This window comes from Phascolarctos cinereus, unplaced genomic scaffold (genome assembly GCF_003287225.1).
Source record: "Phascolarctos cinereus isolate Bilbo 61053 unplaced genomic scaffold, phaCin_HiC Scaffold_3;HRSCAF=262, whole genome shotgun sequence".
NCBI classification, from domain to species: domain Eukaryota; kingdom Metazoa; phylum Chordata; class Mammalia; order Diprotodontia; family Phascolarctidae; genus Phascolarctos; species Phascolarctos cinereus.
The window spans coordinates 251,673,326-251,745,414 of NW_027555736.1; the positions used below are offsets into that span (position 1 = coordinate 251,673,326).

The 72,089-nt window shown below is 38.8% G+C and overlaps 1 protein-coding gene and 2 long non-coding RNA genes across 3 annotated transcripts; 2 read left to right on the plus strand and 1 right to left on the minus strand.

Annotated features, from left to right (window-relative positions):
- Positions 1–15,333: 15,333 nt before the first annotated feature.
- On the minus strand, positions 15,334–23,131 carry LOC110220705 (uncharacterized). The gene is made up of 3 exons (XR_002327943.2): positions 19,893–23,131; positions 19,111–19,255; positions 15,334–16,264 (listed from the first exon to the last, which is right to left on the minus strand). It is a non-coding gene; the product is annotated as an uncharacterized LOC110220705 (long non-coding RNA).
- A 7,494-nt stretch (positions 23,132–30,625) lies between these two features.
- Positions 30,626–33,319, plus strand: LOC110220707 (uncharacterized). Its single transcript, XM_021004847.2, has 2 exons — positions 30,626–31,148; positions 31,255–33,319. Exons 1-2 carry the CDS (start codon positions 30,815–30,817, stop codon positions 33,159–33,161), a joined length of 2,241 nt encoding a protein of 746 aa, XP_020860506.1. The 5' UTR covers positions 30,626–30,814; the 3' UTR covers positions 33,162–33,319.
- Positions 33,320–35,669: 2,350 nt separating this feature from the next.
- On the plus strand, positions 35,670–59,716 carry LOC144456371 (uncharacterized). Its single transcript, XR_013485477.1, has 3 exons — positions 35,670–35,948; positions 37,861–37,963; positions 56,845–59,716. It is a non-coding gene; the product is annotated as an uncharacterized LOC144456371 (long non-coding RNA).
- Positions 59,717–72,089: the final 12,373 nt, after the last annotated feature.

A 72,089-nucleotide genomic window follows, 5' to 3' on the forward strand; every position in this document is an offset into this window, starting at 1 on the left:
CAAAAGGGTTACAGAGTTTACCTAGCCAATCAAGTATATGTTGGGCAGTTTTATCTGGCATCAAATCTTTATCAGCCGCCCTTGCAATATCTTTAGCAATTTCGTATAAGTCATCAATATCTGCCGGGAGTGCCTGCGTCCCCGGCTGTGGTCTGATGCCGGCAGAGTGTGAAGAGAGAAAGAATCACGGGCCAGGTGAGGCAGTGAAGAACAAACTCTGTTTATTGATCTGAGGGCTCAGGCTTATATAGTACTGAATCAAGCAATAGTAACATTGTTATTCATGAAAAGTACAAATCTAATTAGGTGATTTCCTTACTTCCTTGTCCCTTGTCTGTTACATTCTTTCCTGGGTTCTGTCCTGTACCCCATCCGTTTCCTCCCTTCCTGCATCCTGTTGTCAAGAAACGGAACAGGGGGTTGGTGAGCCAACATCCTGAGTGTCACAGCTGTCAGGCTTAGTACAAACTGCAGGTAAGACCTAGGCTGGCCTAAGCCCTCCAACTCCCCAAAGCCGGCCCTCTACAAATATCCACTGCAATAGTAGAATTCCCAAACAGCCCTTCTAGATGTCTACATATTCTTTGCCAATCACATTGGGATTTATCGTATTTCACATTGGTAAGGCAAATGAATTCATACCTATAATCACATTTCAAATGTGTTCTATATTCTAAAATATCCAATTCATCACCTATTTCGATAATGGTTTCTTTCATTCCCTCAAGTATATGGTAAAATCATCATCTATCCTTTTTGTGCTTGAAAACCCTTTGATACATTGCGAGCTAATTGATTCATAAAATCAGCTTGAACCATTTCATTTCTTGAGATAGATATAAATTGAGATAAAGATACAGAAGTAGTTATGATGGCTAAAAGTGAAACAATTCCTAATGCTACACATGAAATACATCTCTTCTTCCTAACAATTGCTAATTGATTTCTTTGGTCTATTATTCCAAAAATATGATCAGAACATGACTCATACCAATCTTTGAAAATTAAACTTTACTGTAATTGACCTATTCTTTTGAGGAGTAAAATTAAATTCCTTCCCCAATCCTGCAGATGCATTCTCTTGTAAAATAACCTCAGGTATTGTCTCTCCCCATGTAGCCAGTCTTGGCCATGGTGATTTTGTCACAAAAGTCCATCTTGTTGTATTTCCTGTCTCTGCTGCTGTGTATTCTGTACCACTGCTGACAATAACACAAGAGTCACAGCTTGGTTACAAGTTCTGTAGTACCTTCTTATTCTTTCGGCTCCTTCAGTTCCTGGCTGGCCTGTGTTTTCTTTTCTGCTTGCCTTGTTCCTTCTGAATGGATAATACGGACATCCTTTGTTCTGACCCAAAGTTCTCCATCACCTGTGAAAATAAGAACAAACCCTTGCCCCCAGGTTAGCACTTGCCCTGGGCCCTGCCAGACACCATCAACGTCTCTCCACATGACTTTCATATTGTGTTTAGGAAAAAGGAATGTTTGATTTAGTGGTGTCACTAGTACTGTTGTCATTTCCTGCCAGATATTTCATTGCAGGAGAGGTTACAACTGTCGAATTTTAAATAATTTATAGTATAGAGTGCAGTGTTTAATTGATGCCAAGGGGATCCCTTAGCTCCCCCTTTTTGTTTTTGGAGCACCATTTTAATGTACGATTGGCACATTCAACTATGGCCTGACCACGAGGATTATAAGGAAGGCCAGTAGTATGACTAATAGAGAACTCAGTACAAAACTTTTTAAAACCCTGCGAAATATATGCAGGACCATTATCAGTCTTTAAGCATTGAGGTGGGCCAGCGAAAGAAAAACAATGAAGCAAATGATTAATAACATAGCGACAGCCTCACCCGCTTGAGCAGTAGCAAAAATAAAGCCTGAATAAGTATCAATAGAAACATGAACATACTTTTGTCTTCCAAAGGAGAATAATGAGTAACATCCATTTGCCATAAGGTGTTAGGTGTAAGTCCCTTGGGGTTATGGACATCAACATGGAAAGGGGGTGAAAAGGCACACAAGTAGCACAGGCTTAACAATTTCACGTGCTTGTGATTTTGTTATGCCATATAAAGTTCTTAAAGACCTAGCAGATAAATGTAATTATTATGACTATTCCTTGCTATTTCCACATTCATTGTTAAAGATTTATCAACAAAATCATTACCTTCAAAAATTGGTCCTGGAGCAAGAGTGTGGCAAAACATGCAAAACATAAAATTTTTCTGTCCTATTCTGTATATAAGTTGTATATCATTAAGCAACTGACATATTTTTACCAGTATTTTTTATTGCAGTCTCTAGGTGTTTTAGGATTCCTTTTACATATTTACTATCTGTGATGATATTCATTGGCTCCTTATATTTTGAAAGCACAATAGACAGCATATAATTCATTCTGTTGTGTGGATAAAAGGTGTTTAATCACCTGTAATTCCTTTCTTTTAGGGCACCAGATAGAAGCCTTATTCATCTTTGTGGCATCAGTAAAGACATTAATCCTATACGGTTCACCTGATGTAGTGTGGGTTGTATCCAAGGCCAATTCTCAAAGATTGTGTATTTAAGGGGTTTTCCATACACAAGTTCAAATTTATTATTGCCAGTTGGCATTGTTGTATTGCCATTTCAATTATTTGTTGAGAAAATGGAAGGTATATGACTTCCAGATGTGTGCCACATAATGTTAAACATCTGTTATCAATTTTATGTATTAAGTCCCCTATCAGGACCATATAATTACTTAAAGTGTTTTTTGACTGAGATGGTAAATATACCCATTCTAAAAGCCTTTGTTTCTGATGTATTACTGCTGTTGGAGAATTTGGGGTGTTAAATATAGAAGCTTCCACTTTCATGCCTATCAATCCTGTTTGTGTGTGCTCCAACTACTTGTTCCTGAATATACAACAATGTTTGCTTTGCCTCAGGGTCAGTATCCGGGGTGAATCTAATTGAGGATCACCTTTAAGGCAATCATACAAGGTATCAATTTATAATTTGGAATGCCAACTGTGACCAAGCCACTGTATATCTCCTATAATTTTCTGAAAATCATTAAGTGTTTTCAATTTTTGTAGGTCTATTTTGGGATGTAAAACTATTTTTCTTGAAGTATTGATGGCCTAAATATTGAAATGGTGGATGTTTTTGAATCTTTTCTGGGGCTATTTGAAGCCTGACTTTGCAACAATTCTTGTGTTTTTAAAATTTCTTCTAACACTTCAGGATTGGATGAGCACATAAAATGTCATCCATGTAATGTATCATTTTTAGCTTTTTGTAATGGAATAGTAAAAAAGCAATCTTTTAAATCAATAACTATCAAAGGCTGGAAGTCATAAAGCATCGTTAATTTTCCTGACTTCTTTGCAATAATAAAAACAGATGAATTTTAAGGAACCCAAACAAGTTCATTAGATTTCATTTTGTATTTTGTCAGTTTTATGGATAGAAAAAGCACAAACAGTGGGCAGGAGAAAAAACAGCTCTCAGTAAATGTAAAATATCGCGCCCACAAATTAAGGGGAAATGAATTGAGTTTTAGCTATCTGTTATCCTAGTAGTTTAAATTCATCTTAAAATAATTGATTAGTGGTGATTTATTAGACAAGCTAAAAGTAATTAATATCTGTAAAAAGTCATGTGAAACTTATTAAAAATTATCAAGGAATCTTGATTAATTTGTAACATTTTGGTGGTATACTTGTAGACTGTAGAACAATACACCTAAAGTAAGCAAAGGGTGATACCTTGTACCTTGTCAGGGGTAATTATAAATCTATGAGACTGAAAGCTTGGACTGAAAAGCTTGTTAAAACTTGGGCATTAATAAGGAGAGTTTGGTAGTAGTAGGACAACTGCAAAGTTTATCATCCATACAATAAATTATTTTTGTCTGGGAATATTTCTGACTAACAAGTTTAATACTGTGATGAACAAAATTTCAGCACGTGGTGAGAAACATTCCTCCTTAAAGGATCATAATAGGGAAAATGGGAACTACTGATTTAATAAGACAACCATACACAAATTCAAGCTCAAAACAAAGTTAATTATAATTCTAAGAGTCTTTTACCTCAAGCAGTAAGTTTCACTGATATGGCTTAAAGCCAAATACAGTTAATTATTTTCATAGAAGTGCAATAATCAATAAAGATTTACTAGGACTCACACATATAAGAAATTTTACTTAACATCCTTTCTTTCCACATTTAAACTTGTCTTGGTGAAAAAGCCAATTATTAGAAACCATTTATATAAAGTTGCAATTTCTCAGTAAGCTAAATGAATTGTTTAGGAACTCAATAACATAAACAAATTCTTCTCTCAGAGAAATTGACTCCAGACTTCAATAAGTGGCCTTCTCTGAGAAATTTCCCTGAGAGCTCTCCAATCACCAAGGGATTTCTCAGAGGAATACTTTTTTTTTAGAAGTTTTCTCCCACGCAAATGGGAAAGAAAAGGCCTTTTTGAAAAAAGCTTTTAAAGAAACACATAAATAGGTACCTTTCTTTAAAATTTCTCTATGTACTTTAGTGAAGCCTAAAAAAAATGGAATTTAGAGGGTGGAGCCAAGATGGCAGCATGAAAGCAGTGACTTGCTTGAGCTCTCCCCCAAACCCCTCCAAATACCTGTAAAAAAAAATGGCTCTAAATAAATTCTAAAGCAGCAGAACCTACAAAAAGACGAAGTGAAACAAATTTCCAGCCCAAGACAATCTGGATGATTGATCAGAAAGGCATATACTTTGGGGCAAGAGAGGAGCGCAGTGCAGAGTGGGCACGTAGGCTGCAGGAACCTGGAGCAGGCCTCAGAGGACTGAATTGCAGGCAGCTGTGGTTGTTTCCAGACTCCTCAATCCACAAATGCCAAAGACAACTTAGAAGGTCAATGGGAAAAGTCTGTTTTTATGGTAGTAAGAGAAGCTTGGGGTCTCAGCTCCATTCCCTGAGGAAATTGGCCCCGGGTAGGCGGCTCCCTCCTGAGCTTCCAGCCCACAGACTGAGGGGGAATCGAGTGGCTGATCAGAGGGGGATTGCAGGGATCTCTTTGCCAGTGCAGAGGCAGGAATCTCTTGCTTTGCCCAAGCTTGGATCTGGGTCACAGTTCTGGGTGGCGGTGTTGGGGTGAGGAGGAGCGCTGGTGTGGTGGAGCTTGTAGCGGTTGCAAAGGGAAACCCTCCTCACAGTTCCAAGACAGAAAAGACTGCTTGTGATGGGTCACTCATAGACCAGAGCACAGGCCAGGAGAATAGCAAACACCTCGCCCCTTATCATACCACCTTGGAAGAACTGAAAATTTACAGGGCCCTACAAGTATCTCTGAAAACAGCTGTACAAACCCTGAAGCTTGGGACAGTACATTCTCCACATTGGAAGCAGACTCTTACCTTAACAAAGAGTTAAAACTCAAGTAGTTGGCTGGGATCATGAGCAAACCTCGCAAAAAGAGTCAGACTATATTATCTTACTTTGGTGACAAAGAAGATCAAAACATACAACCAGAAGAAGACAACAAAGTCAAAGCTCCTACATCCAAAGCCTCCAAGAAAAATATGAATCAGTTCCAGGCCTTGGAAGAGCTCAAAAGGGATTTTGAGAAGCAAGTAAGAGAAGTAGAGGAAAAACTGGGAAGAGAAATGAGAGTGATGCAAGAAAATCATGAAAAACAAGTCAACAGCTTGCTAAAGGAGACCCAAAAAATACTGAAGAAAATAACACCTTAAAAAATAGCCTAACCCAAATGGCAAAAGAGGTCCAAAAAGCCAATGAGGAGAAGAATGCCCTAAAAAGCAAAATTGGCCAAATGGAAAAGGAAGTCCAAAAGCTTACTGAAGAAAATACTTCCTTAAAAATTAGAATAGAGCAATTGGAAGATAGTGACTTTATGAGAAATCAAGACACTGAAAACAAATCCAAAAGAATGAAAAATTAGAAAACAATGTGAAATATCTCATTGGAAAAACAACTGACCTGGAAAATAGATCCAGGAGAGAGAATTTAAAAATTATTGGACTATCTGAAAGCCATGATCAAAAAAAGAGCCTAGACATCATCTTTCAAGAAATTATCAAGGAAAACTGCCCTGATATTTTAGAACCAGAGGGCAAAATAGAAATTGAAAGAATCCACTGATCTCCTCCTGAAAGAGATCCCCAAAGGAAAACTCCTAGGAATATTGTAGCCAAATTCCAGAGTTCCCAGGTCAAGGAGAAAATATTATAAGCAGCCAGAAAGAAACAATTCAAGTATGTGGAAACACAATCAGGATAACACAAGATTTAGCAGCTTCTACATTAAAGGACCAGGGCATGGAATATAATATTCTGGAGGGCAAAGGAGATAGGATTACAACCAAGAATCACCTACCCAGCAAAACTGAGTATAATCCTTCAGGGGAAAAAAATGGTCATTCAGTGAAATAGAGGACTTTCAAGCATTCTTGATGAAAAGACCAGAGCTGAATAGAAAATTTGACTTTCAAATACAAGACTCAAGTGGAACATGAAGAGGCAGTTGGGGTTGAGTGGCTTGCCCAGAGTCACACAGCTAGTAGGTGTCAGGTGATCGGTCTGTGGTTGGATTTGAGATCGGGTCCTCTTGACTTCAGGTCTGGTACTCTGTCCACTGTGCCACCTAGCTGCCCTCTTTATTTTTTCAATGCTTTTAATAATCTTTCTTTTCTGATTTGGGTAATTTGTTTTTCCTTTTCCTTCTTTTTGATTTAATTTATGAATTTATCATAAATTATATCAGTCTTCTTTTTAAAAAAGCATTTTATTTTTCAAATTGATAATTCTTGTGCATATTTTATTTCTTCTTTTACTTTCATAATTTACTATTTTGAAAGTTCTTCCAGAATATCAATTGATTAGTTTTCTAATTTATTTAGCCACAAATTCATTTTTCCATTTCTCTCGTTAACATGATTAACCAAGAGCATACAGTTGAGCATTATTTTGAGTACTTCTCCAAAATTTTGATATGTTATGTTAATATTTTTATTCTTTTCAACATAATCTATTATTGTTACTCTGATATATTCTTTAAAACAGTCATTACGTGCTTTTATTTTATGGTTTCCATATAGATATGGATTAAATGTCTTCCTACTTAATTAGCTCTTTTTATTGAATTATAATAAATATAGTGCCTATAATTTATGCTTTTCTGAATTAATCCTTAATTTCTATGTACTCCAGAACATATGTTTTGTGAATATTCCAGATGCATTTGAAAGAAATATATTCCTCATTTTTCCAAAAAAAAAATTAAATTAAATTAAATTTTAAAATGGAATTTAATAAGTTCTTTTTTTTTAAAGCAGGGCTTGTTCAGAAAAGGACAGGGAGGAAGACTTTGCTAAAGTGTGTTTATCTTGGAGCATGAGAAATCTTTACCTGCTTTCAAAGTGTACTTTAAATGGCTGAACCGAATTGGCAAATTAGCTAAAAGAAATTGATGTTGTCACCAATTAAACCTACTCTTTGAAAAAATTGTGAATACATTATTACAACAAGTAAACAAGAGAATTGATCTTAGGCTAACAGCAGGATCCCAGCCACAGGACTGTCACAAGTTGTAAACCTAATACAGGAAACAGGTAAAATCCTAACTTCTAAATTTCCTAAAGCGACTTAGTAGAAACTCAGGCCTGTTTTAAGTGTTGTGTTAAGTATTGTTATATGTTCTATGTGTGTCCATTTTGTGAATGATAGAACTAAGTTTAGGAATAGTGGGTTCCTTGCTTGGGATACAATTAGGAAAACCTTTAAGAGATCCAAACAAGAATATTGATCAAAAGGCTTTAACTGTGATATATGAAGTTGAAATTTATTTATCCTTCTGTAAACAACCAATCTGAAGACAGCAAACAAGCCTTATTATTGGCCCCTACATTGGAACTCTCAGATTGAAGGAGAATCCCAAAGTATTCCCAGAAAGAGAAAAGCTTGTTTTAAAATTGGGAAGCAACTGAAAGTAAGTGAAATTTAATGATAACACTATAGTTTAAATACATTGTTTATTAGAAACACAATAAAATTTGTGTTGAAATCAATAGAAGTGAAAATAAGTTCAAAATTGTATTTTGGTAGAACCATAATAAGTTAGGGTAAGAATTGTTAAAGTCAGAATTAAACAAGAATATAGTATTATAGGCAAGTATAGCCATAAATTAAGTGCATGTACACCTAGTAAATGGTGCTCAGACTATAAAAGATCAAATTAAAAAGGAGTATATTTTGAGAGAACAAAACAGAATCTGCAAATTATTTAAGGATATTTCTTGCCTCATTGTCAAACATAAATTAAAACATAAGCACATTTATATTGGGCCCCAAAATTTAAAATCTTAACAGTTAATGACCCTTGTGAAAGTTGATATTTTAAGCATTAGTCATTATACTGCTATATTTCATTTAGGTGAATTCAAAGTTAAATTAGTATGATAAGTATTTCTGTTCATTTAAGATCACTAGAAAAATTAAATAACCTAATAACCTACAGGATTGGAAAATACCAAAAACTTTGTAAAAGGAAGAAACAATTAGGAAGGAAGTTCATTCAGTCAATAGCACCAAAATGAAAACTGCTTTCAATGCTATTAAACTATAAAATGAGAAAGAAAAGCAGCTTAAATGTGGAGAAAACAGTTCAATATTTCATTTTGGGTATATAATAAAGGAAATAGTAATAATAACTTACTGTAATGAGAGGAGTAGGAGAGACCCTTTAAGATAATCTGTGACATTTCTGTGCCATGGTTGGGCTTGGGCCAATTCCCTTGGTCACTGCCAAGTGAACTCCTTCATGAAATAGCTGGATGAATGCTTTTCTAGCATAAAGGAAGTTAATTTTGAGAAGGAGATAGATGACTTCTCCAAGGTCATCAGTGAGGAAGTAGGACAGACCTTAAACTTTGCAGTTGTGTTCAGCAAATTGTATAAATGTACATAAATATAAATTAAATATAAATAAGATAGTCACTTATAAAAACTATAGGTCTTAAAAAAATTGGAATGAACTGTGCATTTGTAAGCCATAAAGAACCAAAAAAGGGTGACAGTATTGCAGTGTTGGTTTTGTGTAATAAAAACTTGTGCTGAAGTGTAAAGCAAAATTTAGTGGGGTAAATATTAAGTCTGTATGATTGGGAAATAAAGTCTAGAGGAATTAAGCAAGTAGGAGAAAGTAAGACAAGTATTGGATAAGGTAACAAGAAAGGTCTAGTTTTTATCAAATGAAGGAAAAGATGACAGTTTGAGTAAGCAAGGATGAAAAAAGAATGGGTAGAGAGCTTAAGGAAAGCTGTAGGTCTTCATTGACACAGGGCTTGAAGGAAAACAGGTTGAAGTTTTGGGGGAAAAAAATGGGGAGATTTTTTGGGAAATGCCTTAAATTACACTGGTAGGGTTAAGTTAGAAAAATTACAGGAACTGACTTGGCTCTTCGGGGTGATTCAAAAAAATAAAGCAGTTATGGGGGCTGGGGATGTCACCATTAATTTTGGAATATGAGACAATTTTGGAATATGAAACAATGGACCCTTTTGAAAAATGAGGTTTAGTTATTGCCGCTAGTAATTACCGATCAAAAATTGATTGAGTTGAAAATTTTGTTTTGAAGCTACATTGTAATTGTAGTATATTAGAAAATTTGATCAGTCTTTGTATGTACAAGGGGCAATAATAATAATAATAATAGCACCTATGTCCCAGGGTTGTTAGAAGAATTAAATGATTCTAAAGTGCTTGGTATAATGATCAATGTATAAATGTATAACTATTGTTACTGGGTTTTGGATCAAATAACATATCAAAAATCATAACATGAATAACTTTCTAAAAAGAATAAGCTTTTATCTAACTGAATAGATATTTTTTAAACTGCTAGTTTTCTTGTATCATGGAATTTGGAAGAATATGAGACATTAGAAATGTGAATTCTCTTTTAAGTAGGGAAATATGCTTTTAAAAACATGTTATGCCAAATTTTTCTAAAATATTGCAAAATGCTGTTAGAGTTATGACAAATGTGATAATAGTATTTGAAAAAAAAAATTTGTAATAATCAAGTGCCTTTTGCCTTGATTTAATAAGAGGTTTGAGGACTCCCCAACCAGAGTTGTGATCTAAATTTGTAACTGTGTTTGGGTAAAGTTACTTTGAAATGGACTAACTTGATGTCATTTGGCTAAAGTAGGTTTAGTAACTTATGAATTGGACTGCTAAAAGGTAGCAGGATTATTCAAAAACTGATATTCAGTGGGTTACATTTTCCTCTAAACTAGCCTCCTAAGGAAAGACTTCAGTCTTACTATTTATAACTGCCCTATAAGTCAGCAGGTGTTTCAACTAATAACAGAGAAATCAAAAACTAAATATCTTAAAGTACTACAGAAAGCATCTGAAATCCTTTAATCTCTAAGAACTAGGGGGGGAAATGCCTAGTATGTGGTAAACACTATGTAAATGGGCTCTTATTATTTCTTTAACTGACTATGATTACTCCATACTGGATAACTCTACAGTGGATTTTAGATGTCACTGGATGTGATAAATAAAATACCAAAGGAGATGGTATAGATGATATTCTTTGTAACATAATTTTAAAATGCATTCCACTCAGTTATTGTCATCTTACTAGTAATAAGTATCAGGTTTTAAATACTTCATATTGGATATGCAAAATTTTCTCTTGTATTTTAATTTTTTTTAAAGCTGTTAAGGCAAGTTATTTCCCCTTTTGATCTATATACTGTTATGACAAAAATGTTTGAAAACTGTTAATATTTAACGAGGTGTTTTTGTTTTAAATTATGGCAATAATAAAAATAATAAATGACTTTCTGTTGGGATAAAAGCATAACAAAATCCTTTCAAGAAATCTTTGTCTGTGAGGTTCCTTTGGACTTCCTCTTTGACCTGTTATAACATAAGACCTTACAAGCCCTGCTGACAGCATACTGTGAAACTCAGAAGTGCTGCAGTTTAAGCACTTTTCCCAGCCAAAGTAGGAAATTGATGAGTTAAACTTTAAATAATAAAGTGAGTTTCATATGAGATCATTTAGAAAATCATGAAATTATATATGTAATAATTAGTATGTTTTAAATCTCTCCCCTTGGTCAGCTTTGTAAATAGGATAAAGGAAGGGGAAATACATCTGGCCATTTTAGGTGGCCTTCAGAGTACAGTTTCCAATAAGAGTCAAAAATTCTAGACAAAGCTTTAACCCTTTGAATAAGTTGAAGGTAACAACTACCACAGGAAATGATGGAGAGGCAAACTAGTTGAATGTTGGTTAAGATGGAAAAGCAGGACAAATACTACATTCCAGAGTTTGACATGAATACGGTGAACACTAGTTTACACACAGTGAATAGTTGGTTCAAAAATGCAACTTTAACACATAGTAAAGCTAGATTGAGAATTGTCAGCATAGAGATGTTAATTCAATCCATGGGAGCTGAAGATCACCAAGCAGTAATAGAGTAAGAAGAGAAGAGGGCCCTGAACAGAATCCTGTGGGACACCTATGCTTACAGGGTGTGATCTGGATAAGGATTTAGTAAAGGAGACACAGAAGGAGCAGTCTGATAGGGAGGAGGAGAACCAGGAGAGAGTAGTGTCCAGAAAACCTAGAGAGCAAAGAGGTTCAAGGAAGACAGGATGATCAACAGTGTCAAAGGCTGCAGAGATTTCAAGGAGATGAGGATTGAGAAAAGACAATTGAATTTGGCAACCAGAGATTGATGGTAACTTTAGAGATCCCCCCCTTCCTCCTCTACCCCCTCTCTGAGATAGTAAGCAAGGTATAGGTTATAAATGTACAATCATATAAAACATATTTCTATATCAGTCATTTTGTGGATGAAAGCTTGAGCCAAAAATAATAATGAAAGTGAAAAATAGTTATGCTTTGGTCTGCATTGAGACACCATCAGTTCTTTCTCTGGAGGTGGATCGCATTCATCATGAGTCCTTTGGAACCAAGAGGACTTTGTACACAATAACAGCTGCGTTACGCGATGACTGATATTGTTAAACTGAACTCTACTCAGCATTACAAGGATCTAAGACATTTCCAGAGGCCTCAGGATGGAAAATGCTGTCCACATCCAAAGAAAGAACTATGGAAGTCGCATCGCTATCACTTATTTTTACCTTCTGTTGAGTTTTGTTTCATCTTTCTGATGGTTCCTCCTATTGGTTTTCATTTGTACTTACAACTTCACTAATGTGAAAATATGTTTAATAGGAATGAAAATGTAAAGCCTATATCAGATTGTGCACCATCTTGGGGACAGTGGGGGGGAGGAAGGAGAAAAATTTTCAACTCAAAAGCATATGGAAATGATTGTTGATAAATCAAAATAAATTAATAAAAACAATTTTTTTAATGAGTCCTTTGGATTGTTTTGGATCATTGTATTACTGAGAATAACTAAGTCATTCACAGCAGTTCATCACATAACTGTGTACAATGTTCTCCTGGTTCTTCTTACTTCACTCTGCATCAGCTCATGTAAGTCTTTCCAGGTTTTTCTGAAATCATCCTGCTCGGTAGACAATCTTTTTAAGGAGTTTTGCTATAAAAGGCAAAAGAGATATAGGATGATAATTACCAGAGATGGAAGGTCAAGTGAGTTTTTGGTTTTGTTTTCCAGAATAGGGGAGACATGCATATGTCTATAGGCAGTAGGGGAGGAAGCTAGTAGACAGGGGGAACTTGAAAATAAGTGATAGAGTGGGGATGGCAGAGGAAGCAATCTATTGGAGGAAATGGGATGGAATAGGTCACTCAAGCAGGTAGAGGGGTTGGCATTGCTAAGAAGTAAAGCTACCTCATCAGATGAGATAAGGGTGAAGAGGAGATAATGGCAGAAGGCATATGAGTGATAGGAGATGAAAAAGAGGAAAGAGGAAGCTCAGGGAGAATGGTTTCAATTTATTTTTCTATAAAATATGAAGCAACATTGAGAGGATGGGAGGAGAAGCCATGGGAAGTTTGAGAAGGGACGCAAAGGTTTGGAAGAGCTTTGGAGAGTGGGATAGTGAGCTGATAAGGCAGATACAGTAGGATTGCCCAGCAGCAATATAATGTATAATGTGTTGTCTGACGACTGATTCTGTAAATCGTGAAACTGCATTTGGAACGGTATGTATTAATGTTATATCTTTGAACTAATTTAGTTTTACCTAAATATTTAATACATTCAGGGTAACTGTGACTAGTGTTTTCTGTTTTGAATTATGAATGAATTATTGTATGAGTGAATTATCATGTCTTCAACAGTTGAGGCTGTAAAACATAAATCTATAGTGGACTCAGAATAGTTGTGTGATTTTCTTCACCTTCATTTTGCAGCATGTGTGTAGGCGTAAAGGTAGCAAATGGTAGGAATGATCCAAAGTTAAGGCTTGGCTTAGCATAATCAATGAAATAATGACTCTAGGGATTTAAGAGAGGAGGACATTATAGAGTTGAATTGATTCATCAACAAGGTCAAGATAGGGAAAAGAGGAGAGAGTGATTAGTGCAGGAAAGATGGCCTAAGAGAGAATTGAGGGGTCAAGGGATTGGAGGTCTCAATACAGAGGAAAAGTAGGTTTTTATAAGGGAAGCAGAAGGAGAGGTGAAAAACCAACAGATCATGGTCAGATGTAACACTGGAGTTTTTTTTTACAAAAGAACATTTACTTCCAAAGGTATAATCACAAATATACAAACTTCTCCAACAAGTAGGAGATACAATCCCTCTCTAACCTTTTACCACTTTAGTCTCTGGGAAGTGGAAGAGGATTAGTTCATAATTTAGCTCAGTTCCTATTGAGCACAACCCCAGTTCCAAGTCTAAACACTCTTCCCCCCTCCCCCAACACTTTTTAGCTCAAGGCTTCTCAGGGCTTCCACCTAGAATGGCTGGCTACACCATCATCCCTACAATCCAGACTCCAAGGTCACTACGGCATGAACTCCCAGTTGATGAGGATTACTCCCAGCAACTGAAACAGAAAACAAACAACACAAAGCAGAAACATTTCTCAGAGCTCAGATAAAATAAGGGGAGGCAAATCCCTTTGCTGCCCTCAGCTCTTGCATCACTGCTGGGTAAACAGGGAAGAGTTGCCCAAAAGAGTCAGTTAAAATTAGCTCAGCTGCTAATTTTAAAGATGCAAGCAAGCCAATCCAAGAAGACTATCTCTGTCTTAGTGATAGGAAACTCAAAAAGGCTCCAAATTAGACAAACTGGGCATGCTCAGTAGGCATTCCCTGTTAGACCTGCAAATGCCCAGAGAAGTCCAGTTTCCATGGATAAGGGGATTTCAGAATTCTTTAACATGGAGGTGGTACACTTGTAACTGATGACAAGATCAAGGATATGACCATCATTGTGTATGGCTGAGGTGGGGTTGAGTAGTTCATGGGAAGTAAGCAGGTCAGGGAAGGAGTGGCTAGATTGTTCGAGAAGGAGTCAACATGTATGTCGAGGTCTCCTAGTATGAAGGCAGGATTTGGGGAGGGGAGAGAAATTGTGAACTAGGTACCAAGCTCATTGAGGAAGGTTGGGGAGTGACCTGGAAGTCTGAAGACAATAGCTATTAAGTACATTTATAGCTAACTGCTGAGAATGTGGCTGTAAATTTGGCTGAGGGGAACTTTTCCCTTCCCAACAAAAAGGGAGGAGGTTTGTATTTCAAAGACCAAGCCTGGTCTCTGATGTGGGGCTTGCATCACATTCTCTCTGGTCACACCTTTACTTCTCCCCTCCCTTCATTAGAATGTGAAGAAATTGTTCATCCCAGGCATCCACTTTCAACTCAATAACCCCACTTTGGCCCAGGGTTTGATTTGCCCTGGGTTCACCTATGGCCTTTTCCCCTTCTGAAAAGCTTAAAAATACAGGTTATTAATAAAATTCATTAACAACACTGATCATGGAACTTACCAGGCAGGGGCCTCCTGGAACCAAGACAACACCCTCCCCCTTCCCCAGGACCCCACGAGCAAAACAACTGTTAATTCATCAAATCTTAATTGATTAACCTTTGCCACCCAGCAAAAGTGAGCATTATCTTTCAGGGGAGGAGATGAACATTCAATGAAATAGGGGACTTCCAAACCTTCCTGATAAAAAGACCAGAGCTCAACAGAAAATTTGATCTTCAAATACAAGACTCAAGAGAGATATAAAAAGGTAAACAGGACAGAAAGAAACGATGTTATTAATAAGGGCAAACTGTGTACATCCCTACAAGGGAAGATGACACTTGTGTGTGAGACAGAGCCCACTTACTCAAAATAAAAACAAAGACTTAGATACCTTGAAAGTAGAAAGGAGTTTATTGCTTTCTCATAAGAAAGCCCCTGGTCACCATTGCCTGCCAGGAGAGTACAAGCTCATTACAGAAATCAATGCTTATTTATACCCTAACTCAGGCTCCTCCTCCCTAAACCCTTTCCACTTATCCCATTGGCTGGGCTTTCAGGGGGCACAATCTATTCACGGAGACACAAGTTTGCCCAGAGACAAGAAAAGGCGGGAAGTTTTTCAAAGGCAAGCAGTTCAGGTTGAGGGTAGGGCTATTCTTTTTGCTAAGTACTTAAAAACAGGGTCTGAGCAGGGAGGGTTTTGAAAACAACAATACAAGAACCACTAACAAGAACTAATGACCCTTTGAGGAGCCTTCACTTCTGAGAGATCATCTCTCATTTCTTACAATTTGAAGCCTCCTCACACCCACTAAATCTTAATAACATCAGGGTGGTCTCAGACTGATACCCAGCCCTGACTTTTCAGAACCACCAGCTTGATTTCTCCTTTCCCTTCTATTTTAACCAGGCCGGACAGGAAGTCTTGCAGGGGAAACACACCGGGAGTAGGACAATAACAATTTCCCTCAAATTTTACAGTCTAAGAGTTTTAGAAATACAATACAATTTAGAAACAGTAATAACTTTTGTAACACAATAAACTTCAGATAACATCAATTGCATTTCTATATTATCACATATAGAAATTATCACTCATATCACTACTTGGTACCTTTAACAATTACATTAAATAATAATAATTCTGCATTTTAACACATGCCATTGTATTTCACTCTGGTATAGTGAGTCCAGCCTTTCTCTTTAATAGCACCTGGAGTCAATTCTTCTTTTCATGCCCAGACTGAGAATCTAATCACCAGGCTGGAATTTGGGCACAGGAAACCCCAGTGGAGGAGTTTGCGAACGATTCCTTTCTTCTGTAGAGAAAACAGATAACTTGCCAAAGACTGAATTGATACACAATCTTGTTTCACAAACTTGTTTATGCTTCTCTAATTATACTTCAGAAATTGAATCTTTTACATATGATAAATTCAAACACTGATTTTACTCTTACTTAGGCCATGAGATGACTACAAATTCAGATCAAAACAGCAAGACCTCACATACTTCTTTTACTGACCACTTGCTCTGATCAGAGAAATCTTCTATAAAAGGAAAAGGCAGGGACATGCGACATGCCAAATATGATAAGATAGAACATCCTTAGCTCTGTTTGAATTCCGATAAGAGTCACAGTTCTCCAATCATACAGTATCAATTCCATATCATAGCCAGACTCAGGAATAGTCAGGTGGGAAACATTCCTTCTCAAAGGAACACAGTGGGGAAACTGAGCCAGGATCCCATCCTAAGGGCTAAGATTGTCCTCGAGGGCTTTTTCCCAGATGCAGACCTCCACCTGTTAACAGTACAGGATCACATTCCCTCTGGGCATTTCTCTCAGATACTGATTTAATGCAGACAACTATTCCCAAATTCAAACTCAAAACAAAATTATAGTCCCAAGAGCATTTTACCTCAAACAGCAAGTTTCACTAATCACAGCTTAAAGCCAGATACTGTAGAGGACCATGTCTAACCTGGAGAGCATTCTAAGCAGGGCTTGAATGCTAGTACAGGATCGGGCAGGCAAGGCCTCCCCCTAGGGCAATGTCCTTTCCATCTTCGGTACATAAAAGAGGAATTATTTACCAGCTCTGGAGCCAGGAGGCTGACCTGCAGTAGACAATACTAAGAACTGAGAAGGTAAATAACAATAGATATGAACTTTGGCACTGAAACTACTTTTCCTTGAGAAAAAGATGATCTTTAGCGGCTTAGTTTATGTTATTAATAGGGCTTCCCAGAACTTGTAAATCATTTCTTAAGATATAAAGTTGTTTTTCTGTAATGAGGAAACTCCTGAAAACTAGTCTTGAACATTAACCTCTAAGACTTGCCTAGCTTTTCTTTCTTCTTTCTTTTTTCCACCGTCTCAGCCTGCACCCACGCCAGCTGCTAGCAAGATACAGTTAATTATACTCTCATGGAGTTGCAATAATCAAGAAAAATTTACCAGTCCTCACATACATAAGAGATTTCACTTAACATCTTTCCTTCTCAAATTTAAACTTGTACATAAACTTGCAACTTCTCAGCCAGCCAAGTTCATTGTTTAGGAACTGCAAGTTCTTTCCTCAGAGCAGATGAACTCTGCTTTCCCTGCTCCTTCTTACTTTCCTCTACCCTGGCCACATATACTTTTTGGGCTGTTTCTAGCGACTCATCTAAAGGCCTGTTCTGCCAATTTTCCAACTTTTTGCAACTTTTTATTAATACCTGGCCAGGAGTTATTTACAAAATATAATCAAATTCTAACCCCAAAAATTTCCTCATGTTCTCCTTCAGCCTGTCTAAAAAGGTGGAGGGAGTTTCCTCTTTTTCCTGTTTGATCCCCATCACCTTATTAATTCCCTCATGTTCTTTCTATGGGCCAGATTGTTATGGTCCCAATTCAAATCTGCAAGGAGGAACTTCTCCCCTTGGTTCCCCTTATGCTATCAGGTGGCCAGCATCCCTGGCCTTCATCACTGCCCTCTGAATCTGACTTGTTCTTCCCCTGTGAATAAGATATCTAATATTGCTACGATTTCTCCAAGTATACAAATTTGGACCCAAAAATTGGTTAAACTGTTCCACGACCCCAGAGGGGTTTTCTATGTTTCCCAATATCCTTTTTGAAATTCCTAATCTCCAAACTATTGAGGGGAGTGTTCACATAACTGCTTCCTCCTTGAGCTGAAGGAACCTCTCTTAATAGGTGGTGGTGGTGATCTGAAAGTTCTCTTGGTCTTTGAGTAACTGCTTTAGTTCTTGGCTGAGAACACTAACCCTGTGGTTTCCTTCAGATCAATCAGGTCCTCCCAGGAAGGAGCTAATCTTGGTGTCCTTAACTGCCGACCCCCATATCCCAAGGAGGACTGTTTGGAATGGGCAGTTACTCCTTTTCACACAGCAAAAAACTCAAAACAAACCCAATAAAAAAATAAATCTTTCCTTCTGAACCCTTTCACCAGGTCCAACAGTCTCCTGGGGCCGCTCCCACCCCTATATCTGGATGGCAAGGGAAATGGCCAGGGGCCATAGGGAGGTAAAACAATGGAGGGGAGATTGGGTGTAGCCACAAGGAAAGGCCAGTTGATGGGATTATAGCCTCAGGAAACCGCCAGAGATTTGGCCCTGTGGGAAAGTCCAGGGTTTTTCCTTTCTGGGGCCCAGATCCCAACCCCATCATTCCCCCCCTCAAACAAATGAGACCCAAATTCTTTTGGAGTAAGGGGTGAAGGTCTCAGCAAACTGTTTCAGCTATAACCCCTTTTTTAACTACAGGTAAAGGTGGATATACCTGGTCTTCTAAATAGAAAAAAATTATAAGACAGGGTTAGCAGGGCTGACTGGTTTTACACAATTTTTCCACTGTCCTTTAGTTTCTTTCAGTTCACTTTAAAACAAAAGTTTACCAATTTGAAACAATACTAGAGGTTTAAAACTTGAAACAGGTGGCTCCAATTCTGTTGACTGTGTTTCCAATTAGTCACATCTAATTAAGGAATTAATGATAGTTGTTAACATTTTTAGTGTCTACCCTCTGCTAGGCATTATGTTAGGCACCTTCCAATTACAACAAATTTCAGATCCACACATTTTCCCAATTTACCTTAGTGTCAAACAGTGTAACGTCACATTTCATTTAAAATATTATCAGAATGAATTAAATTACCTTTTGGTTGTGTTCTGGTGCACAAAAACTTGTCTCTGTTATGTGAGGCAGAAAGGATTAAGTGCTACTCAATCTGCCTTTCTTTTTCATCTGAGGGGAAAAGGTTCCCCTTTTCTTTTTTCTTTCTTTTCCTCCACATTCAAAACTTGGCCACAGTTAGAATGGAGAAGAGAGAGAGAGAGAGAGAGAGAGAGAGAGAGAGAGAGAGATTTTTCTAAGAGTCTCCAAATCTTTTACTCTCATAAACTTTCCTGCCTTCCTTCTACCTACTTATCCCTCTGATGGACTTTGATTAAAGTCCCTTTCCAGTAGACACACAGGAACAGACACAAACACAAAACGGACACACAACAAATTGCTGTAAACTCCTCAAATCATATGTAATCATTTTCTTTTTTATCTTTCCCTTTATACTTTGGCAAAGTCCAATTAGCTATCGTCCCGAACATCTGGAAAGGAACTATGTTGCTGTCCACCCGCTTTTGGGAAGTCCCCATGGCTCACCAGCTCTTGCCCATTAAGGCTCACTGTATCCTGACATGAGGTGGAGGCTCACTAGTTCCTGTCCTCTTTCGAGAACTCACCAGTCCTGCCCCGTTATGGGAGGGGAGGCTGGCTAGATCTTGCCGAGGACTCACTACTTCTTGCTTTCTGTAGAAAGCTCACCGATCTTGCCTTCTCCCCTCACTAAGCTCAGCCTTGTTTCACTTCCCCCGGTCACCCAGAGACTCACTAGTTCTTGCCCTCTTTGGGGGGGGGGAAGCTCACCAATCTTGTCTTACCTGGGTCTGGGTATACAAACTTATGTGACTGATTCAAATTCTTCAGTGGGTGGTGGTCGTTGTGCCCTTTCCAAGGTTTCTGCTTTCAGGTATCTGTCTTTCTTTGGGTCCATTCCTTAAAAGTGAAAGGAAACTCCCAAACCATTCATTGGACAGCTGGCAAGCGGCCGGTGGGTGCCTGTGCTAGGACTGGCTGGGAGGCCCTTCTCAAATAAGGGATGAAATTCCAGGGAGAGTCCCCAACTGTGTGGGACAGAGTCCACTTACTCAAAATAAAAACAAAGACTTACATACCGTGAAACTAGAAAGGAGTTTATTGCTTTCTCATGAGAAAGGGTACCGCTCCTAGTCACCATGACCTGCCAGGAGAGTACAAGTTCATTACAGAAATCAAGGCTTATTTATACCCTAACTCGAGCTCCTTCTCCCTAACCCCTTTCCCCTTATCCCATTGGCTAGGCTTTGAGGGGAACAATCTATTCACGGATTTTCCCCAGTAGCAGAGAATTACACAAGTTTGCCCAGAGACAACAAAAGGTGGGAAGTTTTTCAAGGGCAAGCAGTTCAGGTTGGGGGAGGGCTATTCTTTCTGCTAAGTACTTAAAAACAGAGTCTGAGCCAGGGAGGGTTTTGCAAGCAACAATCAAGAACTATTAACAAGAGCTACTGACCCTTTGAGGAGGCTTCACTTCTGAGAGAGTGTCTCTCACACTCTTGAGAATTGTATTGTCATTACACCATGTTAATGGAGTATACATAAAGGGGGGGGGTTAAATTGACTTTGATGTAATGATAAAAAAAATCTAATCAAGTGGGTTAAATGGATTCAAGTAAGTGGATTAATCTTACTAAGAAAATGTATTAAGAGAAAAGGAAAGGAGGAGACAGACAAGGGTAAATTACATTACATGAAAAGGCAAAAAAATGTATTACAGCAGAGGGAAAGTAGGGAGGGATACGAGCATTGTTTGAGCCTTACTCTCATCAGATTTGCCTCAAGAAGGAAATAACATAATCAGTTAGGTATAGAAATCTAACTTGCCCTATAGGCAGTAGGAGGGAAAAGTGGAAAGAAAAGGGAGGGAGACTAGAAAGGAGGGAAGAAGTAGTAAGGGTAAAGGGGAAGAAAAGGAAGGGGGCTAATAGAAGGGAGGCAGGACTGAGGGAGGCAACAGTCAAAAGCAAAGCACTAGTGAGGAGGGGAAAGGAGACAGAAAAGCATAAAGGGGGGTGAAGATGGAGAGAAAGACAGATAGTAATCATAACTGTGAATGTGATATATGAACGCAATGGAATACTATTGTGCTATAAGAAATGATGAACAGGCAGACTTCAGAAAAACCTGGAAATACTTGTATGGTCTGATTCTGAGTGAAGTGAGCAGAACCAGGAGAACAATATACACAATAACAGCCACACTGTGTGATGACTAATATTGATAGACTTAACCCTTCTCAGCAACACAAGGATCTCCAAAAACATCTCCAAAGGCCTCATGATGGCAAATGCTATCCACACCCAAAGAAAGAACTAGGGAGTTTGAATATGGATTGAAGCATACTATTTGCTTTTTTTTTCCGTTGTGTTTTGTTTCCTCTTTCTGGTGGTTCCTCCTATTGGTTCTAATTCTTACTTACAACATGACTAATGTGAAAACATGTTTAATAGGAATATATATTAGTATAGCCTATATCAGATTGCTCACCATCTTGGGGAGGGAGGTGGAGAGGCAGGGGGAGAAAAATGTAAAACTCAAAAGTTTATGGAAGTGATTGTTGATAAATCAAAATAATTTTTTTAAAAAAGATTAATCTTTGCCTAGTTCTCAAAAACTTTGCTTCAATTTTTGGACAGCCAAGGTGTGCCACCTAGAATTTGCACACAAGGCTGAGGAGTCTTCTCCAGTTAACCTCAGGAGGAATCATCAATCCACTCAGGATTTTGTTGGGGGGGGAGGCAGAGAAGAGGGGAGAAAATGAAAGGGACTCCAGCTTCTGGCTTGCAATGTGCTGCTGTTCCCACTTCCTTAAGACCTCCACAGAGGGATCCTTGGCATGGGGAGGAGCTGCCAGAAGATGCAGCCCAGGCTTTCTCCGTCTTCCAGCCCACGATCAGCTTCCTTATCCCGACACCATAGCCACAGGGCCAAGACTTCATCTTCCCGCCCTTCCCCAAGCTATCACTAATGTCTTGAGAAGCCCCACTCCACCAGCCAGACCACCCCCAGGACCTCAGGGAGGCACCTCCGCGACCTCTGTGAGCGAAGGGCTGCTAGGTTGGTCAATTTCATGGCCACCGAAACCCGGGAGAGCGTGCAGGCTGTCTAGCCCAAGCAAATCCCCAGACACAACCCATAAAGGAAGGCGGGGAGGGAGACAGAAACCAGCCCCTTTTGGGTGGGTCTATGGGGATGGAGAGGTGTGTCCTCTGACCAGTTCCACCCCCAGCAGAGCGGCCCCAGGGGTAGATCCTGGCCACCTAAACAGTTTTCTTCATTGACATTTCGTTGCTCATTCGTTCACTCTTTCATTGGTCGAAATGTTCAGATCTCATGAATGTCATTAAAGGAATCTGTTCACTTCGATCTCCACCCCACCCCCCAAATCTAAATTAATCTTGGTCAATTTTCATTTTAAAAGGTCAGGTTTCTTGGAAATCCAAGGCTTATTCGGAAAGGAAGGGTTTGCAATCTCGAATTTCTCCAAAAGGCCGCGACGGTCCCTTCTGAGCGCAGCACAGGGACCGAGCTCGTGGGCGGCCCGCCTCGAGTTCGTGGCACCCGCGGGATGCCCCGCACGTTGCACTGGCTGCAGCGTGACCGCGGGGCCCGTCCACCGCTGGAGGCTTCCCCCTGAGCAGAGGGGCCGCCTCCCCGCCCCCCAGAGCGTTATCAGGCTTCCCGCCCTCTTCCCCCGGACGGCTCCAGCCCCCGAGTCCAGTTTCACGCTAAAGTCCCGTCACTGGCTGCCGCAGCCAACGCTCCCGCACTGTCTCCGCACAGACACACTCGGAGCTTTTCCGCAGGCGTCACCCAGTCCAGTCCAAGTCTGGAGTCTCTTCCATGAGCAGGGAAAAAATACTACAAACCCCAGGATCCTGAAGGAAGGTTTAAAAAGTATTTACCCGCGAATTCCTTTAAACCCGCCCCAACATCGTGGGCTGGCCATGCGCAGGGATAAACCTGAGGAGCTAAACACAGACCGTATGGGAAGAGGGAGGCCGTGGTGGTCCATGTGTCCCGTGACAGCTACAGTAGCAATTCCCTTCTTCAGACTCTGCCTACCAGAGGGAGGTATACGGCTATGTTTACTTTTTTTTTTTTTTAATAATTTCCAGTGGCTAGAGCCTGAGGAAAGAAACAAGAGGCAGCAGTTACTGACCACCCTCCCCACGACCCACGCACACCCTTACTGCAGCTCAATGAGACTCACACCCATTTCTTAATTGTGTCTTTTTTGCATCTAGAGGATTTGATCTTATTTCTCATAAACACCTTCGATTGGCATTTCCTAGTGCCTCTTATTGGGGATATGAAGGTTCGGGACAATTTTCAGGAGCCTCATCCGGGTCATGCGTGTTCACTGACCATGGGAGTCCCATAGGGCTCTGCTCTGGGTCCTCTTCTCCCCCGTACTACTTCACTTGGTGATCTCAGAACTCAGATTAAATTATCATCTGTTTGCTGATGATTCTCAAATCTATCCTGCCAACATCTGGGCTGCCCTCCAATCTTTTTAAAAAATTTTTATTAGTTTATTTCCATTTATCAACAGTCACTTCCATATGCCTTTGAGTTCAAAATTTTTCTCCCCCTTCCTCCCCAACCCCTCCCAAGACAGAGCCCAATCTGATATATATATATATACACATACACATTCTTATTAAACATATTTTCAGATTACTCATGTTGTAAGTAAAAATTAGAACCAATAGGAGGAACCACCAGAAAGAGGAAACAAAACTCAACAGAAGAGAAAAAAAATAGCAAATAGTATGCTTCAATCTGCATTCAAACTCCATAGTTCTTTCTTTGGATGTGGATAGCACCCTCCATCACAAGGCCTCTGGAGATCCTAGATCCTTGTATTGCTGAGAAGCATGCTGCCCTCCAATCCCGCAACTCCAATTGCCTTCGAGACATCTCAATATGGATATACAGTAAACATCTTAAACTGAACCTGTCCAAAACAGAACTCATTATCTTTTTCTTTAAACCCTCCTCCCCCTCTATCTTCCCTGTTACTGTAGAGGGTAACACCAGCCTCCCAGTCTCTCAAGGAATCATCTTGGAGTCCTCATCGTCACTAACCCTTTCCAAGCTGTTGCCAAACCTGTCGTTTTCACCTTTGTAACATCTCTGGGATACACCTCCCTTTTCTCCCCTGATAGTACCACTGTAGTACAAGCTCTCATCACCTCCCACCTGAATTATTGTAATAGCCTATTGGTGGGTCTACCTGCCTCAAGTCTCTCCCTACTCCAATCCATCCTTCATTCAGCCATCAAAGTGATTTTCCTAAAGTACAGGTCTAACTACGTCACCTCCCTTCTCAATAAATTCCAGCAGCTCCCTATCAGCTTCAAGACGAAATACAAAATGCCCTTTTTGGCATTCTAAGCTCTTCATTTCCTAGTGCCATCCTATCTTTCCAGTCTTCTCATATGTTATTTCTCCCTATGTAGTCTTCAGTCAAGCTCTTCTATGAACAAGACCCCACCCCCCACCTCCCATCTCTTGGCTCCAGGCACTTCCTCTGGCTTCCTCTCATACTTGGAATGTTCTCCCTCATCTCTGCCTACTGATTTCTGTGGCTTTCTTTTTAAACATCAACTAAAATTCTATTTTTTACAAGAAGCCTTTCTCAACTTCTCTTAATTCTAGTGCCTTCCCTCAGTTAATTATTTCTTACTTATCCTGTATATAGCTTATTGTCTCCTCCATTAGACTGAGTTCCTTGAGCATAGGGACTGTCTTTTGTTTCCTTTCCTATCCTTAGCACTTAAGACAGTGCCTGGCAGGTAGAGGCTTAATAAATGTTTTGATCAATTGCGACAGTTCTAGGAACCACATAGGAGAGAGCGACCTTTCCTAGTGCAGAATTTGGGTTCTGAATCCTCCAGCTCCATTGTAGTGTTGGCTCTCTAACTGGGGTAGGAGGACATACTCAGGAGCTATTTGTTTCATGACTGTGCAAGGGCAGGAAATTAGGGAAACTTTTTAAAGTCTGCCTCATTGGACAAGGTATGGAAAGGGGAGGGAATAAACATTTATTTAGCTCCTACTGTGTGCCAGGCACTAAGCATTTCAGCTTTAGTGACAGAGGTTAAGTGACTTGCCCAGAGCCACGTGGTTGGTTAGTATCTGAGACTGGATTTTGTTCTCAGGTCTTCCCGACTCCAGGCCCAGCATTCCTCTATCCATTGTGCTATCTAGCTGCTTTGACAGGACCCTAACATAGCAATATTTGAGTAGTGTGTTGTTAAATGTGTGACTAGATCTCCCCTCAAAATGTTCACCTAACATATTTTTAAGTTTAATTTACACTATTGACATTTCGTCTTTAACTTTCTTACCTCTAGTTAATCAACAAAACAGTAAGCCAAGGCCTGATTTGTAGTCTGTTTGCAAGGTAGTAAACACTCACAGTAAAAATTTAACAATTAACTTTTGTGAGGCTGTTCAGCTAGCTCCAGGACACCCCTGTACAACTAACATGTAAAAGTTAAAGTTTGCCCTTTCCTGCCCTCAGAAAACTTACATTTCTACTGGAAATGTCTTTGATTTGTATCACATAATGCCCTCCATTCCACCCTTGGAGGACCTATGAGAAAGAGACCTGGAGTGATCTCATTTTTTACACAGTAATTCACAACATTAAACACACCTATTGTGTGTACAACGAGGTGGAAATAAAAAGTGTATATAATCAAATGAGTTAACTGTAAAGCACTTTGTAAACCTTAAAGTGTTGGGGCAGCTAGGTGGCGAAGTGGATAGAGCACCAACCCTGGATTCAGGAGGACCTGAGTTCAAGTCTGGCCTTAGACACATAACATTTACTAGCTGTGTGACCCTGGGCAAGTCACTTAACCCCATTGCCTAGCCAAAAAACAAAACAAAAAAAACCTTTAAAGTGTGACATAAATGCTAGTTATATTAAGCAACAAGGTAGTGCAGTGGATAGAGTACCAGGCCTGGAGTCAGAAAGACTCATTTAGATGCTTTAGCTGTGTAACCCTGGGCATATTACTTAACCTTTCTTGCCTCAGCTTCCTCATCTGTAAAATGAGCTGGAGAAGGAAATGGCAAACCACTTCAACATCTTTGGCAAGAAAACCCCGGATAGAGCCGCAAACAGTAACACTGTGACTGAACAACAACTATCATCATTATCATCATCATCATTATTATAAGACAACATTCCTCCCCACAGCAGAATTGCAGTTGTTAATGCTTACGTTGAGTTTTCAGCTCGCCAAATATCAAATATTTCATTAGAAAACCTTTGTAATGTTCCCAGGAGCGAAGTCTGTGGCAGTATCTGCCATTTCCTTCTGGGAAAATTAAAGCATAGAAAAATTAATATCTTGCTAAGTGTATAAACAGAAACCTGAAGAGTCAGGAACAAATCTCCTTCAAGATATAGTAGAGATCATTATCCAAAATGTTTGGCCTTATAGGTCTAGATACTTGAAACTACTTTCTAATGGGAAACTTTCAAAAATGAAATGTAATTAATTTTTAGAATCATGTGGTCACTTTTTGCTTCAAAGTTCTGATTTTAACATTCTTTGAATCAGAGAGGCAGCATGTCTTAGGCTGGCCTACGAGTCAAGAACATATGGGTTCAAATCCCATCTCTGACAAATACTGGTTATGTGTTCCTGGACAGATCACTTAACTTCTCAGTGTTCTAAGCCACTCTCTAACACTATGGGTTGCAAAAAAAAAAAAGACTTGGAACTTGCATTAGTGGAGGGAGTTTTCCACTCTCCCAAGGAGTACCCTATACCAGTGATACTATGGAATCCTAATAAAGCTGACCCCAGCCCCAATATTTTAACTTCCTTACGGGCCCCCACTGAACAGCAGGCATGTCCTGATTTAACCACACAATCCGGCTTTAAGCACACCACGGGCTCCCAGATTCAATACAGCCACTGCCCCTAGCTAGCCACTGCCCTCAGATCCAATTCACATATTTGAACAGATGTGTTCTTATACTCAACCACAACCACATCATCCATTTAGCCCAAGGCAGGACCACAATTCCTAACTATCTATCTTGACCAGGCGAGACCATAACAGATAGCCAGTCGGAGGGCAGCACAACCACAATGTTTGACCACTGAACCATAGAAGGGACCCCTCCCCTGTTACCTAATCCTTTGACAAATCCCTCCTGCTTTTTTAATATTCATAATTTCTGTTATGTGATTAGACCTTTACCCTATAAAAATCCATCTTGCTGTTAGAAACGGGGTTCTGACACTCCTTGGTTAGGTCAGGGAGTTACGGGCAAGCTGTTGCAGCCCACTGTTTCCCTAATTGCAAACCATCAGAGTTCTGTTCCCCTTCAGGAAACAAAACTGAACCAAAGTGAGCGAAGGAAGTGGTTAATTAGGGTTCTTGCAAGGAGCGCGCGCGCGCGCGCGCGTGTGTGCGTGTGCGTGTGTGTGTGTGTGTGTGTGTGTGTGTGTGTGTGTGTGTGTGTGGTACCCCAAGAGAACACACACACCAACAGAAGCCAGAGCAAGCCTTTTATGCAGTTCATTCCTTGGTCCTTGCTCTTCAGGGTTACAATCTTCCTGATACTCCCACTTCACAACATGTCCTCCCTCCCGTTAACATATGAAATGTGCCTAGTTTTGTGCTACTGCTTCCCTCTAGGCAGAGAGGTTTAGTATCAATGAACGCATTATGCATGCACACTCTAAGTAAAGCTTAACCTTTGTCCTACTTCCAGCCTCTTTAGCCAAACAACCAGTTTCATCCACTTTTAGCCGATTCTACAACCTCTAACCTAGAGCTACCTTTTCTCTCAGTTTCCTTATATAGAAATATAATCGTTTCTGACCTCTCACATTGCTTTCTCTGAAGTTACTGGTTCCTCTTGGAAACTAGCCCACTTCTGGGGACCATCAATCCTCAATAAATGCCTATTATACTTGGATGAGAGGTGGTCTGACTGAATTCTTTGAGACAGTGCTTCCATAGCACATCACGAAACCACAATACCACCATGAAGGAGCAGTGACTGTGCAAACCCACAGCTCTTGGCATGGAGGGGGAGGATATTGTTCACCCGAGTATAGGGGTGTAAAGTCAAGCCCCAGAAGTGGAAGCACAGACATGTAGCAGTACTCAGCCCTGCATGGGAAGGAAGGGAAAGTAAAGAATCAGGTCCAGGAATAGGACAATTGTTATTCCAGTATAGGGAGATAGAGTCAGACCCTAGCAATAGCAGCACAGCCCTAAAGCAACACTCTGCCCTATTAAAGGGGGACATCACAGGAGGGGCATTTGTTCTGATACCTTATAGGAGTCAGTGGCAGCACCTGTATCTGCACTGTGCCCCTGGTACAAAATGGGTAGCAGCTGACCCTGAGTCAGTGGTAGTGGGAAGTGGTGAAGGCCCCATTGGGAATGGCACTGGCGCTGGAACTAGCTCCATCAGCAGAGTGGGTAGATTCACAGGGTCCAGCAGAGACAGTAGAAAAGGTAAGACCCACTATAGCTCTTTGCTTGTCATAAAAAAGTACCCCAATATTGTTGCCTGTAAAATATCCAGGAGTCATTGTACAATTCCTCCCCAGGGAGGTCTTATAGGACCGAGGGGTGGCACTGTTGGGAGGCAGCTTGTTTTTTGGCAAGAAGGAAGGAGGTGAAAAATGTCTACCCAGCCCCATAGAGGAAGAGGAGCAGTCCTTCAGTCTTCTGATGGGGCAAAGATTTTGAATTCTCTCCCCCCAGACCATGGCTCTCCAGAGACAGAAAGGTCCTTGGCAGGTAGGCAAAGGAATACTAGGTGAGTGGTTGTACAGGACAATTTTCTGTTGCCTGTGATGAGGATTAGTGACTATGCAAGAAAATGTCATCATCTTCACTGTAGCTTTGACGTTCCCGGCGCTGCTGCTACTATACCTCTGTACCTTAAAAGAACTACTGTGAACCAGAAAGATTTGACACCACTCACCACTTCGACCAGATCTTTAGCTCTGAAAATTGGTCCTTCCAAAGTGTGTGGGGGTTAGGGGGAGGTAAACCCAGGATTTTTTGCTTTCATTCTCCCATAACTGTCATGCCTTCAGGGAGCTGTTACGTTGGTTTTTTACTACCTTTCTGTTTTAGTTTTTCTTTTCCTCTTTCTGCGCTGTGTATATCAGGATTCAACCCTGATGCATCATTGAAGACACAGAAGGTCCTTCAAAAGGTAGGGCATGGTGGGAGCAATATCCTAACCCCTCCATACAAGTTATGCTAGTTTTCCTTTAAAAGGTATTCAAACTGTCCTTGTTATTTGATTTGTTGAGGGAGCTAAAGACTTAGGATATTGACATCACTTCCTGGTTGCCTAAGTGTGAAACAACCTGCCCAGAGGCTTGGCTAGGGGGCAGCTAGGTGGAAGTGGTTAGAGCACCAGCCCTGGAGTCAGGAGTACCTGAGTTCAAATCTGGTCTTAGACACTTGACACTTACGAGCTGTGTGACCCTGGGCAAGTCACTCAACCCAGTTGCCTAGCCAGAAAACAAAAACAAAGCAAAGTTGCAGAGGCTTGGCTTGTGTGCTATGGATGTGTTAGCAACTCAGAGGCAGGGGAACTTCAAATTAGTTGAATCAACTCATTTTGAATCCCTGTTGAATAACCTTCCCCTCCTTTGGCTAAGTAAATCTCTTTTTGTTAACTTTTGAATGACCTATGAATGTCTTAATCTCATTCCCATATTGAACCTAAATTTAGGACTAGCCTAAATTAAGCCTGCTCTAGGAAACACTGTTTTTGAAATTATTTTTTAAGACCCATGCAAAGGTGTTTTTTTTCTTCCTTAGAGGCAGTTGCCTCCTATTGAGAAGAAAATTCAGTGACCATTTCAGTAAATGATTCAGTTTCACCTGTCATCATCTCAAATAATTCCTATACTCCTCATTTGGAGCTATTTTATGAAATGGCACCTAAGTATAAATGAGTATCATTATTTGACCTAGGAACCAAACACAGCACATTTAGATAGTCAAGTACTGTGTACCCTGAGAGTTAAATATACATAATCTAAAATTTTTTTAAAAAGCCCTCACTCACTTTCAGGCCATGGACTCTAGAACTCTTGAGTTATTCAACTTGTTTTTCTCTTCCTCAAACATACATTGATAAAAAATATTCTCAAATATATGTTTTCAGAGAGTTTTTTTCTTCCAGAAAACAGGTTGTAGACTTCCATTGAATCTACTCAACACAACTGCCTTCAGTAGTGTGAACATGAAAAGATACTGGATTGAACCCTCAGAATTTTCTTCTCCAGCAAACTAAAAGTGTCAGAACTGAAGATTCCTCTTGGAGGAGAATGCTGTATTTTACTGCTTAATTCCTTTCAGAGTTAGTATGTTAGCAGCTAGCAGCTGAATGTATACTAAGGTAATGAGAACCTAAGAATACTATGGAACCCTGTAGGCAGACATAACAGTGATGTCATAGACCCATGAGGGAAACTTCTAGAAGCGAGACTCTGTTCATAACAGAGATTAAACCAGAAAGAGGCTTATTGAATAAAGTGGGATCCAGCAAGAATGAAAGACAGAGTGCAATCACTTGTGATCAAGCCATCACAAAGGAAATCAAAGGCTTAACTCCTTGACACTTTGGAGAAATTTGACAATAAGTAGCCTAAGGAATAATACGAAACTGAAATCACCAACTGTGGCAATGGAAGACAGTAATGAACATGATCAACCAGTTTCAGCAGGGAGGCAAGAAATGAGAAAAAGAAGGAAACCTTCTCAAGCAATGGTAGACAAATCCCAGCAAACAGATATCACTGAGAAAAAGAAACACCTGACAGGCTCACAATCGGCTGCACCAAAAGCTGTCCTTAGCCATAGTAATATACATGAAAACAAAGCAAAGCATTCTACTAAAGAATATGATAAAATGAGATTATCTTCTCAGCTTCAACAAACTTGGCAGAGGAGAAAAGATGGACAAGAACTGACAGATAAATCCCAGCAGACAGAGGAAATTAAAGTAGGGGGGGAAAAAAGTCTCAAGAAGGAAGGAAGAAATTCTACCACCACAATCTAAACTTGAGGAATCTAAGGACTCAAGTGGTGGAGGAGAAATGAAGTCTGGTGAACCACTCGGAAAAGCCTTAGTTGATATTGGAGGGGCACCTCCGCCTGCCCTTGAATCTGATATTGAACAAATTGCCCATCCATCTAAAGAGCATGAAACTCCCTTAAACAGACGCCCAAGCTATTCCTTGATAAACAGATCTCAGCAGACAAGTTGCACTGGAGATTGGGGTCTTGCGGCCTACCATGGCATATGCAGTGAAATGGTGGACAAGCAGACAGGAATGAGTGATAATGAGCTAATAGGACTTCCTAGTGCTAGTAGCAAAAAAGATTCATCATCCCAGCCAATGGAAGATACTGAGGGACCTAAAATAACACCAAGGACATCCCGAGGAAGTTCTGCTGTTAGCAAAACTGTCAGTAAAATTTCCTTTCCTCCAGGAAGTGCTACTGCTAGCAAAACTTTCTCTCCCCCAGGAAGTGCCAAAATCATCTCTGCCCAGGCAAGTACTGATGCTGCTAGCAGAACTTTTTCTCCCCAGGTAAGTGCTAGGGCTAGCAAAAGATTCTCTGCCCAGGGAAGTGCTACTGCTAGTAAAACTTTCTCTCCCCCAGGAAGTGTCAAATTCATCTCTGCCCAGGGGAGTACTGAAGCTGCTAGCAGAACTCTTTCTCCCCAGGCAAGTTCTAGGGCTAGCAAAACATTCTCTGCCCAGGGAAGTGCTACTGCTAGTAAAACTTTCTCTCCCCAGGATAGCGAAGCCTCAGTTATTGAACCCCCTGAAGAATCTGGCTCTGAGATAGGTCTGAAAAGCCCCAAAAGGGTTTCAGTAGATGCTGCCCCTGAAGTACCACCCATTATAAAAAGGGGGGATGTTTCTACAGAAGAGGTAGTTCATGAAGGACAGCCTCCTCTTGCTGAACTTGAATCTTCTGACAGAGAGGGCCCTATTGACCTAGAGTCTTCTCCTGCTGCTGAAAAAGAATTTCCTCCTGAGGAAGAAGGTCTTCTTGAGGACATAGAGTCTCCTGTTGAAGTAGAGACTTCTCCTATGGAAGAGTCTCCCGTTGAGGAACTAGAGTCTCCTGTTGAAGAAGAGACTTCTCCCATGGAAGAGATGCCCCATGAGGAACCAGAGCCTCCTACTACTGATGTAGAACTTTCTCCCATGGAAGAAGGCCCACTTGAGGAACTAGAGCCTCCTCCTGTTGATAAAGAAACTTTTCCCATGGAAGAAGCTCCTCCTGATGAGGTAGAAATTCCTGTTGATGAAGAACTTTCTCCCATGGAAGAAGCTCCTCTTGAGGAGCAAGAGCCTCCTGATGAAGTGAAGTCTTTTATGGAAGAAGCTGCACTTGAGGTAGAAGCTGCTCCTGTTGAAGTAGAGCCTTCCTCTGTGGAAGAAATTCCTTTTGAGGAATTGGAGCCTCCTTCTGATGAAGTAGAGGCTGCCCCTGTGGAAGAAGCTCCTCCTGATGAAGTAGAGGCTGCCCCTGTGGAAGATGCTCCTCTTGAGGAAGTAGAGCCTCCTCTTGAGGAAGTAGAGGCTGCCCCTGTGGAAGAAGCTCCTTTTGAGGAATTACAGCCTCCTCTTGGTGAAGTAGAGCCTTCTCCTGAGGAAGAAGCTCCTCTTGAAGAACTGGAGTCTCCTTCTGTTGAAGCCAACGCTGCCCCTGAGGAGGACGCTCCTCTCGAAGAACCGGAATCTTTTTCTGTTCCCATAGAGAATCCTCCTGAGGAAGAAGCTCCTCTAAATGAACCTGAACTTGAGCCTCCTGCTGAAACAGAGAATGCTCCCGTGGAAGAATCACCTCTGGATGAACTAGAGCTCCCCCTTGCTGAAATGAAGGGTACTCTTATGGAAGAAGTCCCTTCTTCTCCTCCTGTGGAACAAGAGGATTCTACTGAAATGGAGGTTCCGCAAAAAGAACCAGAGTCTGCTCCTGTGGAACCAGAAGCTCCTGAAGCAGATGAATGAGGAAGAGTCCCCAAGAAGGAAGTACAGTACCAGGTTAAAATTTAAGCACGTGCCTTAAAAAAGGGTAGGGCCCTGAAAGTAGCAAGGGGAATTGTCAAATGAAAAGGAAACATCACAATTGGAATACATATTGGAAAAGTGAATAATAAAAAAGGAAAGCGGTTTAAAATCTCTTGTGTTATTGCCGCTAAAATAGATATGGAAAGTATGGAAAAGACCTATTTTTAAAATGAATCACATATATGTTGGAAGTCATTATTCAAAATGTCTTTTTTAAAAAAAGCCCTTTCTAGAACAGTGCCGTGCTTATAGTAGGTGCTTAATAAATATTTGTTGAATTAAATTTGTCACATTCGACTGGAAAGGCTATATTTAGCAGTATGACTTCATCCAGGCTTTCTTTGAATTTGTTTTAATATTATACAAAGCAGGAAGGATATTCATTTGTAATAGATACTCATTTTAGAAATTATATCCTTTTCTGAAAATCACTATTCCCTATAACTTTCAATTTCACAATTAGGGTTCGAGAACTTTGTATAATTCATCACACTTTTTATTCTCCTTCTACCTGTCTTTGTTACAAGTTAAATATTTCTTTATTCTGTCTTCATCACAATTTCTCCTGTATGTTCTTGTACACTTTGCACTTGAAATTTTGACTTAAGGACAAGTGAATACATAGTGCCCTTGCAAAACCTTCATTTTAATATATTTCTGTGAAGCTGGCCACAAATACTTCAACAAAAAACATATTAAAAATAAAGGGAAAATGATAATAAATTATCTGGAGGTCAGACATCCTTTTAGAGGTTTATTTCTTTGTTTTTAAGGAATACCTTGTGCATGAATTCTTTTGCATCTCACTATAGAATATAATAAAGTTTTTACATAGCTGCTTTTTAAATGTTTTTTTATGATGCACTCTGAGCACAAGGAACAAATTAGGATAAAATAGAATTAATTAAGTTTCTGAATATTTCATCTAAGGTTCTATAAGTTCTTGGCGTGGCTTATGTGGGTATAAATGATGTTACAAAATGGGTTTTAGAGTACAAATACAGGTCCTTAACAGAAAACAAGTCTAAAAACTCTAAGAAAAAGTCTCCAGAGTCTATCAGGTAACTGAACAATGGGGCAGAGAGGAAAATTTTAGAGTTTCCTTAGCAATTAAGAGACCTTTTGGGTTTGGCTGGCTATTAAAACTTTAAATGTGGCAGACCAGTTTTTAAAAGAAAAATTGGAAAGCAAGTTATATAGTAACGATCTTTTGAGATCATTTTGAGCACCCCAAGACCTGAGAAAGGCCTAAAACCTGAACTGGACAATCAGGAGAAAGACATTTTTAGCCCACTCTGAGTTTAACCTACCATAATGCTTTGCATGCTCTGGCATAACAGACATGCTTTGCTTTTCTCTCTGAGTGAACCCAAAATTCTCCTTCCTGTGTCAGCAACTGTAAGGCCAGATGAAGCTGACTAAGAGAATTCTGTTTATGACTGCCAAGGACAAGGCACCTTGAACCAGACACTATCTTGAATAATGGCATTTCTCTTATTTTGGTGTCTTATGGACATGGTATGTTAGTTATATTATGTCATGTTAATGATGGAAGAGACATAGACATCCTGGAACTATAATTCCAATTGACACTTTGACACTTACTGTATTTGCAATCTATCTTTTTAAGAAATTCCTTTCTCATGTTATGGTTATCAGATATGGAGATTACAATTTTGGCTAAGACAGACTTATCTCGAGTCAGGAGGGGTAAGAGGGAATCACTGAGGATATAAGGTCCCCTTTGTTGATCTTTCCTTGGGTTCATTTCCACAATGAACTCTCAGGTGTATCTCTATGTGCATGATCTGCCAGCTTTGAGAGAAATAAATATGCACGTGTTTGTCCTTCTTAGAATAAGCTCTGTAATGGTTGACAGAAGTATACAGACCGATATGAATGCTAGATCTAGCCCAGGAGAGAATTTGGTAGCATGTTTAAAGAAAACGGTGTGAGAAGATTAAACTGATCCTATATCATTTTTATTGATCCTATTTACAATTTGTTGGTTTTTGTTCTGTAACTGCCTAAGTGATGGTTCTTTGTCTCTGAACTTAATTCAGAAATTTAGCTGGTCTGTAATGAGTTATATTTAGAAATCCAGTTCTCCTGCTAATCACTGTTCTATTCTTGCCTCAAGGAAATCTGTCTAGTATCTTTATATCACCAAGTTATCCTTCAAGGATGTGTGGTTTGCTATCCAAAGAAGTCTGGTCTGCTATCTCTAACCTTGCAAATGGACTCAAACTGAATGAACTTTCTTAGTTACAGGAGGGGGTTGTTGCTGGCTCCTCATTCCCAGTTTCCAACCAATCGTTGTACTCACCCCCATGATGCTGCCAATTGAATTCTTTCCCCACCCACAAAGTCCTGTTCTTGGTTCTGTAATCCCCTAAAATTATAAAAAGGGTAGCTGTAAAACTGAGGCAATCATTGGCCTGGATTATTACCACATCTGTGTCCTACTAATAAACTGTAATCCTGCTTGGAGAATACATATCTCAGTCTACCTTGCTGAATTTCACTTGGGACAATTTGGTGGCAGTCATGGGATTGGGGGAGAGAGGCTGATTGGTCCTCCTGAAGTCCTCTAGGGGACCTCTCTTCTTGAGCACACCCTAGTGAGATTTCATCACTTGGAAGGGGGAGCTTCTCCTGGAGGACTGTAGGCAGAGATCTGGCTCTCCCCTCGATCTCAAATGCCATAGTTCTGACTCTGAGCTTAAGGTAAGCACCCTTTTGGGAAACGTTGCAGGTTTTTGTCTATCTTGCAGTGCTATTTGTGTTCAGTGTGGTAATTTGGGAATAGTTGGAAATACATAGACCTGAAAAATCCCTTCAGGTACTTCCTTGGAGAATTTTTTTGGTTCCCCATGGAGAACCCCTGGGTCTAACCAGGGGAAAGTCTAAGACCTGTTTTTTTTTTAAAGCCTTGAAGAATTACAGCCTTCTTTTAAAGCTTTGGAGAGCTTTTTGGGTTCTCCAAAGAGAATCTTTAGAAGAAGGCTTAAAGCCTTGGACAATTTTCATTCTCCAAGGACAGATACTGAATTATTCCAGGGGATGGTTCTTTTTCTTTAAGGAGAGCCCCCAGCTTACACCGCGGGATGGGAGAAAAGGGTCATAATTTCTTAAGAGCTCATGTCATTGTATCTGTGTGTCTCTAGCATAGTATTTGCTACTAGATATCTAGTAAACCAAACTGAGAATAGAAACCCACTACTTGTCAGCCCTGTATTTGTTGTTAATGTGCTTCTGTGTGGCTTTCAAATATGTGCTTTGGCAGAGAGCCTAGAAGGATGAAGTTTTAAAACAACTCAGCTGGCCAGCAGGGACTTAACCTTCATAAATCTCTAGTGAGGGATAAGGAGGAAGACTTTGCGAGTAAGTGCTTCTGTGTCTCTTTTGTCATATTATCTATATTTAAAAGTCAAACAATTTTTTTCCCCTGAAGAGCAAGAGTAAAGAGAAAACATTTTCTTAAGATGAAAAAAAAAACTCTGTCTTTTAACTCTGGCCAAGTCAGAAGGCAGAAAAGAAACACAGATAAGGGATCTTTCATTCAATTTACAGAAATTTTTGATATCATAAACTAATAAGAAACTGAGTTTGTGACTAAAATCTAAGTTCTCTACTGTGAAACTCTAAAATGTGGTTTGAAAATTTTTATAAATGCTAAAATATTCTAGTGAGTTTTGAGTTAATATTCTTTGGAATTTGTTTTAAAGAAATTAAGAACATAAATGAATGCTATCGATAGATTTGTTATAGCTAAGAGAGGAAGGTCATTTCACTGATTAGAAAGAAGCTGGTTTGAAAGTGATGTTTTTGAGGTTTAGGAATTTAGGAGTGCTGGGACCCCAAAATCACAACACACGGTTCCTGTCCTAAGCCTTTCAGCCAAAGACAAGGTTTATTAAAGATCTGCCATATTGGTGTGTGGGACAGAGACTACTTACTCAAAAATAAAAACAAAGACAGATACCTTGAAAGTAGAAAGGAGTTTATTGCTTTCTCAAGAGAAAGGGCACCACCCCTGGTCGCCATCACCGGCCAGGAGAGTACAAGTTCAGTACAGAAATCAAGGTTTATTTATGCCCAAATGAATTCAACTCAAATCTTCTTTCTGCCAGAGACAAAAGTTTTGTAGACTCTTAAGGAATCTAAACATTAGTGACTCCATAAGGACAAGTCTCACATGAGAGTTGGGCATCTCGTACCCAGGGTAGACTGGTGTAGAGAGGCCAGGCACAAACAGCAGCAAGCAGTATATATAGTCTTAGACAAACCACTCCAAAAAGCCCCCTCCCCACCTGTCTGTCTCAATCTCTTTATCCTCATTGGCTGAGGCAAGAGACCTCACAGCCTATATTCAGAACCCAAGAGATACATTTTACTGGAAATGCTTGGGAGCTAGAGGATTGCCTTATTTGGTAAAGTTAAGGCACAAAACAACAGAGGGGGTGGTTACAAAACAAGGGAGGGGGTGGGCAGCTGGTGCAGAAACGAAAGTGAAACTTAGGCCCAGCTCATGCTGAAGCCTCACTACATTTATGGAGCAGAGCTTACATCTTACATGAGAAACTTTCACTTGTCTCATACATACGTCTGTTTTAAATGTGTTTTCTTTATGCTGCAGTTCTCTGAATTTTCACTCTCAAGAGCAGAGGGATCACCAACAGAATAAGATCTGCTGGCAAAACCCTCTGTGAGCAGAGTAGAAAGCTAGAGCATTCTTATGGGTAAGTAATTAGGGCTGAGTGCAAGATTGCTTAAGACTGCTGAAGAGGGCTGTGAGAGATGATCTCTCAGAAGTGAAGTCTCCCCAAAGGGTCATTCGTCCTTGCTAATGGTTCTGGTATTGTTGCTTTTGAGTGGCATGTGTGTACCAACACTAAGTGGAGACCCCTCAGAATGCCAGACCCCCTCCCCTAGCCTTCTCCCTCCCCTACTCTTAGATAGGGTTAGCAGAAATTCCTGAGCCATATGAGCATCCTGTCTATCTCATCCTCTAGCTAGTTATATGACCTTGGGTAAAAGGCTGCTGAAACTGTGAGGCCCTGAAATGGGGAACATGCTAACATAATTTCTATACCTCTTTGTTCTCTCTGTTGCTGGGGTAGTTTTTACACGAGTAGATTGTATACCTGAGGCTCGGTCAATGAGCCTACGCGATGAGGGTTAAGGTGGGCTGCTGTGTTGGGGTCTACGTAGTCTTGCCTTGAACAAAGAGCACTTGAACTCTCGGGGCAGCTGAGGCAGCATGGGGGTGCACTTTCTCAAGAAAGTCAATGAAGAGATCTCTCCTTTCGCAAACTCTTGTCAAGACTCTGGGTTTTTTTTGTTTTTGTTTTTGTTTTTTTTGGCTAGACAATGGGGTTAAGTGACTTGCCCAGAGTCACACAGCTAGTAAGTGTTGTGTGTCTGAGGCCGCATTTGAACTCAGGTCCTCCTGAATCCAGGGCCGGTGCTCTCTCCACTGCGCCACCTAGCTGCCCCCAAGACTCTGGTTTTTTAACTGAGTGAAACAATGTAAACAATGTGAGCTCTCTCAAATGGACTGAGTGCAGCAATTTCTTAGACTGTTACAAACTCAAGGTTGGTTACACTAGCCTCAATAGGCCTAAGTTTCAGGTTCCTAGAAAACACATGATTTGTACTGTTACATCAGCATTAGGTAATGACTAATTACTAAAAAGGATGAAATAGCTAGGATTGGTAGTATTATAATGAGATTCCTTGTTTCTGGGGTAGATTTTCTCATTTTAGATTGTAAGGCTGAAATTCCTGTCCAATGGGAATTCAAAGCCAGTGGTGGGTGGGTATCTCTGTGCTAGGGCTATATAACCTTTGTCCTGGCCTTTGTGCCTTGCCTCACTCGTTTCTCTCGGACTGTCCCTCGAGGCAGACTCCTGCTTCTCGGGAGAACTTAATAAATCTTTCACTTTATACCTAGAAAATCTCTGAGTGTTATTTTTGGGTGGCTGTGGCACACAGGGTCTATATAATCTTGCCTTAAACAAAGAGCACCCACACTCTTGGGGCAGGTTAGGCAGCACGGGGGTGCCCTTTCTCGAGAAAGTCAATAAAGAGATTCCTCCTTTTTGCAAACTTTTGTCAAGACTCTGGTTTTTAATTTGGGTAGGTGGTCTCTGTCCCACACAGGGTTTTTGAGAGGAGCTGTTACCAGAGTTGTCCTGGTGGAGGACTCCATAAATTAAGAGCCCTGATTTAAGCAATACAAGCATGGAAGTAACTTTTGCATCTAAATTTTGATTCCCGGTCACTAAGACTCTGTGTGATCTACATGTTGTGTTTCTAGATTAGCCTGCTAGGTAGGAGAGCTGAAAGCAGGGTGAGGTTTTAACCAACCAGAATTGGCTCTCTGTATTTAAAGTTTAAAAGGGTTATTTAAGGAGAAATTTATTTTTCTTTCTTTTGATTGTGGCCAAAATCAAGAGGCAATGAAGGGGGAATTTCCTCCAGTTTATAAAAGTTTAACAGATTTGAAAGTGGAATCAAAAAAGGGATTTTTCTCTGAGTACTTCCTCGAAGAAGAAAAAACCCTGCTGGGGTTTTTTGTTTGTTTGTTTTGTTTTGTTTTGTTTGCAGTGGGGTGGAGAGGAAGGGGAGGAAGAGTATCAGTAGTGACCTCTCTTTAGCTCTAAGCTGATAAGATCTCAGACCAATATTCCCATAGACGGTGTGGCTGTGTGAACCCAGGCAAAGGCTAATGAGGGAAATTCTACCTATAATTCTTAGGGTTCAGCCCACCACCCATTTTGTTAATCGGTCCCTGCCTAAGATACAAAAGTATTTCCACAAGAGATCTCCACGCTGGCACGAAATGATCCTATAGCAAATTAAAGGAATTGTTAGTTACCGTACAGGTCACTAGAGAGGCCATTGTACAGGTTATGTTGGAGACTATATCTGAACCTAGATATAGTTTTTTATTTTGATTTCTGGTGTTTCCAGTATGGAAGAAAAGGCCACATTACTCAAGACTTTTTTTTTAAAGGGGTGTTAGAAGTCAAAAGGGAAATGTATGGGCTGTGGATCTCAAAGATAAATTCTATTTTATGTTGAATAACTAATCTTTTTAATGATAAATTACCCCAGTAGAAATTAAACAAGTGCTAACTGACTAAATGAAGTTGAGTGTGGAAATGAATTTTGTCTTAGCTCAGAAGCCGCTAGGGGATAAGTTCTCTTCCAGCTTTTTAGGCTGAAACTTTAATTGGAAAGTGATCTTCAATACTAAAAGTTTATGAATGCAGGTTTAATAGGATCCCAAAGCTCAAATTTGTAGATTATGTTTAATTTAATCTAGGGAACTGTTTTTGCCCACCCAATATATCTGACATCAGGGCAATGTGTCTAAAACTGCAAAAATAAGGTTTGGTTGGGTTTTTTTGTTGTTTTGTTTTTGGCTTTTGAGACATTTTGATGAAGGATCTTCTATCATAGCCTTAAATGCAATCACTTTAGAGTTTCAGTAATTTTATGTTTAAAATATACAGTACCATTTTAAAAGCTGTGTGTTTAAGTAATGTTGGTGAAAATTGTGAGACATGCAACTCTCTTGATTTATGAATTGTTAGGTATTAACTCTCTATGGTCTTGAAAAGTGAAGAGTAAGCAGAAAAGAAAGTATGATTTTTAATTTGGGAAAAAGGGGCAAGTAGGTGGTGCAGTGGATAGAGCACTGGCCCTGGAATCAGGAGGACCTGAGTTCAAATCTGGCTTCAGATACTTACTAGCTGTGTGACCCTGGGCAAGTCACTTAACCCCAAATGCCCCCCTCCCCTCAAAAAAGAAAAACTGCTTTGAGTCAAACTCTGGAGGTAACATAACAGATCTATATTGTTAATTGGGCCATCAAGCCTTTTATAAACTGTTAACAGGGTTGGGAAAATCCAGAACCCCACTCCTGGGCTTCAACAGGCCTCCTAAAAGTTTTTTGTAATTACTAAAAAAAACCCAAAACATCTTAATGGATTTTTTTTTAAAAGAGAGATTTTGGGCCAACTAGGTGGCACAGTAGATAGAGCACCAGCCCTGGAGTCAGGAGGACTTGAGTTCAAATCCAACACTCACTAGCTGTGTGACTCTGGGCAAGTCACTTAACCCCAATTGCCCTCACCAAAAGAGAGAGAGAGAGAGAGAGAGAGAGATTTATCCCACAAACTTCTTTTATTAAATAGTATTTTATTTTTTCCCCCTAATTATATGTCAAGACAATTTTAGCATGCATCTTCATAAGATTTTGAGTTCAAAATTTTCTCTTTCCATCACCTCCCCACTTCCTAAAGTGGTAGACAATTTGATATAGGTTATATATGTACTATCATGTAGAATATATTTCCATATTAGTCACAGTTGTGAAAGAAGAAACAGATCAAAAGGAAAAAAAATGACAAAAATAAAGTATGCTTTAATTTACATTTAGAATCTATCAGTTCTTTGTCTGGATGTGGATAGCATTTTCCATCATGAGTCCTTTGTACTTGTCTTGGATCATTGTATTGCTGAGAAGAGCAGAGTCATTCATAGTTGATCATCACACAATGTTGCTGATACTGTGCATAATATTTTCCCAGTTCTGCTCATTTCACTTTGCATCAGTTCGTAGACGTCTATCCAAGTTTTTCTTAAATCTGCCTGCTCATCATTTTTTATTGCACAATAGTATTCCATTACATTCATATGCCACAGCTTGTTCAGCCATTTCCCAATTGATGGCATCTCCTCAATTTCCGATATTTTGCTACCAGGAAAAGGGCTGCTACAAATATTTTTGCACATGTAGGACTTTTTCCCTTTTTTATGATCTCTTTGGGATACAGACCTAGTAGTGGTATTACTGGATCAAAGGGTTTTGTTGCCCTTTGGGAATAGTTCCAAATTGCTCTCCAGAAAGGTAGGAACAGTTCATAAGTCCACCCACAGTGCATTAGTGTCCTAATTTTCCCACATCCTCTCCAGCTTTTATCATTTTCCTTTTTTGTTATACTAGCCAATCTGATAGGTGTGAGGTAGTACCTTGGAGTTGTTTTAATTTGTATTTCTCTAATCAAAAGTGATTTTGAGGTGGTGCAGTAGATAAGAGCACCTGCCTTGGAGTCAAGGAGACCTGAGTTCAAATCTAGTCTCAGACCAGACACTTGACGCTTACTAGCTGTATGACCCTGGGCAAGTCACTTAACCCCAATTGCCTCACCAAAAAACAAACAAAAACAATTATTTAGAACACTTCATATGACTATAGATAGCTTTGATTTCTCCATCTGAAACCTGCATGTTCATATCCTATGAACATTTATCAATTAGGGAATAGCTTATATTCTTGTAAATTTGACTCGGTTCTCTATATATTTGAGAAATGAGGCCTTTGTCAGAGACACTTGCTATGAAGTTTGTTTCCCAGCTTTCTGCTTTCTTTTTCATTTTAGTTGCATTGATTTTGTTTGTGCAAAAGCCTTTTAATTTAATATAATCAAAATCCACTTTGCATTTTGTAATCTTTCTTTGGTCATGAATTCTTCCCTTCTGCATTGATCTGACAGATAGATTATTCCTTGCTCTTCTAATTTGCTTATGATGTCACCCTTTATGTCTAAATCATGTACCCATTTTGACCTTATGTTGGCATATAGTGTAAGGTGTTGGGCTATATCGTTTCTGCCATATTTTCCAGTTTGCCCAGCAGTTTTTGTTAAACAAATGAGTTCATATCCCCAAGGCTGAGGTGTTTGAGTTTATCAAACGCTAGGTTACTATGGTTATTTATTATTGTGTCTTCTGTACCTAATCTGTTCCACTTATCCACCATTCTGTTTCTTAGCTAGTACCAGATAATATTGATGATTACTGCTTTATAATATAGTTTATCTGTTACTGCTAGGCCACCTTCTGTCCCACAAATTTCTTCTGGGGCTAGGTATGGGCAGTGTAGATTTCTTTTCCCTTTTGGGAAAATGAGAGGGATGTGGAGCTCTTTGATCTAGTACATAACACCTGAATTGCAACTGATCACACAACAGATTATAATTTTGGTAGATAAATTAATGAAGAGAATCACCTGGGTTGAAATTAACTCTAGCTTGGGAAGGTTTAACAATGGCATGTGCAGTCTGGGATATGTTGAAATGTAAAGGAAAGTTGGGCATTCGGAATAATGGGTTTAAAAGATTTGAAAGGGGGCAGCTAGGTGGCGCAGTGGATAGAGTACTGGCCCTGGGATTCAGAAGGACCTGAGCTCAAATTCAGCGTCAGACACATAACACTCTAGCTGTGCGACTCTGGGCAAGTCACTTAACCCCAATTGCCTCACTAAAAGATAAAAAATAAAAAATAATTTTAAAAAAATAAAAGATTTGGAAGGAGAAATAAAGGCTGGAAGGAAAATATGGAGATAAGAAGGTTTGGGGACAAAGGGAGACATGGGCAAGACAGCGTGTTCCAAAAGCCCCTCTTGTCCCTGGACAGCTGTTCTGAGTGCCCGTGTGCCAGCTTCAAACGGACAGGTTTGACTTCTGTGTAAATACATAGATTGAGAAGGAAGAAATTTAGAGTTTGATCTGAACGCCAATACACACAGCTATAAAAGATTAGGAGAAATTTGATAAGCAATGTGTTCCTAAGTGTGATCGTTAAAATCTCATATACTGTCACTTTCAAAATCTTTGGCAGTGGATTTGCAAGAGATAGTGAATCCCATAATGTGAAATGCTTGGAATAAATAGCCTTCGGGTAACATATAATACTAATTGAAATTAGAAATTCAGGTTCTATGTGATACAATTTGGAAAATAAATCTAGGTGTAATTGAATTTATTCTGGTCTCATTTTAAATGAAATTTATTGTCATTTATTATTATACTATATGGATCGGAAAACTTGTTAGCTGTGTGATTTTAAGCCAAGTTACTGAGTTATATGATTTGTTATGCATATAAAGAAAGTGCCCAATGTTCATTTGATAATTCATTGTATTAGAAATATTGTTAGAAAAGTGATCTCTTCTTTCATTCCTTTGGGTTTTATGGATTTATTGTTAAAAGACTGGTGTAAATGTTATGAAAAAAAAATAACAACTCTTGGGGCAGCTAGGTGGTACAGTGGATAGAGCACCAGCCCTGGAGTCAGAAGGACATGAGTTCAAATCCAGCCTCAGACACTTGACACTAGCTGTGTGACTCTGGGCAAGTCACTTAACCCTGATTGCCTCACCAAAAAACAAACAAAAAAAAACCCCAAAACAAATAAAAAACAAAAAACAAACAAACAAAAAACAACTCTTGAAAGGTGGAGCCAAGATGGTGGAGTAAAGGCAGGGGCTCACCTGAGCTCTCCCCCAAACTCCTCCAAATACTTTCTTCAAAAAATGACTCTAAACAAATTCTAGAGCAGCAGATGCCACAAAAAGACGACAAATTTCCAGCCCAAGACAACTTAGAAGGTCAGCAGGAAAGGTCTGTTGTACCTGAGTGAAAGTGGAACACAGTCCAGAACAAGCTGCACCAGCACAGCCCAGGCCACAGCAAAGAAGGAGCAGGCCTTGGGAGCCATTGAATCACCCATGGCTGCTTCCACAGACCATAAGGGTGTCAAACAACTGGTCAGAAGGAGGTTACAGGGGTCTTTTTGCGAGCACTGAGGCAGGACTCTATTCCTGTGCCCATACTTGGATCTGGGTCACAATCCTGGCAGTACCAGGGTACAGAGGAGCACTAGCATAGCAGAGGTTGGAGAAAACAGTGGAGGGGGGCCCTCCTCATAGTTCCAGGGCAGAAAAGAATGCTTGTGGTTGTGGTTTTGGCATGGGCCAGGAGAGTAGTAAACTACTCTCCATAGATCACACCACCTTGGAAGAACTGAAAACTTCCAGGTCCCTAGAAGGATCTCTGAAAACAGCTGCACCAAACCCTTGAAGCTTGGGACTGTGCTCCCTCGACCCTGGAAGGGGAGCCCTATTTTAACACAAAGTTAAAAGTCAAGTAAGTAATAGGCTGGGAAAATAAGCGAACAGTGGAAGAAATTCCTACTGTAGAAAGTTACCATGGTGACAAGAAAGATCTAACAACACACTCAGAAGAAGACAATAAAATCAAAGCTCCAACATCGAAAGCCTCCAAGAAAAATATGAATTGGTCTCAGACCATGGAAGAGATCAGAAAGGATTTTGAAAATCAAGTAAGAGAGGTAGGGGGAAAATTAGGAAGAGAAATTAGAGTGATGCAAGAAAATTATGAAAAGCAAGTCAACAACTTGATAAAAGAGTCACAAAAATATTCTGAAAAAAACAACACCCTAAAAACCAGACTGGGACAAATGGCAAAAAGAGGTCCAAAGAGCCAATGAGGAGAAGAATGCCTTAAAAAGCAGGATTGGGCAGATGGAAGAAGAGGTACAAAATCTCACTGAAGAAAATAATTCCTTAAAAATTAGAATGTAGGGGCAGCTAGGTGGATAAAGTACCTGCCTTGGAGTTAGGAGGACCTGAGTTCAAAGCCAGCCTCAGATACTTGACACTTTCTAGCTGTGTGACCCTGAGCAAGTCACTTAACCCCATTGCCTAGCCAAAAAAAAAAAAAATTAGAATGTGGCAAATAGAAGCTAATGACTATGAGACATCAAGAAATGATAAAAACAAAACCAAAATAATGAAAAAGTAGAAGGCAATGTGAAATATCTTACTGAAAAAACAACTGACCTGGAAAATAGGTCCAGGAGAGATAATTTAAAAATTTGTAGATGACCCAAAAGACATGATAAAAAAAAAAAGCCCGGATATCATCTTTCAAGAAATTATCCCAAATTATCCCAAAAAGATCACAAAAAAACGGGAAAAGGAACCGCATGTACAAAATATTCAGAGCAACTCTTTTTGTGGTGGCAAAGAATGGGAAATTGAAGGGATGTCCATCAGTTGGGGAATGGCTGAACAAGTTGTGGTATAGGAATGTAATGGAATACTATTGTGCTATAAGAAATGATGAGCAGGCAGACTTCAGTTAATAAACAGTATCTTTAGAGACGGATGTCTGTTGGTCTGGAGATTGATACCAATATTCTCCTGGGAGAGTTTTTTTTTTAAATGAATAATCATATCCACTATCTCTGGGATTATGTAATATAATTATTTTATTGATTGTTAATGCTTGATTTTTATACCAGGATGACTTTGAACTTAAGAAGGGAAGAAGGGGCAGCTAGGTGGCACAGTAGATAGAGCACTGGCCCTGAAGTCAGGAGGACCTGAGTTCAAATGCGGTCTCAGACCCAAACACTGACACTTACTAGCTGTGTGTCACTTAATCTCAATCTCCTAAAAAGAAAAAAAAAAAGAAAGGAAGAAGAGGATGTTAAATGAAACAATAAATGAACACCAGTTTTAAAAAGTTAAATGATAATGGAGTCAATACCAATTTTGAAAAGCACTCTTATATGTCTACTTTGGTGAATGTCAAATATTTAATCATACAGATACATTTTGCAAGTCAGATTCTCATAGATTTTTTTAAAAGATTCTTCAGTCTCTTGTTGATAGTATCTATATTAGGTAGAGGATTTTGATAAAAGTAGAAACAGCAAGGGGTATGTAAAAACTTAAATTCTCTGAAGTTTCACGTGAACTATGGGTTCCCAATTTGATGTCCCTTTGTAACTCCATTGTTAATAAGATAAGAACCACAAGGCTTAAACTGGTTTCCACCACATGAACTAATTTTTGAAGAAGTAAAATTTAGGAGGGTGTACTAAATTGTATTAAGATCTATTTTGCAAAAGATTTTAGCAGAAACATCTAAGACTCTGTAAGTGATATGGTACCAGAGAAGCAAATCTACTGAAAAGGAGCCCCCTTCAGAGATGCCTTGAGAACATTTTAGAATGTCCAAAAGAAGATGTTTCCAGAAGCCAGACAACTACATGGGACATCTGGGATCCAGGATAAAATGTGCTGATTAAATGGACATTGGGAATGAGTTACTAGGATACTAGGAGATACATTAGTTAATGTTGATTATCATTATCATATTACTTTGGCCTTCTGCTTCACAGTATCTGTGTTTGCTGAGTTTTCTTAGTTACCTCAAGACATGTAACTCTTCCCTCTAAAAATTAATCCATGGTCTTCAATATTTTTACTATGGCTTGTGCTATGACTAATGAATATTATTGTTCTTACATTAACTAGTCAGGGAAAATTGTAACCAGCCTCCATAAGATTTAACAAGTTATAGCAGAGACACAACTATGCATTCCAGGTTGACCCCTGATGGAATGCCCCTTATTGGCTACAGGGAAACAGCCTGTTATCCATCCTTGGTGAATAGGCCCTTGTTGTCTTTTGTCTTGCTATTCTTTTTAGACTTTGCATTAGTTGCTGTGTTCTGAACTTGCACTTGAAAAGCTTATGTTAGTGTGCACTGCTTGTAATGACTGTGGAAAACCTTATGGAATTAGCCTATAGATAAGTGATCTGTATTTGAGAGAAATATATGTCTCTTGTTGATAAAAAGGGGTAATTGAGGAGATTAAATTGATTCTGTATCATTTTTAATTGATCCTGTCCTATAACTGCATTAAGTCATAGTTGTCTCTGAACTTAATTCAGAAATTTCGCTGGTCTGTAATGAGTTAAGTTTAGAAATCCAGTTTTGCTAATCACTGTTCTATTCTTGCCTCAAGGAAATCTTGAGGGATGAGGATGGATACTGAGAGTCTGGTCTAGTATCTTTATACCACCAAGCTATCTTTGTCTCTAACCTAGAAGGTGGGCTCAAGTCACAGAAGGGAGGAAGGGGATTGTTGCTAGCCTTTCATTCCAGTTAGCAACCAATCATATTGTCCCCTACACTTCAACTCTGTAACCAATCATTATTGTCTTCACCCCCATGATGTTGCCAACCTATAACCAATTGTATTCTTTCCCCACCTATGAAGCCCTGTTTTTTGTTCTGTACTCCTCCAAAACTATAAAAGGGGAGCTTTCCTTCTGCTCCGGGTCTTTGGCTTAAAACTGAGGCAGCTGTTGACCTGCTTTATTACTAGGTCTGTACCCTGCTAATAAACAGAAATCTTGCTTGGAGAATACCGTGCCTCAGTCTACCTTTGTTGAATTCACTCAGGACAGGTGATAAAAAATAAATTAATCCAACATAGGTGATTGACATGTGATAGAAATGGCAGAAGACCAAAGTCAGGATGCATAAATGCTTTTTTATAAAGGAACCTAAAATAAGAGTGGATGAATTACATAATTTATCAACATGTAATAGTTATCTCAGAAAGTTGATGAAAGAAGGATGACCATTAGAGAGTGATCTTTCTAAGATACAAATTCTCGAGGAAAAACATGGATGGGTGAGATGGAGATCTATAACACTGCATATGAGTTGTAATATTAAGGGTTATTATGTAAAAAAATCTTCCTGGACAATAGCAGTATTGTAGCATATAAGTATTTCTTTAGATAAATCTATACTTAATAGTTTAGTGAAAATTCTGTAACTAAATAATGAAAATGTAATGGAGATAGAATGTAGAAACCAGCCTATGATAACTACTAAGCTAGAGATAAAATTATTATGGGGTAATAATTATTAATGAGGAGCTCATTTGGACTTTGGTAGAATATTTGCACATTAATAGAATATTTTAGGAGAAGATTAAATATATGGTCATTTTTCTTCATAGTGCCAATCAATGAGTACTAAATTTCTTACAGTGGGAAATTTTAGAGCCCATCTTCCTATTGAGCATAATTCTAAGTTTAACAGGAACTGATTTAGGAAACATCTATGGGTAAATCACTGTGAAATACTATTCATAATCTGATTAAATTCAGTGAATATTTATTAAGCATCTGCTATATACCAGGCACTGTGCTAGGCACTGGAGATGCAAAGACGAAAAAACAAAATAGTCACTACATTGTTTAGTTCTCCCTCTTACTGTCAAAACTAAAAAAAAAGCAATCTACACACATTGTCACCGTTTTCTTTTCTCCCACTAATTTTTCAGTTCTTTGCAGTCAAGCTTCTAATCTCACTACTCAACAGAAAAAGATTTCTCCAAGGACCTCTTAATTGGTAATTAGAATGACCTGTTCTAGCCACATTATGCAATGACTAAGATTGTTAAACTGAACCTTTCTCAGCATTATGAGGATCTAAGACATTTCCAGAGGCCTTGGGATGGATAATGCTGTTCACATTCAAAGAAAGAACTATGGAAGTCGAATCGCTATCACTTATTTTTACCTTCTGTTGAGTTTTGTTTCATCTTTCTGATGGTTCCTCCTATTGGTTTTAATTTTCACTTACAACTTCACTAATGTGAAAATATGTTTAATGGGTATGTAAATGTAAAGCCTATATCAGATTGTGGCTGTCTTGGGGAGGGTGGGGGGGAGGAAAAGGGAGAAAAATTTTCAACTCAAAAGCATATGGAAAAAATTTTTAAATGTAAATATAAAAAAAAAAGAATGACCTGTTCTCAGTTGTCATCCTTCTTGTCATTATTGAACATCCCCTCCTCCTGTACATACTCTCTTAGCTTTCATGATACTGCTCTAACCTGGTTTTCTTCTTCCTGTTTGATCACTCTTCTGTCTCCTTTATTTGAACTTTATCCATGTCCAACCCACAGACCCTGGGTACCTGAAAAGACTTTTTTCTGTCCCCTCTTTCTCTCCTTTCTCGATTCCCCTCTACACTGGTGGTTTCATCAGCTCCTATAGATTCAGTTATTATCCTTATGTTGGTAACTCTAAGATCTACATATGCAGCTCTTTCCTAAATTCCAGTCACACATTATCAATTGCCTATTGAATATTTCTAACTTCCATAAACACTTCAACAAAATGAAACTCATTATCTTCACCTGAAAACCTATCACTCCTCTAAACATTTTTGGAGAGACTACCAAAAATGCAAATTCACAATGAGTCATTATTGATACTTCTTCCTCACTTCAAAGCATTTTCCCCAAAACTAGGAACATAGTCTCCCACAAACACACCTAGAATCCAGGACAGGGAAAGAGTAAGCCATGGCACATGGCAGGGAGGTATACAGGTAGGGAACAAGTTTCCATGGAGACCCTTTTCTGCGCAGCTGGGCTGGGGAAAACTCAATTTTCAATGGAGAGCTGCAGTCTTTCCACCTTCAGTATGGCTGGAGGCTACAGGAATCTTTTCAGCTGAATTATTACAGAAATCTTTTTGCTAGGACAATGACCTTGCAACCTTTAGTATAGGATGGGCAGAAGCTTCTTCTCTTAGACTCCCTCAGAGCCTCAGCTCTGGTATGGTTTGTCACCTCCAGGCAGGAAATGGGAAATATTCCTCCCTTATTGGATAATTTCTTCCTCACTCAAAAGCCCTTTCCCTCAGTAAAACCACTCCATGCTGCTTAGGTTGATTAATTTCAATTCATCTGCTTATATTCCTTTGGAAATTTTATGAAATGAGTGTCTGGTGACAAAGGGTACGAATTTAGTCTATCCCAGGTGACAGATTATAGGTTTACTGTCTTGCTGGCTTCTTTATATGCAATTAAGCTATTTAAGACCCCCATCCTAAGGTGGAAAATGTTTATTTTTTATCTGAAGATTTTCTCTTTGACATTTCAATGTCTCTTATCTTTTAGCTCCTAAAGAACCCCTCTGCAGAAGTCACAATGCAACACATCCCTTCTTACAACTGTATTTATAGTCAGAGGATCTGAGTTCAAATTCCACTCTGTAACATAACATTTCTCTAGGCCTCAGCTTCCTCATATGTAAAAAGGGAGTAGCAATGAAAATAGCAGACATCAATAAGAAGCCCTTTACACATATTACTTCACTGTACTTTTTATGCCGCAGATGAAATGTTAAGAAAGTGTTTACTAAATTTAAAGCATTTATATAGGAGTTATTATCATTTGTAAAATGAAAGGGTTTCTAAAGTCCATTATAGCTGCAGGGATTATTTTTACTGACCAGTGCAGTCACCTTCCATGTAGTTTTGATTAGCTCGTGTTCTGGATATAATCTATCCTGTGCAGTCCAACTACTCATAAAGCAAAAATCATTTCTGTCTGAGACGCATGATGAGCTGAGCTGTCGTCCGCTTGGCCCTTCTGCACTTCCTGAGTTTCAGGTTCACATCTCTGGTTCACAACACCCAGGTCACCTGACTCTTTCCACCCTCCCATGACATCCACTCAGTTACCTTCTCTCCACTCTGGTAATCACCACCTTAATTAGTTCCTAGAGGCCCTCCTCACTTCTCACCTGGACTGTTTAAGCAGCCTTTTAACGGGTCTCTATCTGGCATCTTTTCACTCTCTGCTTCACACAGCTGCCAAATATTCCTAAAGTGGAAATGTGACCATGCCACTCTCCTGCTCCAGAAAACTTCAGGGACTCCCAGTTGTCACTAGAATCAAACAGATTTCTCTGGCATTTAAAACCCCTCATGCAATGGGAAAAGGGCCACCTTAAAAAAAAAAAAAAGATTAAAGCAGCTGAAGGAACATAATATTATGTTTACAGCAGTAGAGAGAAAAACAATCATAACTTGAAAAAAAATAATTTTAGAGATAGAGGAAACAATTATAGATAGAGGAAAATATCAACCTCTCTTACAATTTTAAATGTAAATGGATTAGACAGTCAAATAAAAGAAAAAGAATGACTATTTGGATAAGAAAACAAAACCCTACAAGGTGTTGCTTACAAGAAGCACATTTTTAAAACAAAGACATTGGGGGGGGGCAGCCAGATGGCACATTGGATAGAGCACCAGCCCTGAAGTCAGGAAGACCTGAGTTCAAATCTGGCCTCAGACCAAACACGTGATGCTTACTAGCTGCGTGACCCTGGGCAAGTCACTTAACCCCAATTGCCTAAAAAAAAAAATCAGACACACAAAATAAAACTGAAGGGATGGAAAAAATTTACTATACACCAAGTGAATTCAAAATATCAGGAGTTATGCTATCAGATAAAATAAAAACAAACATTCAAAAAATAAAAAGATAAACAATGAAACTATAATATGCTGAAAGGAACCATAGACAACAAACTAATATCAGTAATAAACTTATCCAATGCTTTAGAATCCAAATAAGGTACAAATGTCTTAGTATCCAAATCCATAAATCTGAGCTTCAAGAAGACAGATAGTAGCACGATAGTGACAGGAAACTTCAGTATCCCTCTATCTGTTCTTGATAAGTCTAACAGAAAGACAAACAAAAGGAAAAATATGGAACCGAAAAAATTTCTAAAGAAACTACAGTTAAAAGACTCAGAGCATCTTCTAAATGAGGGAACAAAAGAATATAAATACTTCTCTGCACCATCTGGAACTTTTACAAAAATTTACCATGTACTAAGGCATAGAAATATTGTAAACATATATAAAAAGGCAGAAATAATCAATATGTCCTTTATAGACCATAATTCAATAAGAATAGAAACTGATTCAGGGACCATAAACAAATAGAGCAACTAGGAGGCACAGTGTTGGGCCTGAAGTCAGGAAAACTCATCTTCCCAAGTTCAAATTTGGCCCCAGACACTTGCTGTGTGCGACCCTGGGCAAGTCACTTAACTCTGTTTGCCTCACTTTCCTCATCTGTAATATGAGCTGGAGAAGGAAATGGCAAACCACTCCAGTATCTTTTTTAAGAAAAACTCAAATGGGGTCATGAGGGGTCAAATACAGCTGGAACAAACATAAACAAAGATGCAAACCCAAATGGTGACTTAACAATGAAATCTTAAATAATAAGTGGCTAAAGGACAGATCATCGAAACAATAAATTATTCTGTAAAAGAAAATTATAATGATGACACAACATAGCAAAATTTCTGGGATGCAGCTAAAGCAGTGTTTGAGAAAAAAAATCATATCCTTACAATCATGCATTAACAAAACAAAAAAGAAAAGATTAATGAACTGAATATGCATTTTTAAAAATTAGAGAATCAACAAATACACAAAGCTAAAATAAGCACAAAAGAGATATTAAAAATTAAAGGGCTAGCTGTGTGACCCTGGGCAAATCACTTAAGCCCAATTGCCTAAAAAGCAAAAAAAAAAAATTAAAGGGGATATAAATTGGAAACAAAAAAAACACATAGAAGTGAATAAAACCACAAGATGTTTTTTAAAAAGACTTAATATAATAATTGTTATTATATATTTGATATCAATAATTGATAAACCTTTAGCTAATCTGATTAAAAAGAAGAAAGAAGAAAATCAAATCAATAAAATAGCAAATTAGCAAGGTGAAATCACAGCAAAACCAAAAAATGAAAAGAGTAATCAGAGCAGTTATATGCTAGTAAAACTGAGAACCAAAAGAAATAAAGTAATGCCTTCAAAAATATAAAATATCCAAACTATCAGAAGATGAGATGGAGATCTTAATTACCCCAATCTCAGAAAAGGAAATGGATCTAATTTTAAAGGAACTACCAAAACAACAACGGTTTCACAGAACAATTCTATCAAACTTTAAAAAAAGCAGTACTTAAAATCACAAATTATTCTCAAAAAATGAGAAAGAAAAAAACCTACCTGAATCCTTTTATGAGACAAATATAGTCCTAATACCTAAACCATGGAAAGATAAAAGCATAGAAAGAAAACTATAGGCCAATATCATTAATGAATATTGACTCAAAAATTGTAAACAAAATCCTATCAAACAGATTACAATAATTTATCTGAGAAACCATTCATTATGATCAAGTAGAATTTGTGGGGTTCAAGGATGGTTTAACATCAGGAAAACAATCAACATAAGTAATCTTATTAAAACCCCAAACATCCCAAGTCACATAATCATCCCAACAGATGCAGAAAAGCTTTTGACAAAGTACAGCACTCGTGGTAGAAACCCTATAAAGTACAGTCATAGTTCCCCAGTTGATAAATGGTCAAAGGATATGAACAGATAGTTTTCAGATGAAGAAATTACAGCTATCTATAGTCATATAAAAAGTGTTCTAAATTACTACCGATTAGAGAAATGCAAATTAAAACAACTCTGAGATACCACATCACACCTAGCGACTGGCTAACATAACAAAGCAGGAAAATGATAAATGCTTGAGAAGATGTGGGAAAACTGGAACACTAATGCATTGTTGGTGGAGTTGTGAAATGATCCAACCATTCTGGAGAAAATTTGGAACTATGTCCAAAGGGCTATAAAACTGGGCATACCCTTTGATCCAGCAATACCACTACTAGATCTGTATCCCAAAAGAGATTATAAATAAATGGAAAAGAACCCACATGTACAAAAATATTTATAGCAGCTCTTTTTGTGGTGGCAAAGAATTGGAAATTGAGGGGATGCCCATCAGTTGGGGAATGGCTGAACAAGTTGTGGTATGTGAATGTAGTAGAATCCTATTGTGCTATAAGAAATAATAAGCTGGAGCAGCTAAGTGGCACAGTGGATTGAGCTCTAACCTTGGAGTCAGGAGGACTTGAGTTCAAATCCAGTCACAAACACTTGACACTTAATAGCTGTGTGACCCTGGGCAAATCACTTAACCCCAATTGCCTCACAAAAGAAAAAAAGAAATGATGAGCGGGCAGATTTCAGAAAAACCTGGAAAGACTTAAATGAACTGATGCTGAGTGAAGTGAGTAGAACCAGGAGAACATTGTACGCAGTAACAGCAACATTGTGTGATGATTAATTTTGATAGACTTGGCTCTTTGTAGCAATACAATAATCTAAGACAATTCCAAAAGACTCATGATGGAAAATGCCATCCACATCCAGAGAAAGAACTATGGCATCTGAATGCAGATCAGAGTATACTATTTTCACTTTTTTTGTTGTTTTTTCTTTCTCGTGTTTTTTTCCTTTTGTTCTAATTCTTCTTTCACAACATGACTAATATGGAAATATGTTTAATATGATTGTACATGTATAACCTGTATCAGACTTCTTGCCATCTTGGGGAGAGGGGGAAGGGGAAAGAGAAAAAAAAATTTGGAACTGAAAATATTATACAAGTGAATGTTGAAAACTAAAACTAATTAATTAATTTGAAAAAACAAAGTACAAGCATAGAAACTCCTTTTTTATATCATAAAAGGAATCTATCTAAAACCAAAAGTAAGCATCATATGAAATGGAGATACACTAGAACCTTTTCCATTAAATGCAAGAGTGAAGTAGGGATGCTCACTCTCTCCACCCTTATTTGATATAGTAATGGAAATGTTCGCAATAGCATTAAGATAAGAGAAGGCAATTCAAGAAATAAAGATAGGTAAAGAGGAGATAAAACTGTTCCTGGCTGCTAATGATATGATGGTTTATTTGGAAAACCCCAGGGAATCAGCAAAGATACTAATTGAAACAATTAATAGCTTCAGCAAAGTTTCTCAAAATTCTTAAATTCTCAATTCCTAAAAATCAATAGCATTTCTATATAATAATGACATGAAAAGTAATAATAGAAAAGGAAATCCTATTCCAAATAACTACAAAATGCATAAAATATCTGGGAATCACCCTCCCAAAGCACACAAAAGACTTGTACAGATTCAATTACAGGGCAGCTAGGTGGCGAAGTGGATAGAGCACTGGCCCTGAAGTCAGAAGGACCTGACTTCAAATCTGGCCTCAGTCCAAACACTTGACACTTACTAGCTGTGTGACCCTGGGAGAGTCACTTAACCCCAATTGCCTAAAAAAAAAAATCTAGACATATTTAATTACAAAGCACTCCTTAAAGAACTAAAGAACTAAATAGCTGGAAAAATATTCAGTGCTCCTGACTAGGTTGTGTCAATATAACAAAAATGACAATATTACCAAAATTAATGTATACTTTTAATGCTATGCCAATTAAATTACCAAGAGAATACTTTACAAACCTTGATAAAATAATAATAAAATTCATTTGGAAAAACAAAAGACCTAGAATGTCAAGCAAAATGATTAAAAGAAATAAGGACAAGGGGTGAAAAGCTCTTTCAGAACTCAAACTATATTATAAAGTGGTAATCATGAAAAGCATCTGGTATTGGTTAAAAAACAGAGGAGATAGATCAATGAGATAGATTAGACAAGGGAGAATCAGAAACAACAAAACTCCATAATCCAGTATTTGTTACCTAAGGAAAGTTAACTAGGGAAAAACTCCCTGTTTTATAAAAACTGCTGAAAAAACTGGAAAGCAGTCCAGCAGAAATTATGCTTAGACCAACACCTTATACCACACTCTACAATACATTCTAAATGGAAATGTGGCCTTAATATTAAAGATCATTTTAGTTACACATATGGCTCAATACTGAAAGGGCTTAGAATTTCAGATGAAGCAATTCCCCTATTGGCCACTGGGCTGGAAGAATTGCTGACTCGATGGATCTTGAAAAAGAAGTTAACCTGATTTCTAGCTTTCTTTCTTCAATTCTCTAGGTAGCATCATGTAATTCTGAGATTTCTGAGGGGTGGGTGAGAGGTGGCCCCAGCATCATGATGACTCCTACCATAACAGGTAGAGCAGAGGCTCATTAGGTGAACTTAATCTTGAGTCTTCGGCTACCTCTTCTACTTTGTACTTCTTTGCTTGATTATAGGTGACTGAGCAGTGATCTCGATACGGGACTGTCTAGACTTGGAGACAACCTCATGAGTTCAGATGATTCTGCATCCTCAGTCAGTGTTGGTTGCACTATGGGAAGTGCCCTCTCCACATCTTGTATAGCACTTCTTGGAGAAGACAACCACCAGCAGGAGGATGAGTCCAACTCCTGGCTTAGTTTGCCAGAAGACATGAACCTGGAAGGAATTGTTTGGAACCAAATTGAAATGTGGAATGCCTATTTAGCAGTCACACACACTACTGTGTATTTTGATATCTTTGAGTCTCAATTTCCTGGGAGAGCATGACAGTAGTTAGATTGCATCTTAAAGCATTTCCTGTTAATATATGCTTCTGAGTCTTTTGTGTAGAGAATATAAATAACAATTGCATCTTCATTTTACTTTTACATTTTACTTCTTCATTTTACATTTTACTTTTGCATCTACATTTTACTTTACATTTACACCTTTCTATTTCCCCCTTTGGGAGAGTCTCTAGACAAAGCCAACTCTAAGCTTTAAGTAATTTCCCCCAGGTTTTGGGTGTGGGAGTGTCAAGAAATAAAGAAACAACAATGACAACAAATGTTCTTCTAGGACTGAATGCTATCTGAGTGCATTGGTCCAGAGTCAAGAGTATATAGCAGCCCAGTAGTATCAATTATTATAGTTAAATTTAACTGTGTTTATGTTGCTTCTCCCAACAGAATGTAAACTGAGGGCAGGGACTATTTTTTTTGTCTCTGTATTGACAACAACTAGCACAGTGATTGTCATATGAGATTACATATGGGCATCATGTATGTGTGTGCCATGTGTGCATATGTATAGTATTTTGCAAACCTTAAAGCAACATATAAATGCTAGCTATTATTATTATATTGACCAGTTGATCAGCTTATTGATCAGGTGAAATGTCTGTGACATAAGATAGTGACATTAGTTGCGGTTAAAGAATGAAATCAGGTCACTTTCCATTTTCATTTTCTCAGGACTTCAACCCTGTGCTTAGGGATGAACTGGTCCAAGGCCCTCGTCAGACTTTCTTGACTGCCTTGATTCTATTTATATTGGTAGCACAGGGATAGAAGTTAACTACCTCTAGCTTTGGTCACAGAAATTGAAGACACTAAAGAAAGTGAAAATAAAAGCTTCATCTTTGTAATCGAAGACCTAATACAAGAATGAGAAGGCAAAACTAATGACCTTCTTCATATGATATCCTAGATCTCAAGACCTTTGACCATCAGAAAGTGAGTAAGCCCAACCACAATAGGTAATATGAGCCTGAAATTGGCACATACCAACTTTTACCCACTTCCAAACCATATTTGGTCAAAATTCATAAGATCATATAGAATCACCAGTTCAGAGATTGAAAGAATTCAGAAATTGTCCAGCTCAACCTTCTGATTTTACAGATGGGGAAACAGGCTCAGAAAGGTTGTATGACAAGGTCACACGTGTTGCAAGCAGCAGAATTGGGATTTGAACTCACGTCTCCTGACTTTAAATTCAGCATCGTCCCACACTTCATTTATCAAATGCAGGGTAGTTTGACATGGTATAGAATGGCAGTCTGAAAAAGCTGAGTTCAAATTTGGCCTCAGATAATTACTATCTGCATGGCACTAGGCAAGTCACTCAGTTCTGTGTGCCTGGGTTTTCTCATCAGCAAAACAGATAAAATCATAGCAGTACTCACCTCACAGGGTTGTGAGGATAAAATGAGATAATATTAATAAAGCACTTTGCAAAGCACTATGTAAATGCTAACTTAAAAAAAAAGAAAAGTGCTCACCATATGTAAGGGATCAGGCCAATTGCTGGGATTCATAAACAAAATCCAAAATATTTCTGTCCTCAAGGAACTTAGAATCTTCTGTGGAATTACAACATGTACATACATTATGTACATACATAAATATAAGTAGGTACACAAATATAAGTAGGTATACAAATATAAGTAGATATACAAATATAAGTAGGTATACAAAGTAATACAAAGAGATTTCAAACAGTAACTAGAGCTAAAAGCTGGGTGGAATCAGGAAGGGCTTCATACAGGAAGTATCACCTGAGCTGTCCTTTGAAGCAAACTGGAGATTCTGTAAGGTAGGAATCGTAAGAGATGGTATTACAGACATAAGGGACCACTTACCAAAAGTGTCTGCTCAGGCTCCCCCTTCCTCTTTTTTCACTATATTGGGTAAGTAGAATAATATTCATAATATTTCAAGGGTTTCTAATTTGACTGGTGTATGTAGAAATAAGTCCTTAGCAAGACTGAATATTTAGAATTAGATAGGAGCTTCAGTTGAAAAACTCACCACCCTTTGGCCAACAGGGGTATGAGTATTTATTGTACTCTCTGAATGTACCTAGACTATTTTGTTTTTGTTTTTTAATTTTTAGGCAATTGGGGTTAAGTGACTTGCCCAGGGTCACACAGCTAGTAAGTGTCAAGTGCCTGAGGTCAGATTTTGAACTCAGGTCCTCCTGACTCCAAAGCTGGAGCTCTATCCGCTGTACCACCTAACTGCCCCTAGACTGGTTTTCAAATGAAAAACATGCAGCCTATTCTCCAAGCTTTTGAAGCTTGACGGGACCTGTTATTGTTGTTCAGTCATTTCAGTGGTGTCCGATTCCTCGTGACCCCATCTGAGATTTTCTTGGTAAAGATACTGGAGTAGTTTGTCATTTTCTTCTCCAATTCATTTTACAGATGAGGAAACTGAGGCAAACAGGGTTAAGTGACTTGTCCAGGGTCACATAGCTAGTAAGTTAGTGTCTGAAGCTGGATTTGAACTCAGATCTTCCTGACTCTCTATCCATTGCACCACTTAGCTACCCTGATTGTAGGACTTTAATGTAGGTATTATTTTTGTTAACATGAATATATCATAAAATAAAAAGAAAACATGCTAATTAATTTCAAAAAGACAAATCTTGTTTAGTATTTCCTTTCCATGATTATTATAAAAAGTTGTGTGTGTGTGTATGTAAAATCATTGTTCAGTTGTGTCCAGCTCCTCATGACACCATGGATTTTGTCCATGGGGTTTGCTTGGCAAGGATACTGGTTTGCCATTTCCTTCTCCAGAGTGTCCTCATTTTATAGATGAGGAACTAAGGCAAATAAGGTTTAAGTGACTTGCCCAGGGTCACACAGCTAGTAAATTTCTGAAACTGGATTTGAACTCAGATCTTCCTGATTCTAAGCCCAGCGCTCTAGCTGATGTGGTTTAGGAGTTCAGGAGTGCTGGGACCCCAAAATCACAACACACGGGTCCTGTCCAAAAGAATTCAACCCAAGCCTTCTTTCAGCAGACAAGGTTTTTTAGAACATTCATCATATTGGGCAGATTATTAAGGAGTCTGAACATTAGTCCAAGATATTGGCTAGATTTTTAAGAGCCTGACCAGTGACTAGATTATAAGAATCTTAGCAGTGGGTAGATTTTAAGAATCTCAGCAGTGGCTAGATTATAAGAATCTGAGCATGTTAATGGAGACAAGATGGACCTTATATACAGAAAGCCCCTGGGAGGGACCTAGGAGGGGCCACTAAATTGGAGTGACCTCAACCTCATGGCCAAGGGAGAATGGAGCCTTAAGGGTGGGAAATGTCCAGGGGCCACACATAGAGGTAAAACAATGGAGGGGAGATTGGGTGTAGCCACAATGAAAGGCCAGTTGATGGGATTTCGCCTCAGGCAAAAGCCAGAGATTTGGCCATGTGGGAAAATCCTGGGTGCTTCCTTTCTGGGGCCCAGATCTCAACCCCATCATACCCACTGAGCACCTAGCTGCCTATACATACATGCACACACACATACACATACATACACATACACACACACACTCAAATAAAATGCTGTACTGAAGAGACAATAAGCCTTTTAAAAACTGTTCTTTCCAGGATATAGCTATTGTGTAGACATTGTCCTCCAGTTGCTGATATGAATGGTATGACTGCCTGTCTCAGTATAAGTGTTATGATTGCATTGTTACTAAATTATATACTGGCCCCAAATTTCTCCTTTACTGTTCTGAAATGCTTATAATTACAATATAAATTAAAGTAATACATTAAAGAACTAAGAAATAACAGGAAAGTCTTTTCTGGAAAAGAAGGCTATAGTTAAAATGTATACATTGGAGGAGTTAGGTGGTGTAGTGGATAGAGCTCTGGCCTTGGAGTCAGGAGGACCTGAGTTCAAATCTGGATTAATACTCACTAGCTGTGTGATCCTGGTCAGGTCACTTAACCCAGACTGCCTCACCAAAAAGCAAAAACATAGAAATTAAAAATAAAATGCATACATAAACACTTGAGATTAGCCTTTTAGTTCTATCAAATTAACATAATAGTACAGATTTAATTCATGTATACATTGATTCATGAATAGATAAGATTATATATCATAGATTGATTATAAGCTGGGAAGGAACCCCTGAAGCCATCTAGTCATACTTCCTCATATTCCAAATGAAGAAATTGAGGTCCAGGGTTAAGTGACTTGCCCAAGTTAACAAAGGTAGAAGTGTCAGAGATGGGATTTGAACCTATGTGGGTCAGCGACCCCAATCCAAATTAAACTCAGAGACTTCTCAAAGTGGAAAGCAAAGTTACCTTTATTACAATCTTGCAAGATGGCTGTCTGCTCCTCCAATACACGTGGGGAGAGAGAGAGACCACCTAACAGGGGCTGCCTTATAAAAGCAAGTCTCCACCCACCACTATCCCTTACCCCCTTAACTGGGGGTGGGCTTACATTCTAAGCTTGAAAGTTTCTTCCCCTTAACCGGGAGGTGGGGCTTACATTCCAGGCTCGAAATTCAAAGCCAGGGACAAACGGCTCAGGTTGGGGGTGGGGCAGGGCTTATTCTTTCTGTTAAGTGCTTAAAAACAGGGTCTAAGTGGAGGAGGATTTTGAAAGCAGTAATCAAGAATTATTTGACCCTTTGAGGAGCCTTCACTTCTGAGAGTTCATTTCTCACACTACCTTCTGAACTCATTACCTTAATTACACTGAGAAGTCTTCACTGGGACATCCCATTCAGTCCCTCCTCTTCTTCTATACCATGTGAAGACTTCTCACATCCCACTAAATCTTAGTAACCATCAGGGTGGTCTCAAACTGGCACTTAACCCTGACTCTTCAGAACCATGAGCCTGATTTCTTTCCCTTCTATCTTAACCAAAATGGGACAAGGAGTCCTGCATAAAGGGGAGACACAGCGGGAGTAGGATAATTCCCTTCAAATGTTACAATCTAAGTGTTTTTAGAAATACAATACAATTTAGAAACAGTAATAACTTTTGTAATACTAACAATTAACTTAACATCAATTACATTTCCATATAATCACATATAGAAATTATCATTCTTATGATAGCACCTTTCACATTAAATCTGAATTCAAATTCTTCTCAGCTCTTTTCTCTCTCCAACTATCACCCCTGTAAATACAGGCATTGACAAATCAAGGGGGCAGCCCCTTCATAATACAGATACAGAGACCCAAAAGAAAACAATAATAATGCAATTGTCCCTTTAAGATTCAGAAAGTCTTTTCTTATACAGCTGTCTGGCAGGGAACATCATGAAGTCCTCTGGTCCTTGGTATTTGTTCCAGCCATCTCCAGCGCAGCATCTCAGCATCTTCTTCTTTCTTCTTGTAGGAACCAGCTTTCTGTCCATTCTCCTAAGAAGTGATCTTCATATCAGAACCCAGTGTCCACAGGCTCCAGTACATACATAAATATATATTAAGTAGGATCTTAAATGTTTCAGTCATGCCATGTTTCTCTGATGACATTTACAAAATAAACCACAAGCCGTTCTCCTTTTAACATTGCTAATTGTAACAAAACTTTCAACAAGTATGATATTATCCAAATCACAAAATAACACTCTCACAAACCCCTGACCTAATTGTAAAGAACCCTAACTCATATGGGAACACACACAGGAACACCAGTCTCAGTTCTATAGTAACCTAAGATGTTATAATCTCACATTGCCTAAGGAACATCTCTAAAATGAGCCCTAAATAGCTTGCATGCCTTTCCACTCTTGTTCAAAAAACCTTACTAAATTGGTGTAAAAGTTCTTAACACAAATTCCAGAGTATTATTAAGGAAACTGAATTCCTAGTTATCACAGAATCCCTCATAAGTCTTTAGTTAAAGGCACAGAGATGGTTCAGTTTTCCCAGTCACACAGGACTAGGTCCAAACAATACAACAAAGTTTTCTCATAATTCGCAAAATCGCATAATTACAGTCAGGTACAGATTAAACTAATCAGAGAGCCCACAATAGACTAGTTTTGAGAAGAGAGATTTACATGTAATCAAGATAACAAAGAAAACCTTAGACATGAACCATACAAATCAATATATACCACCAATGTTAACTAACATTAAGTTCCTTGCTCATGTACAATAGGTTTAATTTACAGGCAGTTCAAAAAGGGAGCTCTACTTCTCTGGCTTAGTATAAAAATCCAAATCTGTGATCTCTTACCTAAACATGCTTAAAACTTGGATTTCCATGACAGATATGTTTTGGAAGCCAATCATATACATCTGTATATAATTCTTAGAGGAATCAGTCTAATCCTGTTTTCTCAAAATTTGCTATCCTATTTAATTAGACATCTATCACATTACACCTTTGTCTTATTATTTTGTCTAAATATTTCCTCTCTAGGAGGATGTTATCCCTATATTATTATTTGTTCATGAATGTAAATTAAAATTGTAAGCTATTCATACTTGCATCGTATTATGATAACTCAGAGATGTTCCAGAGGGACAAGGTCATATATCATATCAGAAGGAAAGAACTTCCATAGCTCTATTTGATTCCAGGCATGAGTCATATTTGATAGCCAATCTTGCAGTCACTGGATGTTAAAAGCAGGGCTTAGGATTAATCAAGTGGGAATTTTTTCCTTTTCAGAAAGGAAATAGCACAATTGGGAAATAGAGTCAGGAAGATCCTACCTAGGCTGTGTCCAAGGTCATCCTCAAAACTCTTCCCAGGCACAGACATCCACCTTTATCAGTTCTCAGCCTGCAGCACATGCCATTCTACTATTGGCTTCATGACAACTCAGACAATTATCCTGGTAATCAAAGCTCACAACAATAGTAAATTTCTGTCCCACAAAATCACATATCCTAGATAATAAGAATTTAATCTCACATTGGTAACAGTAAGAGACTGATCACAGACAAATACTACTGCTCTCATAATTCCTTTAAATAATGGATTACAGAAATTTAGATGCTTTAGTATTAATCACTAGCTTTAGATCTCTAACACTGCTCCCATTGAAACTGTTTCTCTAAAAGCACCCAGTTAAGTCCAGTCCAAGAATACAACAAACCCAGGAACGAAACTCTAAGTTCATAGTAGGTTTGGACATAATTTTCTTGCAAATAGAAATTTAGTAGGCTCTCTAAAAAGAGTATCAAAGATTTCAAAACATTTTTTTGTAATAGTATCTCCCTTTCTCAAAAACAGCTTACAATTTTCTAATTACCATAAAATTCCTAGTTACCTAAATTCTCTAGTCAAAAGGTGTCTGTATGAGAATTATGAGATTTGACAAAATCGGGTTTGTTTTTGTTTTTGCATAATTATCAAGTTTCTTTTCACACACACAAAATACTTTTACCAGTGCTTGGCTTAAACAATAACTCCAAATAGCTTAGTTAACAATTTTAAGCTTCATAAGTGAAAGCCAGATAATTCCAGCTAAAACTTCCCTTTAAACAGAGACAAAACTTGGAGGTTCTCATTTCTTAAATTACAATACTTAGGAAATGTTACAAAACAGGACCATATAGAATGTCCCAACAGCCCCAATTCATTCCTTTTTTTTTCTCTGAAGGCACAACTTTTTAAAATTTTTTAAAATTTCTTTTATTTTCAGGCAATTAGGGTTAAGTGACTTGCCCAGGGTCACACAGATAGTGTCAAGTGTTTTGGTCTGAGGCCGGATTTGAACTCAGGTCCTCCTGACTTCAGGGCCAGTGCTCTATTCACTGAGCCACCTAGCTGCCCCTCTGAAGGCACAATTCTTAATTTAACATTCTGGGTTACAAAATAGATTGCCCTTCCAACAACGTAACTAATACAATTGCTTACTAGATTACATCACATTCAGAAATATGTAAGCAGTATGTTAAATAAAGATCTTTCTTTCTGAATTCTTTCACCAGGTACAGTCTCCTGGGGCCACTCCCACCCCACTAGACTGGCTTTTCTTTATTATCTAGGCTAGCCCATCACTGTCTTTTTACTGGTCCTATATCCTTGGGCCACATCCTGATTCAACCACAATGACACTCCCAATCAGGAATTTGGTGGCAGGTAGCCTGGATTTCCCCCAGGCCTACTAGTCCCTGCCTTGAGTCTAGCCCATGTGGCCCATCCCTCAACAAACCCAGTAGTGGGCCTAAAGAAGGCCTGGGTTGAAAAACAAATATGTATACATACATACATATACACACACACACACACACACATTTTTTTTATTTTTCCAATTTCTAATTGAGGTCCTAATATGAGAGAATACCTCATTAATTCCAAATACATATCAATAAGGTTTTTTTTTTACAATAAAATACGTTTGTATCACAGGGCATACATTATAAAATTATTCCCAAAATTGTAATAAACTTTGAAATAACCCATTATCAATTTAGATGTATGCACTCCCAATCACTTTGAAGAGAGAATAATTCATCTCATCATTAATATGTTGAAACTATAACTTTAAACCTCCACATATATATTTTTTATAATAGTCAAGATTTTAAATGAAAATCTCCTATCAGTCTTATAATCAAATATACCTCACTTGGTATTTAACAGTTTTAAATTATCTCATCTTTATCACTAAAAGACCCATTCAAGAGTTACCTAAACACCATTTCTACCTCACAGTGGTTCCTCAAATTTTACAATCTAAGAGTTTTAGAAATACAGTACAATTTAGAAATACAGTAATCACTTAAACAATAAAGTTCAGATAACATCAGTTGCATTTCCAGATTCTCACAAGTAGAAAATTATCAATCTTATTATTCTTAGTACTTTCAACAATTACATTAACTAATAATACCACATCTCATAACAACCATTTTTTAACAGTAAACTTAAATCCAATCAGATCCGAATTTATAATCATTAATAATAAACAATTAAAAACATTTTTGTTTTAAATCCAATACTCTTGGCCCTTTAAAAGGAAATATCCTCCACAAATTTATATATTCCCTTGAAAAGACACGTGGTAACAATTCCTGCTCTAAATCCTCCTTTTCTCTCCTACTTCCTAAAGGGAACTAAGAGAAAAGTCCCAAAATTTTATTTATTTAGTTAGTTGTTTATTCTAAAACTTTCCAAACCTTTTACTTTCAAACCCTCCATTTACTCTCATTCACACCACGGACACAAACAGAAACACAGAACAGACATCCAACAAATTGCTGCAGAGTCCTCACATCATATTTAATCCAAAAAAATTTTTTTTTTACCCTTCCCTTTTTATTTTGGTAGTTCGTTCCAATCTTGGAGTCTACTCCCTAAAAGACTATCTTCTGGAGTATCAAATGGCAGCTTCTGGTTTACTACTTCAGACTGCGGTTTGCCCATAATTTTCTTACCTATATGCAATTACACAAATGAATTTGGCTGAGAGAGATTGCTCTTCTCTCCGAGTCAGTGACTCAACAGATTAACAGAAGAGGTCATCCTGCCCCCTTACAGTCACCCAAATGCTCTCTCAGTGTCCCCAGAATTTAGTCAGACGGGTCGCCCCCAGCCCCAAGTCAGAGACTTAGCAATTAGTTAATTTAGCTGAGGATGGTCGCCTTCCCTCCAGGTCAGGGACCTACCGAATAAAGGGGACATTTGAGAGCCGCTTTTATCGAGCTGTATGCATACAACTCACGTGACTGATCTGATTCTTCACTCTATTTCACTCTATTCACCGCAGCTGGCCAGCTTCACACAATCTTATAGTTGCCCTGCGTTTGCTTTCCCCTTATAGCTGCCCCCTCGTTTGCTTTCCCCCTTGAGCATCTCTCTTCGAGACCTCACCCAAATGGAGACAGGCTCCCTAAATCTGGTCTGAGGGCTACGGAGAAATCTCCAAGGGCGCCCTGACCCCCAGAATCCAGACGGTAGTCTGTCTTACAGATGCAAAAAGTCTCGGTGGAATCTCCAAAGCTGTGTGGGACAGCGACCCCAACCCAAATTAAACTCAGAGACTTCTCAAGGTGGAAAGCAAAGGTTACCTCTATTACCATCTCCCGAGATGGCTGTCTGCTCCTCCAATACACGTGGAGAGAGAGAGAGAGAGAGACCGCCTAACAGGGGCCGCCTTATAAAAGCAAATCTCCGCCCACCATGAAAACAAGTCTCCACCCACCACTATCCCTTACCCCCTTAACTGGGGGTGGGCTTACATTCTAAGCTTGAAAGTTTCTTCCCCTTAACCGGGAGGTGGGGCTTACATTCCAGGCTCGAAATTCAAAGCCAGGGACAAACGGCTCAGGTTGGGGGGTGGGGCAGGACTTATTCTTTCTGTTAAGTGCTTAAAAACAGGGTCTGAGGGGGAAGGATTTTGAAAGTAGTAATCAAGAATTATTTGACCCTTTGAGGAGCCTTCACTTCTGAGAGTTCATTTCTCACACTACCTTCTGAACTCATTACCTTAATTACACTGAGAAGTCTTCACTGGGACATCCCATTCAAACCCAAGACCTCTGTGCCAAAAGCAGTGTTCTTTTCACTATATCATATAGAACAGAAATTTCAGAGAGGGTGACTATAGCAGCAGTGAACCCTGATTAGTAGGAGAAAGCAAACATGATATAGTTGATAAAGGGCTCACCTTGGAGTAAAGATCTGGGTTCAAATCCCACCTCTAACTTTAGGGGCAAACCTATCTATTTAATGACGCTCAGTGTATTTGGGCAGTTTTCTAAGACTATAAGGTAGAGGTGAGTTAGTTGCCAAGCTGCATTAGTGAAGAAAGATTTCCACACCTGGAATTCCTTACACTGATGAAATAACAGGTCTGGATTTTAAAAAAAAAAGTGGTGAGAGAATATCTAGGGTGATCAAGCACCTCGACTGGGCACCTGGAAGGGCCGAAACCGGATTTCATCTGCTTCGTAGTGTATCCCACCAGCTGGCGCGGGTACAAAATATGATGAATCATAGCCTTTTCAACTTCCCTAGTCAAATCGAAAACGCCATAATGTTCATTACATTCAAGAATAAGTAGTTTTTGAATACCTCCTTTGTCTATGTTGTTGTCTCAGGTCATAAGCCGTGGTTTCACAGAGGAAACAAGGGAAGGAAAGATTGGAATGCCTGAGATAAAATCTTATTCTAAAATGTCCTGACTATGACATGAAGGATTTTTAAGTTTCTATGCCATCCATGGTTGTGATGAAGGACTAGAAAGCTTTCTTTGCTTTCTTTTTTTTTTCTTTTTTAAAAAAATTTTTATTAATTTATTTTGATTTATCAACCATCACTTCCATATGCTTTTGATTTTAAAATTTTTCTCCCCCTTCTTCCCCACCACCCTCCCCAAGACAGTGCACAATCTGATATAGGCTTTACATATACATTCCTATTAAACATATTTTCACATTAGTGATGTTGTAAGTAAAAATTAAAACCAATAGGAGGAACCATCAGAAAGAGGAAACAAAATTCAACAGAAGAGAAAAAAAAATAGCAATTCAGCTTCCATAGTTCTTTCTTTGGATGTGGATAGCATTTTCCATCACGAGGCCTCTGGAGATGTCTTAGATCCTTGTATTGCTGGGAAGGGTTAAGTTTATCAATATTAGTCATCGTACAATGTGGCTGTTATTGTGTACAACGTTCTCTTGGTTCTGCTCTCTTCACTCAACATCAGACCATATAAGTCTTTCCAGGTTTTTCTGTCAGCCTGTTCATCATTTGTATACCACAATAGTATTCCATTACATTCATATACCACAACTTGCTCAGCCATTCCCCAATTGATGGGCATCCCCTCAATTTCCAGTTCTTTGACACAACAAAAAGAGCTGCTATGAATATTTTTGTACATGTGGGTCCTTTTCCCATTTGTATGATCTCTTTGGGATATAGCCCTAGAAGTGCTATTGCTGGGTCAAAGGGTATGCACATTTTTGTAGCCTTTGGGCATAGTTCCAAATTGTTCTCCAAAATGGTTGGATCATTTCACAACTCCAATAACAATGCATTAGTGTTCCAATTTTCCCACATCTCCAACATTTATCATTTTCCTGTTTTGTCATGTTGTTCCAGTCTGATAGGTGTTATGTGGTACCTCAGAGTTGTTTTGATTTGCATTTCTCTGATCAATAGTGATTTAGAGTATTTTTTCATATGACTATAGATGGCTTTAATTTCTTCATCTGAGAACTGTCTGTTCATATACTTTGACCATTTATCAATTGGGAGAGCTTTCTTTGCTTTCAAAACATTCCATCCAGTAAAAATGGAGAGCTGAAATCTTCCTACTATGAGACTTTTGGGGGATTAATTTTATTTACTAGGTAATACAACTATAACCCAAAAATCATTTACATAATAATTTCAGAATACTTTTCAGAGAGAAAATAAATTATTTTAAATCAAGGCATTATTTAAATTATGATGAGGTTCATTCAGCATAGCACTTTATACTTGTTAGATGTTACTTTAGTATGAAATGTTATTTCTTACCACAAACGAGCTTCCCCAAACCAATAACTTCTCAGTGTAACACCCTGCTCAATCATGTGAATTTTACAGAAGAGGAGACTCAGCGTCTCTTCTTATATGATGCACTATGTAAATGGTGGAGGTAGGCTAAGAACATAGCATTCTGAGCACTGATCAAATACTTACTATTGTATTTCTTTGTTAGTGGAAACTTTTCGCTTATGTGACCCTTTCATTTAACTTCTTTTGCTTCACTCTCTTGGACCAAATAAAGATGACATGAATTCAAAAAAGGGAAAACTATCTCAATGGCAGCATGAATAATTATGGCAAGGTCTGAGTTCTTTTATTCAGCAAACATTTAGCAAGCTCTTATTTTGTGTAAAGCATTGTGGGAGATACAAAGGCGAATAAAATACCAAGGGAAATGAAATGTCCAAATCATATACATTATCATACAACAATGAATTTACTGTCTATGACTGCAAATACAACTAAGGGTTGAATATTTTCCTCTGGTTATTTGGAGTGGGTCATCTCTATTCTAAAACTATTTTAATCTCTATTTTTTTAACTGCTTCCTAATGATTTTTAATTTGGCATTCTACAATGGAGTATCATAGAATAATAGCTTATACAGATCTAGTATTTTTTTAATTGAATACCTAATTATGTTTAATAGATATAGTATAATGAGACATACAGACACAATGTTCCAACCCTCTAGTAGAACTGCAAATACTAAATGACATTCTGGTGGTCTATGAAGCTTAGTATGGCTCAGTAAAAACAAAGGCATTGGACAAAGTTTGGTTCGTTCTTTTTTGTAGTACTAACTGTTCTAAGCATTGTTCTATGAGTGTTGCCAATAGGTTGAAAAATATGTAACTTTTTATATTCTTAAACATTCATTCTTATTAGCTTTTATCCTATATTGATGTGGTTTTGATATCAACATGATAGTATATTTTAAATTATTAGAATGATACAATGTTAGAACTGGACACTACCTGAGAAATCATCTAGCTCAGCCTCCTCACTTTATTTTTTATTTTTTCAATTTATTTATTTATTTTTCAATATTCACTTCCACGAGATTTTGAGTTTCAAATTTTCTTCCTATCTTGCCCCTCCCCTCAACCCATGAGGACCTGCATTCCGATTACTTGTTCCCTCAATCTGTCCTCCCCTCTATCATGTCCTGCCTTCTGTTATCCCTTTCCCCTTCTATTTTCCTGTAGGGTAAAATAGATTTCTATACTCCATTGCCTGTGTATTGTATTTCCCAGTTGCCTGTAAAAACAATTTTTAACATTCATTTTTAAACCTTTGAGTTCCAAATTCTTTCCCTTCCTCCCTCCCCACCTACCTTCATTGAGAAGGTGATAGAGGTTATACACATGTAGTCATGCAAAACGCTTCCATAATAGCCATGTCGTGAAAGACTAACTATATTTCCATCCATCCTATCCCTTTTTTTCTTTCAGCCAAAGACGAGATTTATTAGAACATCTGTTATATTAGCCAGAATCTGAGCAGTCGCTAGATTTCAAGAATCTGAGCACCTTAATGGAGACAAGATGGACCTTATATATAGAAAGACTGTGCGAGGGATCTAGAAGTGGCCAAGTAGTTTGGGGTGACTGGAGGAGGGGTCTAAGGAAGATCTGGATGGGAGCGGCCAGTCAGCTGGGGTGAAGAGAACACCTGGGACCTGGACCACATGGCTAAGGGAGAATGGAGTCTAGATAGGATTGAGGGTGGGAAGTGGGGGTGGGGTGTGGGAAGGAATCCGGAGGCATAGGGGATAATGAAAGGCCAGTTTGATAGGCCCTTTTATTCTATTCTCTCCTTTGACCCTGTCCCTCCTGAAAAGTGCTTGCTTCTGATTATCCCCTTCACCAATCTGCCCTCCTTTTTATCATCTCCCCCTCCCCTTCCTCCCTACTTTCCTGTAGGGTAAGATAGATTTCCACACCCAGTTAAGTGTGCATGTTTGAGATCAATTTCCATACTCAATTGAGTGTGTATGTTATTCCTCTTTAAGCCAAATCTGATGAGAGTAAGATTCCCTCTCACCTGGTCCCCCCTCTTCCCCTCCACTGTAGAAGCTTTTTCTTGACTCTTTTCTTTCTTTTTTTTTTTTTAAAGTGAGGCAATTGGGGTTAAGTGACTTGCCCAGAGTCACATAGCTAGTAGTGAGTGTCATGTGTCTGAGGCAGGATTTGAACTCAGGTCCTCCTGACTCCAGGGCCAGTACTCCATCCACTGTGCCACCTAGCTGACCTTCTTGCCTCTTTTATATGAGATAATTTACCCCATTCTACCTCTCCCTTTCTCCTTCTCCCAGTACATTCCTCTCACCCCTTAATTTTATTTTTTAGATATCATCCCTTCATATTCAACTCACCCTGTGCCCTCTGTCTATATCTATCTATCTATACATATATATGTATATGTATGTATGTATGTATGTAT

What these genes read in the sequence shown, in the direction of transcription:
- LOC110220707 (XM_021004847.2), top strand. Translation starts at nt 30,815, where the DNA reads ATGGAAGACAGTAATGAACATGATCAACCAGTTTCAGCAGGGAGGCAA. An exon ending in TAAAGTAGGGGGGGAAAAAA is followed by an intron (nt 31,149 to 31,254) that starts GTCTCAAGAAGG and finishes CACTCGGAAAAG; the next exon opens with CCTTAGTTGATATTGGAGGG.